Source organism: Medicago sativa, chromosome 7 (assembly GCF_051527215.1).
Source record: "Medicago sativa cultivar Bolivia chromosome 7, Bolivia_mono, whole genome shotgun sequence".
NCBI classification, from domain to species: Eukaryota; Viridiplantae; Streptophyta; class Magnoliopsida; order Fabales; family Fabaceae; genus Medicago; species Medicago sativa.
In genome coordinates, this window is record NC_140755.1 from 63,308,056 (window position 1) to 63,380,144 (window position 72,089).

General features: G+C 31.4%; 6 protein-coding genes across 6 annotated transcripts; 2 read left to right on the forward strand and 4 right to left on the reverse strand.

Moving 5' to 3' along the window:
* Positions 1 to 473: 473 nt before the first annotated feature.
* Positions 474 to 4,075, reverse strand: LOC146907549 (suppressor of disruption of TFIIS-like). The gene is made up of 9 exons (XM_085722486.1): positions 3,969 to 4,075; positions 3,075 to 3,149; positions 2,915 to 2,980; positions 2,668 to 2,765; positions 2,458 to 2,495; positions 2,231 to 2,318; positions 1,622 to 1,954; positions 962 to 1,027; positions 474 to 841 (listed from the first exon to the last, which is right to left on the reverse strand). The coding sequence occupies exons 2-9, from the start codon at positions 3,133 to 3,135 to the stop codon at positions 689 to 691; spliced, it is 903 nt and encodes a 300-aa protein (XP_085578612.1). The 5' UTR covers positions 3,136 to 3,149; positions 3,969 to 4,075; the 3' UTR covers positions 474 to 688.
* A 23,907-nt stretch (positions 4,076 to 27,982) lies between these two features.
* Positions 27,983 to 29,312, forward strand: LOC146907550 (uncharacterized). The gene is made up of 3 exons (XM_085726711.1): positions 27,983 to 28,191; positions 28,322 to 28,378; positions 28,520 to 29,312. The coding sequence occupies exons 2-3, from the start codon at positions 28,330 to 28,332 to the stop codon at positions 29,167 to 29,169; spliced, it is 699 nt and encodes a 232-aa protein (XP_085582837.1). The 5' UTR covers positions 27,983 to 28,191; positions 28,322 to 28,329; the 3' UTR covers positions 29,170 to 29,312.
* Positions 29,313 to 39,376: 10,064 nt separating this feature from the next.
* Positions 39,377 to 42,457, reverse strand: WRKY49 (WRKY DNA-binding protein 49). The gene is made up of 3 exons (XM_085727404.1): positions 42,053 to 42,457; positions 41,793 to 41,936; positions 39,377 to 40,035 (listed from the first exon to the last, which is right to left on the reverse strand). Exons 1-3 carry the CDS (start codon positions 42,337 to 42,339, stop codon positions 39,576 to 39,578), a joined length of 891 nt encoding a protein of 296 aa, XP_085583530.1. The 5' UTR covers positions 42,340 to 42,457; the 3' UTR covers positions 39,377 to 39,575.
* An 11,036-nt stretch (positions 42,458 to 53,493) lies between these two features.
* On the reverse strand, positions 53,494 to 54,095 carry LOC146907552 (cyclin-dependent protein kinase inhibitor SMR4-like). The gene has a single exon (XM_085727566.1). The coding sequence runs from the start codon at positions 53,977 to 53,979 to the stop codon at positions 53,788 to 53,790; it is 192 nt and encodes a 63-aa protein (XP_085583692.1). The 5' UTR covers positions 53,980 to 54,095; the 3' UTR covers positions 53,494 to 53,787.
* Positions 54,096 to 59,848: 5,753 nt separating this feature from the next.
* Positions 59,849 to 64,035, forward strand: LOC146907553 (laccase-2-like). Its single transcript, XM_085724236.1, has 6 exons — positions 59,849 to 59,966; positions 60,064 to 60,215; positions 60,613 to 60,857; positions 61,094 to 61,222; positions 62,091 to 63,053; positions 63,582 to 64,035. The coding sequence occupies exons 1-6, from the start codon at positions 59,859 to 59,861 to the stop codon at positions 63,710 to 63,712; spliced, it is 1,728 nt and encodes a 575-aa protein (XP_085580362.1). The 5' UTR covers positions 59,849 to 59,858; the 3' UTR covers positions 63,713 to 64,035.
* Positions 64,036 to 67,439: 3,404 nt separating this feature from the next.
* FHY1 (far-red elongated hypocotyl 1) lies at positions 67,440 to 69,918 on the reverse strand. Its single transcript, XM_085724219.1, has 3 exons — positions 69,770 to 69,918; positions 68,240 to 68,757; positions 67,440 to 68,140 (listed from the first exon to the last, which is right to left on the reverse strand). The coding sequence occupies exons 1-3, from the start codon at positions 69,811 to 69,813 to the stop codon at positions 68,061 to 68,063; spliced, it is 642 nt and encodes a 213-aa protein (XP_085580345.1). The 5' UTR covers positions 69,814 to 69,918; the 3' UTR covers positions 67,440 to 68,060.
* Between the last annotated feature and the right edge of the window lie 2,171 nt (positions 69,919 to 72,089).

Here is a 72,089-nt window from a genome sequence, read left to right on the forward strand (position 1 = left end):
AATAAAAAATCATATATATTATATTAACAAGTTTATTAAGAATATATACTTATATTATATATTTGTTAGTTGTTCCCCGAACCAATGTTTGGCTCCTTCACAATGCGAGGCTCAAAGTTTTTGGTTCCGATGGCCATTTATACGATAATGACATTTGTCTTAGTTACATAATTATGATATGTAGTGACATCATATCAAATATCAATCACCATAAAGTATTTTAGGTTAAATTTTTGTATAAAAATCATTTTCTTTTATAAAGAATAATGCAAATATACTCATTGTTCTTGTTTGGATTCTATTTTTTGTTTTCATTTACCTTTACACTTTGTTTGTTTCTTAAACTTAGTTCTTTCTCCTCTTTGGAGAAATGTAAAAAATTATTGGCTCCTTACATGAACATAAGTACACAAGACGTAAAAGGGAAATTTAATATTTAATAATATAATTTATTATAACATGATCAAAACATATACATAAGCTTAAATTACTTTATTATTATAATATTAATAACACATCTACATCAAGTACAATAACTACATCTCAACAAGGGAAATTTCTTATTATTTTCATTTTTTTTCATCTGAATTTTGAATTTTTTTGGCATAATTGATTAAGTAGCTCCTTGTAACACGAAGCTGCGCTACGTAGCATGGTTATCTCGACTAGTTAAATTATATTGTCAATCCTAAGCAGTCACAGATGTCTCAACAGCAAGCTTGTTAGGATAACCAACTTCTGATTTAATGTCAGATTCCCATAATTCTGGCACTGCCTCTCTAAGGTTGTGGATGCTTTCTAAGGCATAATCTGCACCTTTAATTCTCTGTGATTTACCAACCTATATATAATGATGTGAACAGTCAAATAATTAGAGGCTCATATTTGTTTGGCATATAACATAATGTCAATAATTTGGCAATTAGATACTACTGTATAACAAATGTTAGCAATGGCTTACCAGCACAGTGTCAAGTCCCACACGTTTCCCAGCTTGTATGTTTCTGGCACTGTCCTCAAAGAATAACTGAAAATGACATAATGACAAAAAAAACAAATTAGGATCACTGTTGTAAAAAGTTCGCAACCACGATCTGACTGCGAACTTTGAAATTTTTAGGTCATTGTGTATGCAGACGACAGTGCATTCTGAGATTGCATCAACCACAATTACGTGTGATTACAAATATTAAGGGTTGCGATGCTGCCTAAACCGTGGCTACAAAATTATAACGGATTGTTGTATCTTATTTAAAAACAAAAACATTTTTTTAAAAAAAATATATATAATTTTTAGAAAATATTTTTTGTTACAAATTTTAGAAAAAATGATTTTGAAAATAATCTAAAAATTAATGCAAATAGAAGTTGTTTATTTAGAGTAGCTTATTTTGAAAAGCATTTTGATAGATGATTTTTATATTTTAAAAACTGATTTTTATTATAGGAAGTAAACAACAATATAATTTTATCTTATTTAAAAAAAAATTAGTAAACAAATTCTAAGTTATTGAATGTCGATTTTTTTTTTTTAATAATCTGTAACAAACGGACCCTTAAAGTCGTAATTCTTGATTTTTATTTTATTTTAATGATGAGTGTATTAGGATTGTTTTCTTACAGTTCTTTGTGGGTCAAGATTGGCTATCTTGAGAGCCAATTCAATGGCATATTCTGAAGGTTTGCAAATAATTGGTGTCTTTGGCAACACTTCACTTTTGGATTGTGCAAAATGACCAATAATGTCAAATATTTGGAAGTTACTACCACTAGGACTTGTGGTATGATTGGCTATGCTTGAACCTACAAACTCAATATCATCTTCATCATCAGAAACACTGTTCTTGTGGATGGGATTAAGTGTCTCAAAACATATAATTCCTTCAAAACAATCTTCTAGTCCAAGCCTGTTTAGTGCCTTAACTGCATGAACTTTGTCTGCATTTGTGAAGATCTATAGGCAACACAAAATAAAGAGGTCACATTAGATTTGATTCAATTTTGAATAAACCATCATATAGTATATAAAATAGTAGTCGTTACTCGTTACGGTGTATAAAATTCGTCAATTCAATCATTATAATATTTTTTTTTTGTCAATTTAGTCTCTAATATATTAATAGCAGAGACTAAATTGACCTAAGATTTTATATCTTTTCGAACTACTTATAATATTTATACACTTTAGGTATTAAAATTTAGAGAGTGTGGCAATAACAAAAAAACTTACTAGTTTCCTATAAGGTAGGCTTAGCAAGAGGTTCCTTAGAATTGGGTCTGGCTTCAAATTCTCATATGGTAATCTTCCATGAACAAAACTGTATTAACAAAAAAAAAATCAAATATCAATTTCACAAATTCAAAACACACATAAGAATAGTAAAAAAAATTATATAAAATAGTTTACTAATTTAGAAGTGATGGAGTATAAAAAGTTTGAAAAAGAAAGTCATGTACCTGTGATATTCATCATAGTCAAAGTCATACCCAATTGCCTAAATTGACAAAAACAAAAACATAGGTTGTCAAATTTCTGTGATTCCAGATTAATATTTTTTTAAAAAAATCTCGGTAACAGATCTAAGACCGACTAATTCAAGGGGACCGATCCCACCACCGATTTCAGATTAATTAAAAAGGAAAAAAAAGTAAAGAAATCACACATACCCTTAAACCAGCCATAGTTGTTCCATAGTTTTTGTAAAGATGGTTGGACAAGTCATCAATTATGCTTCTGTCTATGCCAAGCTTCTCAACCATATAGTCTATAAATCATCAATAGTACATACAAATCAATAGTCTATAAATCATCAATAGTACATACAAATCAACATTAATCAAGACCATCAAAATTGCATGCAACAACAAATCATCAACACATTACTAAGAACATTATTAACAAAGAAATGCACACCTTTAATATTTTGTCCACATGCTTTTGCAATACCACAGCTTAGTGGATACAAAGTATCATCTAAATCTGATGCACAAAAATAAGACACAATTATAATCATAACAATATGAACACTTTAATCATCGAATTAATACATGATTTGTCTTACTAAAATTCTTACCAAATAGAAGACAATCATATTTTTGTCTTTGAGCTTGTCTAAATCGACCCTCGTACTCCATTTCAAGCAGAAAACCTTAATAAAAGAAAAAAAGTTAGCACTATGTTGCATGAGATTAACCTACCAAAATTTATATAGGGTTTCATTGTTAATTGTGATTCTCAATTTACATATCTTAGTGGCTTATGTACCTAAAAAAACAATCAAGATTTCAAGATGCTAATCCAATCCATTAGGGTTAAAACTTTTGTTTTGATTTTGAGTGGAAAATTCACAATCATTGAAAGAGAATGAATTAAAAAAAACTGATCCATCAGTGCCCTTTTATGTAAACAGGACAAAAACAAATATGAGAGAGTTTAAAAGCTTCTTTCAATTATTACAACTAAGCAACCAAAAGAAAATAAAAATAAAAATGGACCCTTTAAATCATTAAGGAAATAATGACGCAAAGCCATACCCCATTATTATAATTCTTTGAACAAAGTTCATCATGGGATATGAAAATTTTAGGAATCATATAATTCAATCATCCATTTAATAAAGTTTCTTGATTAAACTATGTATATAAGGTACTAAACATAGTCACAAAATATTTAATATCAAAACTTATAGTAAAAAGACCAAATAAAAAGTTCAAACATGTCTAGTATCTCCATAGCAAACTTGTCTACCCTCTCAAAACCAGAGGTATGGTTCTCAATTCCAAATATATTTTTTTTGTTACATTTCAAACATTTATTTAATCCATGATTAATTTTGAGAATTAAAAGATACAACCTCAAAATACACATAGTTTATATTATTATTTTTCTTCATTTTTTTAATGGATCATTAAGAACAAGAGCATAATAATAATAATAATAATAAGAACAATTGAAGTCATTGGCTTACCAGAAACAAAAGAATGAAGTAGTGAGAGGATTAAGGAAAAGGGTATGAAGAAGCAAAGGTTGTATAGCAATAAGCTTAGTACAATGGTATGAAGAAGGATGTAAGGTGAAGGGGGAGGAAAAATGAGAGGCAAGAAAGAGTATTTATAGATGGAAGAATTATTGGTTATGTGGTAGAGATATTGGGTTACAATATTACATTAAATTATTATTTAATGTGACCAATGAAGTTCACACAATGATTATTTTGATTTTTTTTATCTGGGCAAGATAGTGACACCAAATTTAAATTTGTCACAAGTTTTTTTATTTTGTTTTGCTTTCACATTGGATGGAAAGAAACAAGTCTAGTTCACACATACTAGTGTATTAATTCCAATCTACCTCTACGGTGTGTAGTTGCTTGTCAAAAAGAAGTATTAAATGAAGGGAAACTTATTCATTGAATAACATGAGAAATTAAAGTATCAACTATTGGTCTTTGGTAAGAGAACTGAACTCTTTGGATGAGTGGGAAAGAGTTTGATCTATGACTTTAACTTATAAAAATAATTCGATTGGAAACAAGAACACACTTTGTTTCTCCTAAAGGTTTTCATACGAATATTTGTCACTGCTAAATGACAATGAAAATTTTGTGCTTATAATATGTTGTTAATTCAAAAAGGCAAATTATATGGTACACCCAAAGATTTGAGTGTATTGGTACACCAAATCAATAAATTAATAGTTAAATGTGTTATTTTTTTGAAGAGAAACATTGTTTTCTATCACATATAATTATAATAATTAAATCTTATTTACCAAAACCTTCAACGAAATAAAATTTAATTTTTCTGAATTTTTAGTACTCATAATAGAGAATTTTGATTATTTTTTATGATAAAATGTAAAAAAAAAAAAAAAAATAGTATGTTTTTATAAACAATGAAATGATGTTTTTTCTTATGAAATGACATTTTCTAAAATATAAATATCAACAAATAGCTTTTTATTCCATAAAAATAATAGTTAATTTAAAGATTTTTGAAGTAGGAGTACCGATACACCTTAATTCAGAGTGTTTTGTGACTTTCCTAATAACAATAACTTCCATAATTTTTTTGGAAAACTGAAATATCTTGGTGAAGTTTCTTTTTAAAAAAAAAAGAGTTTAGATATATATTATTGATGCGGTCTAGGATGGAAGTGTGTTTCATATCTCCCACTGTGACCGAGTGAGCTCGTGTAAGACTTGTTTGAAGGGATGCTAGACCTGCCTTTTCAGTATTAATTTTCAATTTTATTTTTATAAAACCTTTTTTTTTGCTTTCGCACCGGTTTCCGATCCATCAAAGGTGAGCGACTAATCCAACTCATGCGTAAAGGCATGCACAATGGTCAAGCGTTGTTCCCCCTAACAATCGAACCCGGTATTCCTCGAGACGTCCTTGGAAGGATCTCCTTGCCAATAAAACCTCTTCTTCTTCAACTATTAACTCTTCATGTTTCAATCAATTTTAATTTTGCAAAATCCAGAAATTGGCTACACCCAATCACCGCCTCTCACCGATTTTCCGCCGTCCGTTCACCATTGCAAAGAAATCGCCATTTTAAGAAAAATTAACATGAACTCAGAAAAGAGGAGGAAAAAAATAATCATAAAATGCAAATAATGAACCAAGAAAAACGATTAAAATTTAATCAAGTTTGTAAATAATCAACCTAATTTTTAATTCACTTGTGAATTGATGTTTGTTTTTCTAAATCCTTAATGTTTTGAGGCTAGAACGTCAATCCAACGCTGATACGTGGACAAGAAGTCCTTCGGATCAAGACGCGTCACGTGAGTGAGTATGCTAGTGTTGGTGCACACACCCCCTCACTGAAGAACGCCCCCGTGCATCCTACGACATGCACATGGCCTCCAAAGGCCCCCGATGAGGCGCCTCATTTCACGGAATCTGATAGCGCCTCCTTTCCTCTATATAAAGGTGATTCAGCGTCATCCTCAAGGTACAATTCATTTCCCACACACTTTTACACACTCAATCTCATTTACTACACTAACTTGAGTGTTGGAGTGCTAACGTGTCTGCACACATTCTTCGTTCCACCGCGAAGACCTTGTCGCCACTGCACCGGAACATCATCATTCACTGTTGCATCCATCATTCTTCACCAGACATATCACTTAACTAGAAATGAAATCAAGCATATCATCCGATTAAAAAATGAAAACATTTTATTCAAAATTAATATATCACTTAACTAGAAATGAAATCAAGCATATCATCCGATTAAAAAATTAAAACATTTTATTCAAAATTAATTGTTTTACGTCTCATGTTTTGTTTGTGTTGACTGTTTTGGATGTTTTCTAAACCCCCTCCCATCCAAAAACGCACCTTACCCAAACAAATTTATACTATTTCCAGAAGTGGTTTGTGCATTTTTTTTTTTATATAAAATAAAAATCTTCATGAATACCCTTAAATTTAGATACTATCCAATGCACACTCTGATATTTAAAATTGATTGTTACACATAGTATTATTGGAAGTAGCTGTTGTAGGTGCAACATGTAAGAATCATTCTTTTATAAGAACATGTATATTCTTACAAAATTATTTTGGACAATACTAATAAGAGCTTAAATTGAGGTGCACTAAAAAAGAGTTAAGTATTCAAGTTAATTTTATATTTGGAAAATATTAGTAGAGTTTAAAGTTTATGTGACATTATAGGTCCACTAAAAACAAAGTAAGAACCAAAACTGAGTTCTACCATAAAAGATGCTAGATTGCTAGAAAAACAAGGAGCTCTAGCAAAAACATTTTATAGCACACGGATTTTCTATTTAGTTAAAATTCAAATGAGTTACACTAAATCATATAGACTTGATAAAATTTAATGAAATCAATGTAAATTTCAATCTATTTAAATTTAATGAAATCTATTTAAATTTCAATCAATTAAAAATAAACAAAATAGCTTGTCAAAAAAAAACTATAGATTATTGAATTCTCCGTTCATTAACTTCCCATAATTGCAATAAAAATTAAAACCAATATCAAATGCAATAAAGCAAGGAAAATGATATTTTTATTAATAATGTTGCATCATCTACCATTGTAAAATGTAAACCACAAAATAATAATTTGTTTTTTTTAAGGAAAACCACAAAATAATAATGTTGTATCATCGATCTCAACTTTTGTCCACAAATTTTCTAGCTTATTAAATACCAAAATAACACTTGGTCAAAATCAAATCTCTAAAAAAAATTTCATATCAATGAAAAGGGCATTTACTACCCTTTAACGTGTAGGACTCTTTTTTTTACCTAAGTACATGTTGATGTGGGGGAAAAAGATTGCTGACATTTTATTGTACACCCTAAGTTGTATCCAGCTTGATTTTAACTTCAATAACAAATCTTTCTTTACTAATTTAGGGTGGTGAATTTGAATGAACTTTGTTAAAAGAGGTATTTGAGCAAAGATATTTTGGGGCATTTTGGTCAAAAAATTAAAAGAAAGATAGTGCTGGCTGGTTGCATGACCATTCATCTGGACACTTCTGGATTCTTTTGAAGTACGTAAGAGGACTAAAATAATTGGTAAGTAGTACCTTACAGCTAATAGGACCTTCTCTTTTACATTAAGGACAAATGTTACGGTTTGTGCAATTTTGATCAATAATTATCATCCTTTGTTTCTTTGTTTTTTTTATCACTCGTACATGCGCAATATGTACCATAAAGAACTTCATAAACCACTTTTTTTATTTACTTTTGTTTGTAGAAGGTAGATTTTGCCACCACATGAATATTTTTTCTTTTTTTATAAATCAGATATCGTCTGAGTGCGCAACTGCGAAGATTAATTTCTCAAGTCTTGCGAGACTCAAATGGACGGCAAACTAACTTTAAGAGTTTTAATATTGTTGCATGCTCAATGCTGAATTCAAACCCATGACCTTTGTTAATTTACAAGAGATCGATCTGTGTCATCTCATCTAAGCGTTCTTGATACCACATGAATATTTTAAGAATCCTTTTTTTTTCTTATCCTATTAATTTATCGTGTTCTATGCAATTTGAATTATATAATCTAAACGGCATAAACACCGCAAAAAAACCTTCAAAACAAGTTAAAATATTTCAGATTTTAGAATTCCAATATGACGTGTAGAAAAATAATTGGATGAGAAAAGTAACGAATGCATATGGCCGGTGGGTAAATATTTTGGGCCCTTAAGTACTTGAAAAATGATCACATGATTCAGGTGTCCACACACGGTTTTACTTTTATCATCACAATAAAAGCACCGTCTCAAATGGTCCCCTATGTGGTTTTTTAGCCATGAACATGATTTTGATTTTTGAAAATGGAAATAATTTTTTCTCTAATAATGACTTTGTAAAGTTTTAATTCTCATTAATTTGTTTAACTTGGTGTTTGTCATGTTGCAATATTGCACAAGTTTAATAGAACGTGGCCACGTAGTCAACCATTGGTGTTTCTAAATACTAAAGTGTGAGAGACTAGGAGTCAAAATTAAGAGCACTACTGGTGTTGGAGAAGGTTGTCATAACATTGTATGTTCGAACACTTTTTCTAACATCACCACGCATCTTATAAACTATTTACGCTTCTAAATTCAAAACCAAAAAACAGTTTTTTTTTGTGTTGGTGGTTTTTTGTTTAGTTTTTAAGAGGAGTAGTGATCAAAGGGAATGTGTTCGAACCATTGTTCGAACAACTTCGCTCCCATCACTACACATCTTATAAACTGCATATGTGGAGTGTGGAAACAATGAAAACAACACTCCTACATATAGAACTTCCCATCTACACAAAAAATTCTGCTTCGGAAGTTAAAAACCGAAGGTTTCCTCGGCAGTTAACTGCCGCCGGTTTCCTTTTCCTCGACAGTTAACTGCTGATGTGCCTCTGAAGTTCTGCATTGGCAGAACTTGCTGATGCACAACCTGTTATGTGTTTCTAACACATTGTAAACACATTGTTTCAATACCAAATCATAAAATTAATAAACAAAAATTAACATCATTTAAATTGAACATATGATAATATGTAATCGAAATACAAAGAAAGTAACAAATGTCTTGAAAATTTACAAGAAACCAACAAATGTCACGAAAACTAAAAACAAGTCATAAACATCAGTCCTAAACATCAACCCCTACCTCCTACTCGTCCTGCTGCTGCTCCTACTCGCCATGCTGCCTTCTCGGCCTCCAACGCCTCCTGGTCAATACTGGAACCAACCTCTCCTTAACATCGTGCAAGGCCACATACAACTGCAACGCCATTAACCATATCATAGGTATCAGACGAGCCTCTCTCCTGGTGTTGCTGCCGCTTGTGTGCAATGATCTACTCCTCATTTGCTGGTCTCGGGGGAGATCCCAGAATAGGTGGCAAAATATGAGGGTGAGACACCCGTCCGTACCATAGCATATGTCCGTCCTCGTAAAGCCATGGCATATCTCCTATCGGCTGACCCTAACTATCTTCTTTTATGGTGTTAAACGAAAGTCAAGGAAAAGCGGCACAATATGAGAATTCCGCATAGAAAGAACATCTGTCGGAGGTCTAGGGATGTCCTGCACGTATTCGTACTGCCGTTTAACTCAGTCAGGCAAGTGACGGTACACCTTCTCAACACCACACAAGATCCAACCTAAATACCAAAATATCTCCTCAAACTCCTGGATCTCCCCATGTTCTTCGCCCGACCTCCAACATACATCATCCATCTCCAAACGATCAAGCAATGTATGATATGTCTTCCCCTCTCCATGACCCCTCTGTATCTCCCATTTTGCCGCGATTAGATAGTTTGGGAGATACTTATCACTTTCATCAACACTGTAAAGATCAGGAAAATGTGTCAAAAACCATCCCCTGCGCAATATATTTATTTATTTTAAGAATATTATAGCTAACTAGATTAAATTTGAAGAATTTATGTAAACCCTCCAAAACCCCCTAAAACTCTCCTTTAATACAATTTTAGAGTTCCCCCAATTGATGAGGGTTTTTAATTATGAAGAAAAATTAAATCCCAAAGCCTTTCCCTCTCAATATCATTTATTTTTTCTATTTGCTCCTTCCTTTTTTTTCAAACCCCTCCCCTCCCTTCCCCTCCATACTCGCAAACAAAGCCTTAGGGACAAGATTCATAGGCAAAATTTGTGACTTAACTATTGAAAGTTCTTCATTCAAGACAATGACAAATCTAATAGCAAAAAGCAGAATATGATTTTGTCTAGCAATTCACATAGATTCACAAGAACATCTATCTCTACAACTGCAACTTGGCAATCCAGATAAATTTCCATTTCTTTCCAAGGGATCTTAAACTCAGAGTAAAAAGTCGTAACAAACTTTGAATCTTGTTGTAAAGCATAAATTTCTTGCATCCATTCAGAAATTCATACCAACTCACCTTGAGAAAATTGTTTTTTAAGATCATTCCACACATCAACTGCATTTTCCATGAATGCAATGGACTGAGCAATTAAAGGGGAAACCAAACTTAGAATCCAAGAATTAATGAGCATATTGCAATGATTCCTAGCTCGAAATGTAGGATCAAAAGAATCAGTAACAAGAGGGATTGAGCCCAATAATGATAATTGCAACTGTTGATAACTAGAGAAATTGTTACAGAAGATGGACCATCGTCGGGAAGAATAGAATACATACTTGATTGATTAAGAAGAACCTCAAAATTTCCTATAATGGTGGCATTGTGAGTAGCCATTGAAGGAGATGAAGCAGAAGAAGCACTCTCAGATTGAGAGGCTCGTGAAAAATGAACGAAAATGAGAGAAAACATAAAGTGAATTGCATTGAAAATTCACATGAACTTGGAGTTGTGAAGCTTTTAAGTAGTTATTATACTATCTTAATGATGAACACTCTAAGCTAAGTTGTACACTACCATACAATATCATATATATCTCTTCCTATAATTAAAGGAATCAGTTCTAACAGATTTTGAGTTAGAAATAGTTCAAAAGTAGTGATAGCTTGCATTGCAAGTCACTGCAGTCTATAGTGCTCCTATTATATATCTTGAAGTAAACCTGACTCCATCATTTTCTTTTTGAAAGAAACTTGACTCCATCATGTTTGTATCATTCTTCCATATGATTTAGTTGTCAAAGAGAGTAATGTTCTATGTAGGGTTATTTCTCAAATAAGTTGATCAAATCTCAAAGATATATTTTTTATATTATTTTTTCCATTCCACAACAACACTTGATTCCTCTTAATTTAACGATAGAGATATTGAACCAACCGAGTGTTAGCCATTTCATTATATTCTAGTTGATATTTTTTGAACAAGTGTATTCTAATTGACATTTGATATAAAAAAATCTTAGCAATCCATTAATTAATTAATTAATTAATTATATTTCATTTTGATTTGTTCAAAAAAAAATAAAAATTATAAGTCTCCAACATCTCATATACCTAATGAATTGCCGCCCCTGAGGAACCGGACTTCACCTTTTGCCGTTGCATCACTATCAACTAAAAAGGTCAAGTACACTGCCAAGGACATCATCTAGCTTGCAAACGTGAAAATATCCAATTTCTATGGAGAGGGAGTTCAATCGTTTTTGGATCTAGACAGCTGGTTCTTATTTGCATCCTAACTTTTGAAATAATGGATTCAGATATTTTTCAATTTTTTAGGATATTTTTGTTTTGCTACAATTCTTTAGATTTTGTTTTGAATGCAAAGGAGAAGATGTAAATATTTTTAGGGTTAAATATGTTTTTGAACCCTAAATATTTTTCAAAGTTTAAGTTTTAGTCCTTCTAAAATTGTTCATCAATTTTTGTTCTTTGAAATTATTTCCATCGCCACTTATAGTCTATGTCTTTAAGTCAACTCATGCGTATACTTCATATTTTTTAATGAAATTTTATAAAGATGTTTATAATATTATAACATTTTCTTCCTCAATAAATTAGATTTTTTTTACAAGATATGAATTAAATATTAATTTTCAAGCGCTAAAATATTCAAAATTCATATTTAAAAATTAAAACTTTTGCAAGAGAGAATTTTATAACGTATTAAATATGACTACAAAAAATAATTATAAATTTTGAATGATACACATAAGTTTACTTAAATGTAAAGACCAAAAGTAGTGATAGAGAATTTTTTAGGGGCTAAAAATTGATGAAAATTTTTACAAAGACTAAAAGTTGAAAATTGAAAATTTTATAAGTAACAAAAATTTATTTAAAAAAAATTCTTGTGGTGGTGTGACTAATATTTAAAGGGGAGTTACCTACAAAATACAATTTGATACTAAGTTATGCTAATTAGGCTAAAACTACGAATTTTTTATTTTATTTTTAAAGGAGGTTAAAATTAAGAGTTGTTCCTTCTCTAAAATTATTAAACAGATTGTTTAGTGGGTCATTTGACCTCTACATAAAATCAAATAGAAAAAATGTTTATAGATAAGATGATTAAGGTACGATTCAATCTTACGGTCCACAACCATCAAACAAGAGTCTAAAAAAAAAAAAAAACAGTTTCTTCGTCTAAAAAAAAAAAAAACAGTTTCTTCAAAAGAAAAGAGTCTAAAAAAAAAAATTAGTCAGTTGTACTCTAACTTAGAAGTGGCCCCGCTTCATCTACATCATTAAAACCATATCCCAAGCGACTCAAAATTGAGTCCACAAAACAAAAGTGGTTTGTACTTATTTTTCCATAAGGTCTATATTTATTGTTCTCATCCAAATTTTACATGATCTAATATAAATCATATAATTTCATTTATGTTTAGAATCTTTTTATGTGGTAGCTAGGAACTAGAAGTACCACCAATAATATATTGTAATTTCTGTCTTTTTAGTGATGATATTATTAAAATTCTTCCAACGTAATCCAACATGTTTGTAATATGTGTTTATAATACAGCCAGCCATGACCTATAATGAACATGAGCCCCCACAATGCAGTTGCAGGGTACACACATCTACACCAACAAACGCTATTATTATTATTTTATAACAAAATAAAAAAAATCTATGCAATGAAATTCGTTCAAGGCTTTGGAAGTGATTGCATAATCATCAATAAAATTTCATTGAAAGGCCTCTATCATTGAGGGCTTGAGAGGTACAGATATAAGAGTGGCAGATTTTTCAATAAAATTATTCGAAAGCCAGGAAATTCAGCATAGAAATATAAACAATGTGGGGAAAAATCAAAGGAAAAGACAAGAGAGTATCGAATTTGTAAGATGTTTTGCTTGTGTATATTGAATGTTTATGTAAGACAATAATTTTAGAGATCTTGTGCATTTGATGCTTAGATACTTAATTTGGTCTTAACTAAACACCATCCTTATATATGATGCAATAGAGCCCTAAATTCTTTTACTAAGTTTGGTGGTTGAATGCTTGGGCCATTGGACAGCTGAGCGGGCATATGTTTTTAATTTAGTTTTAGACAGTTGTATGCATGTATCTCAATAAAATTTGGTTTAGTTGATGTCGATAAAGAGTTGACAGATATCCTCTAAAAAAGAAAGAGTTGATATTAGTGGCGTAGTCAGAAATTTTGAATAGTGGGGGCAATATATATATATATATATATATATATATATATATATATAGGGGTTTGCTAGGATACACCCACTTGTTTTTATTAAGGTGTGTTTTAGCAAATATATAACTAAAAAGTTGTTAAATACACCTTAAGGTGAATGTTGCTAAGACACACCTTCTAAAAAATAAGTGGGTGTATGTTAGCAACTCCTATAGGCATTTGCTAGGATACACCCACTTATTTTTTAGAAGGTGTGTTTTAGCAAGTTATAACTAAAAAGTAGTTAAATACACCTTAAGGTGTAGCTTGCTAAAACACTCCCACATAAAAACTAGTTGGTGTGTTCTAGCAAATCCCATATATATATATATATATATATATATATATATATATATATATATATATATATATATATATATATTTGTAGCAAGGCCATCTAAAATAATTTAGAAACCCTATTCTAATTTTGTAGTAGGCTCATCTTAAAAAATTTAGGCGTTGATGTACAATACTAATTTAGAGGTCAATACTGATTTGAAGTAGTCATTTTAGTCTCTAAATATGTGATGTGTTTTCACTAAAATATTTGAAATTTATCAAAACTATGAACACATCTTCAAACGTTTCTTTTGTTATTCATTGTATGGATCAAATTGATCAATGAAAAATATATTTCAAGATTAAATTAATTAACTAAAGACACATTTAAAAATTAAATAACTAATAAAAAAACAAAATTTGTTTTTGTAATTTTAATAGAAAGATTGATAATTCCTTTTGATTTAAAAACATTTAAGTTTTTTTTTATAGCAGAAACCTCTTAAGTTTTTCTATAATATATAATTACATTATTATCGTATATTAATTATTCAGATGTTTTTGTTTAATAGATTCCATAACATATGTATGAAAGGTTGATAAAACTTTTTTTTGAGTAAATATAATAAATAAATAAAACAATAATGTGTATTAGCATATATGTATATATGCATGGTGCCATGAAATTAGTGGGGGCACAAGCCCAAAGGGAGCTGTATGTGGCTCCGCCACTGCACTTGATATATATTCCGCAATAACGTGGGTTTAACTGCTGCTACAGTTGATATTAGGTCGTTTTGATCCTTGAGTTTTGTTTGACTCTAGAATCCTACTCACTTAAATTTTTATTAGCCAAAAAATAGTTGCATGTATGATATCTTGATAATATATATAGGATATCAATAATTAAGTGATAAATCTTATAATAAACAAATAATAATTAAGTGATAATTAGACCTTGAGACTATATATTGATCTGGCAACTATCAAAGTAGATGCAACACGGTGGAATGTGGTTGTTCTTCTTCGGAGCAGAGTATTAATGTATTTGTAAAGACGCTACAACGCTCAAGTAAGGGAGGTTTCAATGAGCTGAGTTTTTGTCTAATAATGAGACTGCATACCTTTTTAGAAGTGGGTTGGTCTTTTTATAGGTTTTTGAGGGTGTAATGTGGCTTTGAAGCGGTTAGATGCTTGCACATTTTTCCCGCGTGTGAGCCGGGTGGCTTTCGATTGTAATTAGAGTGTAGAATGGCTATGGAAGTTTCTTCTTTGCTTCACGGCTTAGCGCGTGTAGATCGTCCTTATCTTGATTATGAGTTGTATTGAGCCTTGACCCAGTTCGGAACCTAAAGAAATAAAAAGAACCACCAGATGAAAAGAATGACATATGTTTATCAACTTTTATGTCCGTGAATGATTGTTAATTATTGTATTTGTTCTTAGATATAAACCTCTTTTTCAAAAACATACGTGTTCAAGATTTCTACCAATTTTTAACCATATTGATATTTCTTTATGGAAAAACATTGGATTAATATTTTCACGTATGAAGCAATGGAGAAAATAAATTAAGGGAAATGCTATATAGAACGAAATATAAATTCATGGAAATCTACAACACACCAATATGATCTTGTATTAATTGTTGGTAACCGGCTGAATGGTAAGTGAGACGTATTTTTAATTTTTTTTGTTATCAAAGCCTTTTTCACATTCGGGATACATTCGCGAAATTTTTCTCGCCATGTATAACACTGCCGATAAATTAACCCTCCATCGAAAATAACAAATTTTGAAAAATAATGTCAACCATTCTCAAAGTTAAGGTGTCTAAACTGAAGAAGTATAGAGGTCTTTTTAATGTAGCGCTCATGTCAAAACTTTCAAAACGGAAGTGGATGCGTTTGATGGATAGAGAAGAAACTACTTGATTCAACTTGTTAATTACTACAACTACGATTTGAATTAGTTATCCTTACATTCAAATACATTGTTTGCAAGTAACTTCCAAGAGTCAAATCGGCAAGGGTATTATATTGTTGAATTCTTTCAAAGGCGGGGTATATGAGACGGGTCGGGTTTCGACCAAAGCTGATTGTGAGACCAATACAATTCCTCTAGTTCTGGTTGGATATCCAATCCGTAGTTTTTATGAAAACCACGAACCAAAGCAACCTATGATGCCTATGATGAATGGTTGCGTTGGTTCACGGGTCCTAAAGATTTGTTTTTTAACAGAAATAAAACTAAATCAAAACACTTCCTTTAGTGGAATATTCTGAAACCTATAATATTTCAACTATATGCTATCAAGCGTAAACTTTAAGCACAAATAATATACTCTCAAGCACACATATTCAAATTTTTTAAATATACAAACAATGGAAAAATGGAATAAAAAAAAATAAAAATGATATGCCAACAAGTTGGTTGACGGGTTTAAAATTTCAAACTCATTACCTAACCCAAATACTTTCATTTTGATTCGGATTCAACCGGTAATGGAACAAACATTGATAAATATCTCAGTTGAACCAGGTTGTTTATCGGGTTGAAGACTCGTTCACGAGAGGTAACCACTAAGGGGACAATTTTTTAAGAAGTCAAAATAGTCCATCGAAATTGTTATCGAAAATAATTGAATCTGACACTTTGAGAGAAGCACACTTCAAGGTCTCAACCAGCACCATGAGACCAACCTAAGTGTGTAACCACCATGAAGACAATAATAGGTTATTTTCATCTAAATCTAATGCTTCATATGTATTTTGCTTTAGTGAAACTTGAAATAAAGGACTAGAATGAAACTTGAAATAAACATAATGGACCAAAATCCTAATTAAAACTTTTAAATTGATATGCATATAATAACATGTAAGGGGGGAAACGGAAAGAGAGAGAGACCACTACTTTGTGATCCTTTTGTGTCATTGATTAATCCTCAAAATGTCCACAGAAGATACCTATGTTTTTATCAATGATTCAATATATATGTTGACACTTTGTGGTGTGATGTGGGCTACTCTTCTTGAGTCTCTTTGAAAGCTTCATTTCCTTATTTCCTACCCATAATAATTCCATCCACTTGAGTTGGCTCTCATTATGTCCAATTAATTAATCTAAACTTTGTATATAAGACATTAGTTTTTTGTTCCAATGATGTCGCAGCTCGAAAGGTAACTGCTTGTAAACCGTTGAATTGAATATCAATTAATCCTACTAGATGAAAAAATAAAAGTGAATGATGTATGGACCTTTGCATAAACAACTACTAATAATTATTTCACTATCCTAAATTATAAGTTGTTTTGAAGAAAAAATTAGTTTTAAATTATAAGTCGCTTTACAATATCAATAAAACAATGATGTTACAAGTGATTGGTGGGTATACTTGACAAAAATTAGTGGGTATTTTATCAATAAAACAATAAAACAATTATAGTTTCAAAAATTAGTTTCAATTTACAAGTGATTGGTGGGTATTTTACGTAAGTAAACTACACTCATTTGGTTGTAGTGTGTCTGTATATTTGACAAAAAGTTATAATATCATTTGATATTACCTTTGCATATGTACAAACTAGTTCATATATCGTCTTCATTCAGTTCATTTGATTCTATTTTTTGTTTCATTTTAAGGATTTTTCAATAGAACATTAACATACAACAATGCGATTAATTATACCTCTATATACTTTTTGTTGACAAAATTTACCTTTCATTGCTTGGGAAAAAGGAAAAATTGATTGATTAAGAAAGCTACAACAAAGAAGGCAACAAATTGTGATGTAGAAATTAACAAATAAAATATAGCCACAAAAAATGGCATGACAAAACAACTAATATTTTCTTTACTTTCACATTGACCTTGAACGTCTGGTAAGCTCCTAGATTTCCTAGTTTACACATCATGCAATTGATTATATAACTTTTTCTTGTGCAAAGTTCAGAAACATATTGACTAAAAATATTTATTAATGCACAATTTGGGCAAGGAGATGAAAAATTTAATGGGAAAATGTGAAGTCTTCAATGTGATCATAGTGAAACGTGGCAAATGTTAGCAGGTTATATACCTAGTGGAACTGCAAAAACCACAAGACACAGTAAAACAAAACACTAATCAGAGATGTTAAGAGTCTCACATCGGATATGTGATGGTCTGACAATGTGTTTATAAATGAGGACAATCATCACCTCACAAGCCGGTTTTGTGGGGTTGTGTTAGGCTCAACCACGATTTTTAAGTCTTTTTTTTAGACAAAAGAGAAATATATTAAATAAAAATAAACATATACAGAGACTGAGGGGACATTAGACCTGACCCAGGTACAACAAAACAAACGCTTCTTATGGACGCAACTCAGCGAACCCGCGTACGGGTACAAAACCAAATTGAAAAAAAAATACAATGAATCGACCAGCCAACACTGTATCAAGAAGATCCACATACCAACAACCCCCTGAGCAAAGCAGCAAGCGTAAATGCTCTTTCGAGCGTAACCATCCAAAAACAACCCATAAACTGATATGGATAAGAAGTCAATACCGGAGTGAAGGCATACCTGATGCATTATGCCTATAGACTTGGCGACGTCACCAAATCTATAGGCAAAAGAACTTTTGCATAAAGTTGTTTACACACTTGTATTAATAAGTTTTATCATTTAATTAAATGAAAGATGATGAGATATATTGATTCAATTGTAGAAAATACATTTATGCATGATTCAAATGTAATTTATTTGTACATCTTAGATACAGGGACCATTTGGATTAGCTTATTTTAGAGCTTATACAAAACATCTTATGCAAATAACTACGTTTTTATGTATTATTTACAAGTTTGTTAAGGTATTTTATGAAAAAACAGTTTATAAAGATACAATTTTAGTTAGTGAGAGCTTATAAATTAAAATAAAAACTTATTTATTTACATAAGCTATTTTTCATAAGCTCAATTCAAATGGAGCCATAGACTTCTTTATATATGTCAAAGTTATTTTTATATTTTTTAAAAAGTTTAAAAAATTCCAGGGTTTAGCTTAGTTGTAGTTTTTTATTAAAGTAAAGTATTTCTTCTTTGATTTAAAATATAAGAGACATTTGATGTAATTAGTCTAAAATTTTAATCAAATATATTAATTTTTGTTGGTTCAAGTTTGTTCTATATTTAAGATTAGAGAAAGTGTTTTTTATCGAAGAGCATTGTGTTAAAAAAAGTATTATTTAATTGTCACTTATAATTATGCCAATTAATTTTCTATAAAAAAATTTAAAAATATTTCCATTCACTAATATTATATATATATATAACTTTAACAGCACACTCTTTAACATACACTTTTCAACACTATTTTTTATTGATTAAAGTTCAAGAGTCTCACTTAATTTATATGAGACTCACACTTTTTCGTGAAACTCACGTGAATTTTAACCAATATGTGTATTAAAAAGTAGGGTTAATAGACCTTAACCCCCTGTAATATAAGCGACTTTTGATTTTTCCCCCTGTAAAAAAAAATTTAGATTCCGTCCTCGTAAAATGAAGATTCTTCAGGTTTGCCCCCTGAGCCAGTTGAGTCAGCAAAATCTCCTACATGGCAGCTGCGTGGCATTTTCTTTTCTTTTTTTAATTCCACGTGTTGCCACGTGTTAAACACGTCATTAAAAATAAAATAAAATTTTTTAAAAACCAAATTTTTTTCTGAAATGTTTTTAATTAATTTTTTTAATGTAAAATTTAATTTTAAAACATAATCAAAAATTTCCATAAATAACATAGATCTTCTCTCTTCTCTTCTTCTCCAAATCGAATTATTTCTCTTATTCGTTGCTTTATGTTCCTTCTCTTGTCTTCGTTCCTTTCACTTATCTTCTTTCTCTTATCGCCGTTCAGTTTGCTTCCTTTCTTCTCCTCTTTCAAATTTCGAATTAGGGTTACTGAAATGGCAGAAAGCAAAGCATCTTCTGTTGTGGTCTCTTGTAACACCCTGTTTTCCCAATTTAAGTAAATACAAAGAATATCAGAGTTTCTCATCCGAAACGGAGTATCACAAATTACTATTTATTCAAAATAACCAGCCTTTATAAAAATCCAATAGTCATATGCAGCGGAAATAGTTTTACATCATTTTATAAAATCCTTGGCGCTAAAAGGCCACAACTTAACATCATAAAATAGTCTCCATGCAATTAGTCCAACAATAATAAAAAGAAATGCGTAACAAGGAAAACAATGCATCAAACAATCCCCATCCCGTTACGTATCAGAGCATCCTAGACGACACGACGGTCGACGGAGATCACTCACAACTGCACTATTCTTCGTTACCTGCAAGTTACTCATACGAAGAGCAACATTTTCAAGCAGAAGGGGTGATTAATCAACAACATATATTTAACATTAATATCATCACTTAACATCATTTAATAAGGATAAAACAACCAACAACATCTTAAACATCAACAATATATATATATATATATATATATTCATCATTATATAACATCAACTAATGTCATCCATTAAGGTCAGAACAGCAACAACATCATCAAGGGCATCAACAACATCTTAAACAATCATCATTTATTTCATGTTATGACGACTCTACAATGCAACAACAACTCCTCATCTTAAACAACATCTTAGACAACTTCAATATGCATGTGGTACCACCAGGGCATTAAGCCCCCATCTCTAAGGTCATAATGGACCTGTCGGGCATTAAGCCCTCATCTCTGACTATGCAACGACATAACTCTAATGCAACAACATAACTTTTGTACAACAACTTGAATGGCATAACATCATAATATTATGCATCATACAATACTCACATAATATATTCCAACATATCAACAACAATAACAACATATACATTAATCAATTACATTCATATCAAAGTCCAAAACATTCTTCAAAAGCAAATCAAGTTTGATCAATACGACATAGGCCAAATACTCATAAGACACCTCAACTAAATCCCTAATACTTAAGTTGAAATTGGGAAACCAACCATAAGTTTTTGGACTAACTTGGGATTAGTTATGCTAAGTTTTCTTAAAGTTTTCTGAGGACCCACTTGGACTATTTTCATCATAACTCAAAATCTACAAATAATTTACTAGTCACTCCAAATCCATTAGAAAGCTAACTCAATTATCTACAACTTTTATGTTTACACCTAAACCTAATTCAAAACAGAATCGGGTGAAAAAGACGCAAGAACGCGAAAAATAGGGAATGTTGTCACTATTACATCATACTACGATGGAATGTGATAGACTTTTAGCAAGTGTACTAAAAATGCATCGAAGTAATAAAATTTATAAGTTCGTATCCACAGGGACTATTTCAATTTCTACTCGGCAAAAGCGTTAAAATAAAGGATTTAACAAATAACGGGTATGTAGAGCATATATTTGATTGAGTTCAACAACAAATAAAAATAAATGGTTTTGGAAAATATAGAGATAAAAAGTGATCAGGTCTTTCGAATCAATTAATTATCGCTGTTTGGCAAATTGCACATAGTCTCTACAATTATTCTCCTAGACTCACGACAAATTAACAAAATAGTTTTGATCAATCCCTTGACTCAGAACACACTTCTAAAGCTACAACACCCTAATCCCTTAGGTGAGTTCGTAACCGTTGAAGGCTTTATAAACGTTAATTTTTATGTCATAACCTAACAATCATCTATCCCTAGATTGACCCGTTAGATTAACCAGAATTATTAGATCCAATTCAATAGCTAGGGTCAGTAGTCAATTGATATTTGAATTCAGTTTATATGTGATCAGTATACAAAAGGCATTAAGAGCAAACAATTCTGAATAAAACTAGGATTATAATTGTATTAAAAAGAGTTTATACAATCACATGGTTCAAACAGCTCAAATTAAAATCATCTCAAACCTAATCAAAAGGAAATTAGCTAGATATGATCAAAAGAATAAACAAAAGTAAAGAAAATAAATAAACCGATAGAACTCCGATGTCGCCGGTGTTGCTCTCGGTATCTTTTCAATTGCTACTGACGTCTTTCCAATTTCATGTGCTTTTCTCCTGGTCTTTCCGTCTCGTGTTGCGTGGTGTGGTCCTTCCCTTCTAAAACGTGATGCACCAAACGTGAATGAATTGCTTTCTGGAGTCTAGCTTCTTTATATAGGTTCATGTAACTAGTTCCTTTTCTTTCTGAAGCATAATGTTTTCCTTTTATTTTCTAGTCCCATGACCCATCACACTTAACATTAAGCCTAAGGGCTTCTCATATTTTGTTTTATTCACACCACCGAAAGTAAGCACTTGTTCATGTGGCCATCAAAATAATTCAATTAATCAAGTTTCTTCTTTTTTCAACATATGACCACTAAAAATACTAATAATGCATTATTTGACTCGATTAATTAACAACAGTAATTTATTTAAAATGACTCCAAATTAAATATTAAACTAGTAAAATAGACTAAAAACTTAACCAAAAAGACTCTGAAAATATGGAATGACGGACTGTCATCAGAATGCATCGTACTACGATGGAATGTGCTGAAAAATTCATTTTTGCTACTGGAAAAATCGTAGTACGATTTCCCAGCATCGTACTACAATGGAACGTGGACAGCTATACGGAAATAGACCAGTTTTCACCCCAAAAACCCCAATTTCATCAACCCAAACCCCAAATTTGATAGGGAACATTGTCTATGATAAATCTAAGACTTGAACATCAATTGAACATAACTTCAATGAATTTCTACTCTATTAACAACCAAACACATCTTCAAAACCTAATTTCTCAAACAACCAAAACTATGAACATCAACATAAGATTAACCCTAATCCCCAAAACTCACAACCTGCAACCTTTGTGAGACCCAATTTTCAGAAGAACATACTTAAGATTAGAGAATATGAATCCCGCCCTTACCTTAGATTATTTTTCTGAATTCCAACGGCTGCGTTCTTCGTTCTTAGGGTTCTCTCTCTGAGTTCTCCTCTTTTCTCCAAAACGTACGTGTTCTGATTTTCTAACTCTTACTGACTCTTAACCTATTTTATAATTACTCTTCTCACCACAATTTACTTCCTCCCCTCTTACTTATTTATTTCTAATAATTATAATTCTCCCCCACATGCAATAATATTAACACATAATATCAATTATTAATATATATACATTCCATCAAAATATATAAGTCACATAATATTATACTAAAATGCAATAAATCAATTAAGTAATAAATATTAAAAGTAGGCGTTACATCTCTGATGGAAGGAACAAACCCAAATGTGGATGCAGTGCTTTTATGAAACTGTGGGTATCAAACACAGACAAAAATCCAAAGAGAAAATTTTGGAGATGCAGAAATTTTTGGGATGTAAGTTAGCATATTCCATTGATTTTTTTTTTTTCCATATGGAAAATCCTTTTAAATATTCTGAGTTGATTTTGTTTTTGTGTAGAACGATGACCACTGCAATTTGTTCATATGGGATGATGAACTTGATCATCCCAAAGTAATAGCAATGCTTCAAAAAATTGCTGAGAAGAACCTTAACCGTGAGGCTGATGGTGGTTGTAGCAAGTATCAAAATCTGGGTTCAACTAGCTTGAACAACATTGATAATCTGTCTTCAAATGTTGAAGTTGGTTGCAATAAGTGTGGATTGTTGTCTGAACACCTTAGGGTATTTGGCAAAGACATTGGAAAGGAAATTGGAATTGAATTTGGAAAGAAGTTTGGCAAGGAATATGCTAAGGAAAATGCCTCAAAGAAGCTTATGAAAACAAAGAAGAAGCTGCAGTACGAAAGGAAGAAAAGCTCAGGATTGATGATTGGACTTATGTTGTCGTGGATCTTTTTTTCAGTTGTCTTTAAGTTGATGTAATTCTAGTTTAGTTCATCTAAGTTTATCCTTTTGTGTTTTGGTTTGGTGAAATGTAATGACAATTGAGATTTTTAATCTCTATTAATGAAGTTTGCTTTTCTGTCAATTTTTTCTTATCTATCTAATTAACTTGCAATCGAAGATGTTAATGACACAAATGAATGAGAACATTAGACCAAAATATTTGAACAAAACATTACACCAAAATATTGCACATACTGTGTTATGCTTCATTAGAACCTACATCATAATAATGCACATGTAGTGTTATGTTTGCAGGTTAACATTACACCAAAATATTGCACATACTGTGTTATGCTTAATTAGAACCTACATCACAGTAATGCACTTTGAGTGCTATGTTTGCAGGTTAACATTACACCAAAATATTACCAAAACACCAACAGTCATTACACAACTTGAAATATTGAAAAGTTAAATTAGAACATAAACAGCTTAGTCTTCTTCAATAAAAACAAGTGTAGGCATAGTTTTGATATAGGGCAACACAATTCCTTCCTTGGAAGCAATGAATCTCTATTTGATTTTTATTTCAAATTAATTCAAGTCTTTATTCATTTATGTTTTAAGATCTGTTTAATTTTTATATGCAAAAGTCTTAAGACTTTTACGAATTCTTAGGAGTGTGACATACCTAGAGTCTTTGACTAATAATAGAAATAGGAGGCTATAAAACATATTTTTAGTCGACTTTTCCGAACGTTGCATATAAATTTTATTCTTTCTCCTTAGGAAGATAGGGTTAAGCCTATTTATTTAGTTTACTAAGAAACAACAAGGTTTTGTGGTGAACTTCTAAGATTCATAGGTCATATTTGAAATAACAATCCCTGTGGAGTCAATTTTACTTACTACTTTATTTCTTGAAAACAGTTTGATGCACTTGCCAAATTCAGTCATCGATTGGTATCATCCTAGCTTAATTTGACAGGTATTAATCTTATATGTGTGTTCTTATCTATTTTATCAATCTTTGATTTAGGTTATATTCAATATGAGATTGGAGGAAGATTGTTAGATAGAAACAATTGTTAAAGCTCGATGTTGTTAGACACATTGAGTTGTTAAGTTAGTGGATTTATTACTGTGTTAGTGATCGAATGCATTTAACGCTCTCAATATCTAGATTCATTGTTGTAAATTCACACATCCCATTTTTTTTAATTTGGTTTCACGCCCGTACGCAGGTTCGCTGGATTGTACACGTGATGCATATGAGTGTCTTGCTCTGAATTTAGATTCACTTATTTGGTTTTGATATCTTTACAAGTTTGGGTTGTTCATTTTTTTTAAATGAATAAGGCTATATGCCCCCCAATCTTTTGTAATCTTTCTTTTTATTTAAACTACTTAGAGTATTAGAAATCCATCTGCGCCCCCATTTTCTTAATATATATATATATATATATATATAATAAGAGAACAAAAGAGAGTAGGGCTAGACAAATATGGATTTGTTCGATCCATGTTTTGTGGCCCAATGATACCCACTACCGACAAACCCAATATACGTTTATTATTATATTTCATTGTATATAATCCAATAATAAATTACACTCACCTGATTTAAAAAAATTATTGAATGAAACGATGTCGTATTCACTTTTAGATAAATACTTCTCATTTCCTTCGAACAAAAAACCCTAACAGCCACAACAGTCACAATTATACATGATTTCTCTTCTCAGTTCACTCCGCCGTTTCTTGCACTCAACCATTTTAGATCTTTCTTCAATCTGAGTACGATCAATTGCTTTTACATCATAAGGTATGTGTTTATTTTTGTTTCCACTTTGTCTAAGATCAAACAATCATCTCACAATCTTCTATTTTATTGTCTAGATTTGTCGTCGTCTTTACTAACTTGTAAAGACATGACTGCTAATTATTCTAGTTTATTCTCTTTTTAACATTAAAAATAAATATCATTGATGATGATTTTTCATTGCTTTCTTGCATCTGCAAGGTTCAATTTTAACCATGTTGAAGCATTAGCAAGATGCATAATTTGTTTATAATAGTGAAGAAACTTGAATGATTAGTTTAATAGTAGGTGACTGTAATTTATGAACTATTAAAATGGTGTGATTTATGATTGTAGTTTAATATTGGTTTGTTGTTCTATTGGTTGTGCTTTGATGTGAACATATGATAAATGGAGGCCTTAGACCAAAAATGATGTCTTAAATTAATATTAAATTTCATTAGATTAATGATGGATGACATCAATATTCATTTCGAATTTTATATTTTTTTATATATTTTATTTTCTTACCCTACCACCTCCTCACTCGTCCTCCGAAATTCTCAAAATACATGTGTCAGGTTATATAATTCGAAGACATTTTACTTGATTTCAGATTATATAATCTGATACCTGTCAAAACCCTAAAATATATTATAATTTATATGATTGTCTCTGCTAACCAACATACCATTCCCATAAAAAACTGCACATCATAATCCACGCCCAAATGAATACTAATAATGAAAAGTGAAAAAGGATTGAAAAGGTTATTTACAATAGAAATGTAGAAGGATGTGAGACTATTTATAGCCTCAACACCATCCTAAACTATAACTACATCTAAAGAAAGCTTTTAAAATGACCAAACCAGTCAAAAATGCATTTAATACACCCAAATCGTTCAAATATTGCTTGTAACACCGCCGTTCAAATTCTAAACTGTTTTAAATTATATAGTTCGAAATCCTTTCCAGATAGGTTTGGATTATATGATTTAAAATTTGGCCAAACTATGTTAAAACTTGTGAATTGGAGGGGTTTATCACGTTTTAGATTATACGATCCAAACCATATCCAGAACATAAAAAACTAAGAGAAATTCCATCGAATCAAAATCTACAACCCACAACATAAATTAAACATAACAATTTCAACAACACAACTACAACAACATAATTTTAACAAAATAATTCAATAACATAAAACATCACAATTAAACATAAACAATATCATGCAACAACAAAACTTAATTCTTCATCTAGTATATCCACCATACAAAGATCTGAACGATTTAAACTTTCCTTAATATCTCAAAAAGATCTGACCGAGGAGTGTCTAACTAGATTGGTCACTTCAAACTATATTGTCCAAATTTAAAGAACATTGTTCTCACATCGTAGTTCTTGAGCTTCAACTAGATGAACCAGACATGCCCATCATAGTCGATCGACAGAAGGTGATATGTTACACTATATATCCACCCTTTTTGTGTCTCTGTGGTTGAGATAACTGTTAATTTAGTCCAAATAATCCTTTATGTCAGACATTGTGACATCAATATGGGCTATGGTTTATATAAAAATTGAACTCCCCTATTTATGGATGTTTTTATGCGTTGTGGACCACAAAAGCTATTAGTGCAATATGGACCATAAAAAAATTATGTGTTTCACTTATTCAAATTATTGAATTTGAAAAGTACCAAACCTCCAAAGTACAATTTTTGAAATATCCCCTCATTCTACACAATTTTTGATTCAAACTCACATTCTCTTCTTTTCTTTCTATATTTTCTTTTGAGTTGTTTATGATGTCAATGTTTCACCATTGGCTTTTCATACAAATGTTTCTGTTATTTGTGGGGGTAGTATGAATGGTTAAAGAGGGTTGTTCCAATCTTCAGATCCATATGAATCTAGGATTTCACCTTCTACAGCTCTGTCATCTTGTATTTACATCTTCTTCAGAGGGTGCGCGAGAAGGCTAAGAAATTGTTTTCTTACTCTCCCTCCATTTTCTTCTTCCACAAGTTTAGTATTATGTGCCTAATATTTGCCTTAATCAACATTATGTTAATGTAAATGTGGTATGTAAATGTTAGTATTTTCCTTAAAGTTGTTCTAAAGATGATTTGGCCAAGCCTTTCATGAAAATCATGAACATTAGTGCGTCTCACTTGTACACATCAGTCATTTTTAATTTTTTTAATAATAGGTACTTAATAAGAACTATATGTCTATATCACTTCAAATCAGTAATTCTAAAATGTTCTAAACGAGTAATACCAATAACGATATATTATCTATTAATAACTTATCAATACGAAGATAGTTTGACCCAACATGGAATCCATGTCATTAAGTGTGGGTCCCATCGATCAAAATTCACTTTTTATAATTACTACAAATTAATTTTTATTCATTTTCCGTTTTTGAAAATGAAATCTATTTTTGTAAATAAAAAATTGTTTTTCGAAAAACCTTTTAGTTTTGAAAACAGTTTTCCGCGAAAATTAAAATTGAAATATAAAATTAGATTTAAAACCTAGAAAACTAGATATCTAATTCTTTCTTCTTCTTCTTCTTCATTGTAGTGCTATTTAAATAGGCTTTCGAGATAAATTGGTTGCTCTCTTTGACCCAAGTATGCCTCCAACATTCATTTTTATCTAACAAAGTTTTTGTATTTAGTTGTATGTCATTAAATTATGTTTTTATATTTTATTCATAAATTTGATTATTGATTTTTCACTTCATTACGTTGAGAGTTGCAGAGTTGAAGATGTCGATCAAGAATACCAAACACATAGGAGAAGCGGACGTCTGTGAAGGTATGTAAAACTATTTGGATTGTAAAAATAGTTTTTTTTTTTTTTTCAGTTGGTACGTTGCATACCGTAATCCATTGTTAATAGGTCTTCTTTTTCATATTTTACTTCTTGAAGTTATTTTCTTCATTGTTAATTATGTAGATTTTGAAGACACGAGTCATGTTGGTTTGTTTAAGGTTAAGATCCACACTGATGGATTCTTTGGGATCTCAAGAGATAATTTTGAGTGCAAGTGGGGGATTGAATTTGAGTTGTGGTGTGACCCTGTTGGCTGGTCATATAATAAGATTTTGGGTATTCTCAATGATAAAGGTTACCCCAAAAATCTATCAATGTATTACAGAGAAAGCGGGAAATTAAAGGAGTTAAAGAATGATGAAGGTGCAATGGAAATGATATCAGAATCTATTGTTAATGGATCAATTGATTTTTATGTTCTTCCTAAGCTAACTAAATGTGCTAATGTTCGTGGTGAAAGTATGAATGCTGATGTTGAGGTTTGTGAGTCTTCAGAGAGTGATGCTCATTTTGATGATATAGAAAGAGTGTTTGCTACAATCAAAGCAAGTTCCGACCAAAAGGCATGTTCGGGCAAAAAAATTACTGCATCCAACAATTTTGATGTTGATGTTCCTTATGAAAATGTGACTGGTGCTGTTTATGATGGTGAAATGGCGGAAAGTATTGATCCTTTCACCGAAGACATGATTTTTGATCTTGAAAACAGGATTGAGAATCTTGAAAAGGTGGTTTGTGATCTCAAAGAAAAAAAATTTGGCAAAAAAGGTTAATTTTTTTTAAGGTAAAGTCAAGTCATAGTACTCTCTTGAGAACTATATTTTGTGATGGTGAAGATCCAACTTTCTATTCATGATTTTGTGTAGTATTTTTCAAACTTGTGAGCACTAAACTTTCTATCCAACTTTCTATTAAGTAACTAATATTAGATGATTTGTATGGTGGTACTAAACTTGTGAAGTAAGCTACTGTGTTTGTTTGTTTATCACTTTATATTTTAGGGTTAATTATGTTTCTAGTCCCTATAAAATAGCGACCTTGTAAGTTTAGTCCCTACTTAATTTTAATAGCATTTTTAGTCCCTAATTTTGTTTTTCTGCACTGAGTATTAGTCCCTACTCAATTCAAATTTGTTTAATTTATGCTTAAACTCTTAAATTTTTGAACAATTTTTCGCAGACATGTTTAGAACATTACTAAAAGTTTGTCCGCAAAAAATTATTGCAAAATTTGATTTCTACATCCAGATTTTATTACTTTTTATTTTTAACTTTTGTCATTTTAAAAAATTCATATTTAATTCATTTCATGTCAGAAAATTCTAAATGTTACTAAACAAACCTTTCATAGTGTTCTAATCTTGTCTCAAAAAAATCGTTCAAAAATTTAAGAGTTTAAGGATAATTAATCAAACTTTGTTTTAGCAGGGACTAAAATTATAAGTAAATTTTTTTTATAGGGACTAAAAATACTATTAAAATTAAGTAGGGACTAAACTTACAAGGTCGCTATTTTATAGGGACTAGAAACATAATTAACCCTATATTTTATTGATTGAAAAAGATTAAAGTTACAACTATATTAGAGACTTGTAGTCAAAGTGAAAGAGTGTTGAGGTTCTAGTTGGGGTTATAAATATAATTAATGAATATAGGTGGTGTTATTATTTATAATTCAAAGTGGTGTATTTCTGTTGGGCTTGTATTTTCTGTGTTGGTTTTTCTATCGTAGTTTGGTTTTGGGGGAGGCATGTAGGATATGTATGTATATTTCTGCTCGGCAAGTAAGTAAAAGTTATTTTTTGTTCTTTGTTATGTTAGTAGACGCTTTTGGCTTAGTTTTTGGTCATTTAGAAGCTTATTTAGTGCGTCTATATATATTGATATTTATAGGGATAGTTAGTTTGGGTTGAAACTAATTAATGGTAGTAATTATTAAGGGTTGAGTAAACACTCGTCAGTTAAAGTCTCTTCACTAGGTGAAAATACATTAATCAATACTTAAATATTTTCACTACTCTCTCATGTCCTTGAATCAATAATGGGTTCATATTACTAGTAATTTTTTTGGATAACAATTAGTTTTGGTGTAGTTGATCGTAGTATATTTTAGTTTTGGTGAAACAGTTGCGTTAGGTACAATGTTGGTTTGTTGATCAAGAAGCGATTACAAGTCTAAAACAAAACATGCATTCAAAACATATTGAAAATTGTTTTACCCATAACGACAAATTAAAATAGGTAAAAAATTGTACAAGTTTACCATAAGGGAAAACTAGAATAGGGGGATACAAGCTAGATTGTTCAAACATCACATGATTATATAAAAAAAATTACACAAAATCAGTAGGATCCACATCGAGTAATTAGAATTGATCGCTATGGATCATGACCCAAACTTATAAAAATCATTAACATATAAAGAAGCTCAAGCCTGTGGTTGATACATCCAAATCCTCTGACGTTCGACTTCTTTCCAATAAGCAAACTCCTTCTTCCTATAGCTTCTTTAACTATATGAATTTTACGAGAATTTATCAACTTCACATTAAACTCAAATCTAGTGGCAGGGAAGACCTAATATCAAAGACACATAAACAAAGGAAAATGGTAAGTTTTGTGTGTGTGTGTGAAATATTACTATCCTTATAAATATAAAATGGAAAATGCTTGTTGGCACGAGGCCAACCAAGCACGACATGCAACGAATGGATATTGACCCTTAGATTGCAACACTTTTGTTTCTCTCACTTCCGTGTGGTTTGTTTCAATGGCTGATACATGTGTCGTGGGTTTGTCGTGCATACATAGTGTCGTGCACTATAGCATTGCTCATATAAAAACCAAATTGTCTTAAATGATAAAACATACATAAATTTCTTGCTCCACCTCCTGAATACAAATTTCAGACAACCATTGACAAACTCATATACGAGCATCATTTATGTTATTCATTGAACAATTAAACCAAAGAATATTACGTTATATTAAATTAAAAAAGTATTAAAAAACCAAAACTTACGATTGACGTATAAATAATAGTAACAAGAAAGAGTTTAAATTATGACCATTTTTTGTTGCTTCTCAATTTTGAGAATTTTGAGATGTTCAGATAAGATGATATGAAGTATGTATCAAAATGAATATACTAAGGACAAGATGTCCAATTTTACGGAATTAAAGAACCAATTTTACATATATAGACCATTTCTTTTTAACTCGTTTTGATTAATTCTATTGAATTTTTTTTCTAGACACACTTGATTATGAATGAATCTTTTGCATTAAAAAAATGCAAAAGAAATACATTCGAATAATTAAAAGGGCACAACATTATTGATTGCTCAATGCACCAAAATCTTATGATTGACTCGGCTAAAGGTTTTTCTATTTCACGTTCATATAGAAGCTTAGCTCTGTAGCTTCTCAAAAACTTGAGTGAATTGGTTTTTCCATCCTTAAATTTGTATGGACCGATCAATTTCATCACCCAATTATTCGAAATAGAAAATACGTGTCTGGATTTTATAAATGTCAATCAATTTAGTCCCTTCGTCAAGTATTGCCGCTAATTAATAGTGTTGACGACGTGTCATGTTAAGCGCTAATGTGGAGATCCAAGTTAGCTTCCACATGTACAGGGACGAATTTGATCAAAAAAGTGAGATTTTTTTTTTTTTTGACTTTTTTTAAACAAAAGTCTACTTTGTCAAATTGATTCCCTGAATAAAATCAAGTTGGTCCCTAAACTACGTCACTCACTATCAAATCGATCTCTAAGTTATTTATCTTATATATCAAACTAATCCTTGATAATGTGAAATAAATGCTAAGAATTAAAAGAATGTGTTTAAATTCAACCAAGGATATATACATGCATTTCCCTGAATGTATTTTTTTGGTGGTGGCATGAAATTTTTTTTGGTGGTGATTTCCCTGAATGTATTGATTACACCTTTCCATTCTTTTTTAAGTGCATTTTAGAATAGTAACACTAAATTAATGAAGTGGATAAAGGAACAATTTGATACCCTCATTTAAATCCATCAATAAAATCATTTTTTTACACACATTTTCTCTTTCCAATAAAGTTATTGCGTTATATTTTTCTCGTCAAACAAATTTTAGTTGCTATCCAATTGTCTGACAAATTCCTATTTTGATACACACACACTTTATCTCTCTCTCTCTCTCTCTCTCTCTCTCTCTCTCTCTCTCTCTCTCTCTCTCTCTTATCCTTCTTTTTTTTTTCCAATGAGTCTTCCACACTTTCTTTTTTTTAAACATTCATGGAGTCTTTTATTTTTTTTCTATTAGTATTGCTCTTTTATTTTGCATTTAAATTTGTTAACAATGTTAATCATCTTATTTAAAGAATTTCTCCTTATGAAACCATTATTATAGGTAACAAAATTTTGTTTAAATTTGAAGATTACAAAAAACAAACTTTGTTTAAAAAAAAAACTTTAGTTTTCAAAACCGATAATATTTATTAGTTTTGTTGAAAATGATAAGAGTAATTGACAAACAATATAGTTGACAAATTATACCCTTAAAATACCAAAACGACACTTAAATATGAACGTTAAATCCGTAATCAAACGACACTTAAAAAAAACGGACGAAGTACTTATTTCTTTCTCCTTCAATTATTTTCTTACTTATTTTTTGTAAAGCTATTATTTGAATGTTAAAGATAAATATGTCTTGGTTAAAAATACCCTATTGTTCCCTTTGAAAAAACCTTTTGTTTTCTCTTAAAACACTTGCTCGACTTGCATTTGTGAAGTTCTTGATAGAGTAATTTATTTATGTCTGATAAAAACGTTTTTACAAAATTTTTTTTAATAATGTTTTTACAATATTTTGGTGTTTGTTATTTTATTGCTACTTATATGTATGAATTTTTTTTTGGTAGTGGCCGGAGTTTGAACTCCAAACCTTGCATATATATTATGCATTGTCCTTAACAACCGAGTTAAGCTCACGAGGACATATGTATGACAACTTTAATTTTAACGATATATTTATTTTTGGTTATTTACTTATTTTTGTGTTAATTATGTGTTTACAAATTTTAATTTTACTAGTGCCAATCAATTATTTTTAGAATTATATGAAATTATTTCATCACTTATTATTTTTTATTGTCAATTAAAAATTTGAAAATTAACTTTTTATTCTTAAAAAATATATGTATTTGTTTCGCAAAGGATAATTTTGTAATTTAAATTTGATATATTGTATTGTATTTCTTATCATGTCAATAACAATTGTGCACCAAACATTTGATAGGATAAAAAATGCTATCATCTTTCTTATCATGTGCACACCAAACGTAATATAAGATAAGTGTGTTGAACCAAAATGAGTTTTGTACAATACCTCTAAAGTTTTGATGATAACATAGTATAAAGGAACAATTGGATATGATAATGTGTGTTCAAGTATGTAGAACCATAATTCAAAGTATTAAATCAAGTTTTGGTTCTAAAAGAATAAAATTTTGAACACATTTAAGAGCATTTAAAATTTGCGAGAAGCCTGGAACAAACTCTGAAGAATACAAGCCTCCGAAGTACTCAGACTCTGAAAATCAAAAGACCCTGAAATGAAGCTTCTAAAGACTCAGACTCTGAAGGTCACATCAACATCAGAAGCCTCCGATTGTCTTTCTCGTCTTATAAAGGAAGGTCACTATTAGACTCAGATAGTACAATTTGTCCTCTTATAATCACGTGCAGAAACAAACAAAGAACTTCAAGGATAAAGGGAATGAAACATATAATTTCTTTTGAAGCAAATGAATTTCAAATGACCTTTCAACGACATTAACCATGTCAACAAACACTCCAACGTCTCTGATCAAGCTTCTCAAGAACTCAAATTTATGTGTTGGCACTCTCCAACGTATCTAATATTTTATTCTATATAAGGAGCTGAGGACTTGAAGAATAATACAACTTTATGAACTTTTGCAAGTAACTTTACTTTGTCAAAATCAAAAGCACACAAACGCTTAAAGAATTTCTTACAAATTTTCATATCTTAGAAATTCTTAAGACTTATAGTCCAAATTGAATTGTATTGATTACACCTCTGATTGTATCTCAAGTGTATAACTCAAACAATCTTTTATTTGATTGAGTTAGATTGTAGAGGTCTTTTTTAGTTGTGATTGAGCAAAGGAAGTCTCTTTCTTGTGTGATTGAGAAATAAAAGTATCTTTCTTGTGTGCTTGAACATTTATAATCGTTAGTAATTATAGTGAAAATCCTCTCTTAAAAAAAAAGTAGTTATAGTGAAAATCTCTTGGAAGTGCAAGGGGGACTAGACTACTATCGGTTTGTGAGAGGAACTAGTATAAATTGTTATGTCATCTCTCTCTCTCTCTCTCTCTCTCTCTCTCTCTCTCTCTCTCTCTCTCTCTCTATATATATATATATATATATATCTACCTATCTATCTCTCTCTCTCTCTGTGTGTAATTTTATCCGCTGCATTCATACTAGGTCTCATACTCTGAAATGAACTCTGGTTAACTTCAGACTTTGATCAGTTCACAAACACTTAACAGTTTAAAAAAACCAACACAATTCAACCCCACTCCTTTGTTTTCTCACCTTCAAAGTGTCTATCATGTTACTATCCTTATCCAGCTTCTAATCATATCATGTGTCTCTATCAAACTGACCCTATATTTATGATTTAAGGCATTAAGTTTGGATTCTAAATTGCTTAAGTAAGATGAAGGAATTTAATGCCAATGACAACGAGTCTACCTGCATATATACTCATGGACCAATAAAGAATAAATGGAATCTTCCGATCCATTTGCAATTGTTAAATTTCTACCAGCATATTGAAGAAAACGACCAGATGTATATTGAATTTTTTTCTTCTCTTTATATTGTGAGAATTCGGCCAGAAAGTTGAAATACTCAGATCACAAAGGTTAAGTTACCAAAACTAATATTATAAACTGCAAAAACTTTTTTTTTTTTTTTTGAATAAATAAACTGCAAAAACTTAACTTTCATTAATTGTAGAAACCACATTCTATAATATTTTATCCAAAAAAAAAAAAGGAAGCATTATCGAAAGTATAGCCCCTATACAACAAAACACATAAATCATACCCTAAACAACAAAACCAACAACAAAGTGATTTTGAACTGGTTTTTAAACATGGAAAAATTAATAAATAACAACTAAACACATTCTTCATATTCTTAGTTATTAGCATTTATTTATCTGTATCAAGGATCATATTGATAAATAAAATAAATAATTCAGAGATAGATTTGAAATTGTAACAATAATGACTTTCATTTGAAAAAAAGTCCAAAAAAAAATTTCAATTTTTTTTATCAAATTCGACCCTGTACATGTGAAAGCGGACGTGGAACTCAACATCAAAGCTTAACGTGACACGTCAACATTGTAACAACAAGATTTGACGGAGGGACTAATTAAGTGAGATTTATAAAATTCAGCAACATATTAGCTATTTAAAAAAATTGAAAAATAAAATTAACCGATGCATACAAATTCAAAGACGAAACATTCACTTTAAAAACTTTGATGTCACGACTCACGACTACATTCGCGGTACAAGTCATGGGTGTATTGATTACAACCCGAATCATGATTACTTAGAAGAGGTGTCCATCTTACATCACTCATTTAATTCAATATCCAAATCAAAATTAAGTGATGCAAAGTGATTGTGAAAGGTGTGTGGTTGGTTCCATATGTTCACCACCAATTTGGGAGCTCTATGATTTACACATCATTATCTAAGATATGATATGAAACATGTGAACTCAAGGACACCTTCGCTCTTCTGGCTAACGTACGTTCAACCATCAATGCTCTTATTCAATTAATAACAAAAACTTAGAAATTTAAATTGGGAAAATAATGATAGTGATAGGTTATGATGAGGACAATATTTATATTTTTGATAGGAGATGATGATTGAGGACATTATGAATGATATGCCCCAGCAATATTTTGGCATTTCAACTAAATGTATGGCCCAAAGATTTCAAATAATACAAGTATACATCAAAGAATATGATCGATCAACAAATTAATAAATAATTTAATCAAACCTTGAAAATAAAGTAGGTACAAGATATATATTTGATATTCTAGTATCATATTCTAAAGTATATTCTCCTATATACGTGTGTATACATTAATATTAATTTTCATATACAGTTAGTGTAAAAGAAATTACTTATCGACAGATCACAAACACTTCTGTGTGATCTTATGGGTTGGGTTGGGTAACTTAACTAGTAAAAATAAGGTTAAATTGCATTTTTTGTCCCTTAACTATTTAGGTAGTATCGCTTTGGTCCCTTAATTAAAATTCGATTTATTTTGGTCCCTTAACTTTCTCTCTGTTACACATTTTAGTCATTTCCATTAGTTTTAATTCAAAAACGTTAGAGTTTCTTCATCTTCTTCTCCTCTTTTTTATCTTCATATCAGCATTGGGGTGTTGGCACTTATTCATTATAATAGTCTTTCCACTAGGTGCTTTAAAAAAAATTTCCACACACAATTTGTTGATGAAGACTTGAATTTGGAATGAAGCTAGCAAAACACTCTTTAACATATACATATTTTTTAACACATTTTTTTTTATTAGTCAAAATTCATATTTTTGAAGGAAATTATTAGTCAAAATTCATATCAGTCTCACTAAATATATATTAGACTCTACATAATTTGAATTTTGACGGGATCCATGTAAATTTTAATAATTAAAAATGAATTTGTTAAAAATTGTGTTAGAGAGTGTGATTTAACACCCCCTCAAGTTTGTCTAATATGAACTTCTCAGAACCACATAATTCAATTAATTGTAAATTCGTAATAATGGGGAAGCTTTCACAAAACTAAAATTAATCTAACAATTGAATTATTTTTCAACCACTTATTCATTTGACAATGTTCCTCCACATGTCTTCATTTGGTTCACTATTTTCCAATTCTAGCAAAGAAATATACTCTCATTCTCTTCCATTTACAGCAATCCGTATTGTCTTTTGTGAATTTGTAACCTCACCTTCCTAACCTTCTCTGTGTTGGATAATCAAGTGTGAGTGATTATGTCCACATTGACTATGAATAGAGGAAACAAAGGATATATAAGAGAGGGAACATGTCGCGGTGATTTTTGGATGTCAAACTATTAGATTAGTTTGAATTGCAAGTTTTGGATTCACCACCGTCCTTTATTGTTTCCGAGGGAAAGGGGAAAGTTCGAAAAACCCTTTTTTTAAAAAGATCAAGGTCCGGTGGTTGGTTACGAAAAGGGAAGGTTTTACGCACCCTAAACGTTTTTTGTATTCCGAAGGAACCTCTTGTTTTACTTTATCTTGTGCTAAATTATTACTTGTTTGTAAATAATGCCTAAAGAAATCTAAATGTAAAAGAATGGAGGGAGAAAAATATTTTTGTTATTTTTTATTGATTTGGAAAGACACAAGTCTTTTGCCTACATACCCAAAAATGGGATCAAAACCAATGTAGTTCAGGTTAACAAGCAGAGTAGTTGGTTAAGTTGATTTTAAAGTTTGAAGAAAAAGTTTTAAGAGGGTAAGAAGCCGAGAAGGCATAAAAGGATAAAATGTGAGGTTAATTGATTTTAATTAAAAGGAAACCAAGTCTAAATATGGTTTAAGATAGATTAAAAATTTGATAATTAAAAATGAATTTGTTAAAAATTGTGTTAGAGAGTGTGATTTAACACCGCTCGAATTTGTCTAATATATGAACTTCTCAGAACCACATAATTTAATTAATTGTAAATTGGTTATAATGGGGAAGCTTCACAAAACTACAATTAATCTAACAATTGAATTATTTTTCAACCACTTATTTATTTGACAAAGAAACCACTGATACTCTCATTCTCTTCCATTTACAGCAATCCGTAATGTCTTTTGTGATTTGTAACCCCACCTTCCAAACCTTCTCTGCACCCCCATATGCTTTTTGCAAGGAATCACATGCTTCCTTTGATGATTCAACATCTTCAACCTTTTCAATTTTTTTTTTGCATACATTGCTGGATAATGAAAAGGGGTTTGTAATCTGTCCTCTTCACATCACACATAACTTTTTCTTCATTAGTTGTACGATCATTGATGGGAGTTAAACCATTTTTCTTTCATATGCTTGCACCAACTATCATAATTCTTCCCATTAAGGATGAGAAGATATGCATGGAAGTGTTCATTTCGACGAGACGCCATTGCTCACACTCTCTATGTCGAACAATAAGCTCTGAATACCATATGTTGGAGCAAGAAAACTCGTTGTTTTGCTTGCGCTCACACACACTTTTATTTCTTGACCAAAAAATAGATTGATAAATGAGAGAAAGATTTAGACAAATTAATTAGAAAGAAAATCACTAACTGTGATTATCATTATTCATTTCACATGTTATAGATATTTATACACTTGGTATATGATATATATCGCACACATGTGGCTCATAACCAAAATAACTGCATTAACTAACAAAATAGAATTTTAAATTTCAGTTACATTATTACTTGTACATCAAGTAATAGATCATTAGCTAATATTGAATTACACTCTCAAGAGCTTTAAACAAGTTTCTCATTGCTAGTACAGAAATCAAAACCATACTCAAAAGATCCTAATATTCATTTTAGGATGTTTAATAGGAGCTCAGATTGTTACATGCTAACATAGCATCATATACATAATTCATGTCACATGACTTCAAAAGATTTATTAGTTAATGTGTGGCACATGAAGGATCAAACCAAATACAATAATATTTTTATATTTTAGAGTGATAAAAACAACAACAAAATATTTAGAATGAAAGATCAAACCAGTTATCACTCATTTTATATTCAAGAAAAAATATATGTAATCTTAATAATTAAATAGTGAAATATATAAGCTATATTTTCTTTCAAGCACGTAAAATTCAATCTATACTATTACATGATATTGCTTAAAAAAACAATTACATGATATTATTATATTAAAATGAAAAATTGTAACAACCTCCTAGAATTTATTGAGTTTCTAAATCTTTACATATACATATTAATAATTTAAACACTAGGATTTAAGCCAACTGCATAACAAGAGGTGGAAGTGGAAAAACCAGAAATCCATTATGCTGGAGGAGAAAGGTGTGAGGAGAAGGAAAATTTTGAGTAATCATCACTATCAACATTGTTTGTAGGGTTTCTAACCATGAATGGCACCATATCTTCAAGCAACCCTTCTGAGCCGAAATTTTCTTGGACCGTATCTTGTGTACGGTCCAATAAAATGGGTGAAATGAGTTCCAAAGAATTACTAGATTGGGCTTCATGGACTTCTTGTATATTCTGACCTTCATGAACTTCACTTGCTTTATGGTCTTGGGTTGGTCCTTGTGAAGAGGTAGCCTTGGACTTCTTCATTGGTGGATGGGAATGAGATTGATGTGATTGTCCCACTATGAAATAAGGATAAGCAAAGTGCAAGTGGAGTCCTTCATAAGTGATTATGAGAGTGTCAGGGTCTTCATTGGATCTCTCAACCTGCTTCTTAGCACCACACCTTGGGTTGGTGCACCTATAGTAACTCCTGTTTGTTCCATGGCATAAAAAATTTGTGATGAAAAATTAAATTTTGTATTGTGAAATTAATCTTCTCAAATTAGCTAAGGGCAACTTTGAATCATTGTCTTCACTTTTTTGTATATTAAAAAGTTAAAACAATCAGAAAATGTAAATATAAATTATTTTTTAAACCAATCATACTATGGTGGATAAATTTTTATTACCCTTTTGTATGTATAACTCATTGATTCATTTTGCACTTTTATTTTTAAGGGTATGTACAAAAGGGGAAGCACTTGGGTGACATAATGTTACCGTGACATTAAATCTGGGCCACACAACACACATTGCCACATAACATCTGGGCCACACAACACATACAACACATCTGGGCCACACAACACAACACCTTTGTGTGGCCCAGATTTAATGTCACGGTGACATTATGTCACCCAAGTATTTTCCGTACAAAAAGCTACTACTAGCATTGGGTCCTTAGGTACACATTAATGGAATTGTCAATTTTGGCCCAACCCAAAGGATTCACTAGGCAAGGTGAGGGCCTTTTAAGCGAATTCTGCTCTTTACCCAACTTAAAATGCTCGCTCCCAACCAAACTTCCGAAAAAAACCCTGCGTGACTTAAGTCACGCAACCTACGTGAGTTAACTCACGCAGAATTTATAACTAACGTGAGTTAACTCACGCAGGGTATTATAGTCATTCAGTTAGGAATGAGCATTTTTGGTTGGGTAAAGAGCATAATTCCTTTTAAGCAGCATTTTTTAGAAGCTGGTTTAATGCTTGCTTTTGCCACTATAAAATTTGAAACTTGCAAGGTTTTGATAAATAGTTGAATATTTTAGGTAATTGAATTTGATATGCAACTGTACGATAGTCAGTTTTAGGTGATTGAAGGTTTTTCCAATTGATATTCAACTATAAAAGTGTGGGGCTTACTCATTAATCATATAGTCGGTTCGAAGAGAATGAATGACTATTTAAAGGATTAGTTGAGTTGATACATGTTATGGTAAAGAAGCCTTAGAATTTTAACTCTTTTTTGAAAATCTTACTAACAATACACGTGCAAGTATTTAGGAAAGATTTGGAATGTCAACATTGGAAAAATTTACTACTTGTGGGATTTGAGTCATCCGATCTCAACTAAACGGCTTACATTTTAAGATAACAAAATGAGGTTGAAAATTTAATCCTAAAAAATGTTAGTCGTTTGATTGAGATCAAACAAGTAACATCGTATAAGATTTATAAGGATTTATATTATGAGCACTTGTAAGTATTTTAGAAGGACATTAATCATGTGTAGTAGCATAAACCTACTAATCGTGCAATTTGAGTTGTTTGATCTCGATCGACTTATATTTTGATATGATAAAATATCACTCAAAGTTCAACCTCTAAATGCTTGTCTTTCATCAATAATGCTTCAATTTTGGTCTTTTACTACTACAACAAATTCAAATTCATTTATGAGATTTTATAAATATAACTTGTGACATGTCTACAACATGATTAAGTTTTGCTCTAAATTTTCTAGACACTATCAATTTTATAGGTGAGTAAATATAGTTGTATGTATTTCATTAATCTATTGAAGTTGTATTTAAATCAGCTTTGTTTGAGAAGGATATTTAAAACTATTGCCAAAGTACTATATATATGCATTAACAGGATTGGTTTAAGGAAATATCTAAATCTTTTTTCACAAGTAAATGAGTAAGACAATTACATTACATGTAAAAGAAAGTGAAGAGTTTACCTAGGATTTGGGCTATTCTTGATGGATTTCTGACCATACTTCCTCCACCTATATCCATCATCACCCAATCCATTGCCAAAACATTTGATTTTCAAAGTATACTTATTCTCAATCTTACTCAAACTCCTTTCTAATATAGAAACTCTGAAATGAAAATATGAAACACAATTAGACACATCAAATAAGTTGGTCCAATTCATGCAACTAAACCTAATAAAATTACCATGCAAGTTAACAAAAAAATGTTGAAGTATTCTTACCTTGTTGATGAAAATTGTTGAAATTGGTTACTATGGTTAGTAACTAACAAAGCATTTTCAATATCTGAGATGGTAGGACCTGAATAAATATTTGAAATGAACCTATTAAAAGCTTGGTCTTTTGAAGAATCATGACTTAAGTTGGTTACTTCAGATACTCTCTCATGTGGCAACATAAGAAGAGGAGACTCATCAACTAAAAGCTCTCTTAAAAGTTCATCATCCTCTGACCAATTACAAGAAATTATTTTCTCCATCATTGTCTTTGACATGGATGAGTCAATCATATTTATTATGCTTTAAAGAGAAAATAGTATAATTGAAATATGAATTTAGGTGAAGTGAAAGATATAATAGGCTAATGAGATATGAAAGAGCGGAGTAGATATATATGAGGAGGTGGTTGTTATGCAATACTTGTTTCTTCTATCTTGACTTTTAAAAAGAAAGCCAAGCAATGTGGCTATGTGGTTTTTTGTATGTATTATGGTTTGACTTCTAAGGAGATTTCTATTCCAAACAATGTTGTAATATTGTCAAAATGTGTCATCTTTCACTGCCTCATAATTTGAAATGGGGCCTTTTTCTACAATTTGTTATGTGGAATCTAAACATTGAATTATATGAGGTTAATTTCTTTGTTTTCCCCCCCTCTTTTGGTAGTAAACAAGCAAGTGGAACAAGTGTAACTTTTATAGTTTTTTTAAAAAAGGTCTTTGATAGTGATAAGGACTATATCAAGATTGTTATAGTTTTTCTAAAAATGATTTATATAATCTATCATCTTTTTTCTATAATTTTTTTAAAAAGAATTTTTTAAGAAAACTTTAAATGAGAAATTAGTTTGAATACTTTTTTATAAAAAAAAAAAAAAAAAAAGAAGTCATTTTAAGTATTTCATCCTTATGGTATGACTATTTTTGGATAGTAGAATTTCAAAAGATGGTTACAATGAAATAGCTTCTCATAGAAATCATTTTTTTAGAGATATTTATTGAAAAAAAATATGTGAACTAAAGATAGTAACCAAAGAATATCTAAGTTAATGAATATCAAAGTTACTCTTTTGAATTTATAAGAAATGATTTTGAAATAATTTCTATTAATTTTGAGTAAGTTTTCATGAAAAACATTTTTAAAAATATAAAGAAAAAAGCTTTTTTTAAATCTATATATAACAAACGGACCTTAAGTAAGGATTTGGATAGTCGTGGACTATTGAAGTCAGAATAGTGGTGGTCTTTAGATCAAGTTCAAACAATCTAGTGTTCACGCTCAATATGTTAGATTATTTTAAAAAATTAAAATTTGTATTTTCTACATTGTTCGATTCTGATCCAGCAACCACAAATGTCTTGACTCGATGAAAGCAAGGAATTCTAACTACGTGAAATCCAAATCCATTAAGTAGTAGTGATTCTAGACTCATGCATCTCAATTCTTGATATTACGGAGAATTGCATTCAAATACAACTAATGCAACCTCAATCTCAATTTCAATTTGCCATTAAAAAAAAGATTTTTAGTGTTTCCATGATTGCGATATTTTAAAACGTTGCTAAATTTCATTGTTACTTGTATTGTCTAGTTTTCATCTTTTTCTTACCGGATCATGGTGAATTTGATGTATGGCTATGCTTTTAGATTAGTTTTAGAATTGACATAGGTTGAATCCATACAAATAAGATATGGTGATGATGCATCATGGAGAGAGGCGTTGACATTTTGAAAACATTTGTAGTACATGACCTGTTTTCTTTTAAATGTTTATATTGTCTTGTTATGTGATGGGATTGATGCATCACAATGTGACAAAAGTTACTTGACAATGCCATTTCAACTAAGAAAAGAGTCAACCTTAAAGAATTATTATTTATATTTTTTAAGATGCTCTTTGACCCTTGTAACTTATTTTAAGTAGAAAAATGTTTAAGGGTAGTTGAGCTTTTGCATTATTTGCTACTATAGATTAAACGGTAGGTTACTTACTAAAGTAGCATTCTCCCTATGAAAAGTAATATTAAGGAAGCTACTAGAGCTAATTCGTTCTACAATTAAAATCAAAATCAGAGTTTTAATTCTACTACGATTTTAATAGAAACATAGCATTTAATATAGATAACATGCTTTTTCTATTTAGTATTCACAATGTAACATAGGAAGATGTAGGGTGTGAAAGCTACTTGATAGAATTTTTAGTGCATTCTAGTTGTTAAAGTAATTTTAGTAAGTAGGATAATTAGAAGAACATTAGTAGCAAAACTTTATGGAAATATTATGAGTGATAAAAAAATTTGCAGCAACTCTTGGACCAATTTTGAAATATGAACACTAGTGGTAGAGAAATTTGGCATTAATTGTTATGCTTTGTTTCTTATACAAATACAAATACAAATGTTTAGCAAAACCGACCACATTCCTAAACAATATCTTAGAAAGCCTATTGGTCTTGAATGCATAGCTTAGAATTTTGGTTGGCATTCTTTCACAAGCAACATGAAGAAATGGACCCAAGTTGTAAAGGAAACTAGTGACTTGAGTAGCAGAGGAATGATGATCTTACACCAGAATTCCAACGAATTGATAAAAATCGGACGATCAAAAATGATCATCGATGTCCCAAATGTGTGAATGCGTGACAATCTGATTGTCTGGGAGCCAAATCCAAATTTTGGAGACATTCACAGGTGAGCTGTTAAATTGTCTTAGGTAGAAAATGTAAAACAAAATCACATAATACAAAGTATCTTAATTGTAATAAATTCACATATGCAAATTTCCATCACTTTTTAAACATATTATAAATATGAAATTTTGTCCACAAGTCCTAGGCAAAATGCCGAAATTTTTAGGCTGGACGTCATACGCCCATACCCGGGATTCGAACTCCGACACCTCCACTTGTCTGTATGAGTTTATAATATCTTTGTCATTTCGTCTATCTAGCAAAAATAATATGCGAAATATTCACGGTTGTTTATCACAGACTAATCTCTATCAAAGAATTCATTAGATATATATAAAGTAAATTCTCTCACTCCAACTGAGTTTTGTTATATATGTACAAAAGTCAGATTCAAATTTCTTACTTCCTATTTAATGTGTTTGAGTTTCCTACCATTGATCAACCATATATTTTTACCAACTTCTATCACTCTAAAGTTAATGTGAGGGATTTGTGGTGAATTTTCGCAGGTATACATTTTCATGATAAAATAAAGTCAACAGTTGAAAGAAACAAATAAAACAAAATTATTATTTGAAGGAACAATATGTTGTTGATTTTAATCCCCAGAACCAGAAAGAGACAACAAAGATCTACTCCTGTTAATTAGCGCTATCATGTCTGCATATAAATCAACCATAATAATGTAATATGGCTATTCCTCCTGCAAAATTTTCATCTCTAGAAGGTACACTAGAATCCTGATTTCTTTATCTCAATGGGCTGTTGGATTACTTCGAAGTTAGGGAAGTATTTGTTCTTATGTGGCTTTGACTTGTTGAATACAAACAAGACCATAATAATAGAGCATATTCCACAAAATTATCATATACTATTTCCGTCCCTAACTATAGAAGCCTTTTGCAAAAATTACGGAGATTAAAAAAGTTGGATGTAATATTAAATTTGTATATAACTACTATTGTTTTTACAATTTTATCCTTAAGAGAGAAAGTTATTTTATGTTTTCAACATAATATTTATTGTTGATTGAAGAAAAAAATACAAAATAAATAATAGTATGTTGGTAAAGAAATAATTAATGTACTTGGAAATACCAAAGGGGTCTTATAAAAAGGGACAATTTTTTTTCTTCAAAAAAGTCTTATAAGTAGGGACGGAGGTAGTATTTATATTGTTATATTTTAAAAGTCAACCACTATATTGTGAGAAATCACATGAATGCAGAACGTGCGAAGTTTTGAGCCCAAATAGGCTAGATCCATTTGAACGTTTCCCATTAGCCCAATAATTTGAAAGTGATGGTGCAATTGTTAACTACTTTGATTAGGGAGTGTTAACGCCAATGACAATTGCTTTTTTGACTTCCAAAAGTACCTAATAACACATGGAAATGTCTAAAATACCACCAATAGTAGTTAACTACCGCTGACTTATGACTAGAAAACCGACAGCAGTTAACTACCGCTGGTTTTTTTGATCATTTCCATGTGTTATCAGGAACTTTTGGCAGTCAACGGTCAACGCCAATTGAGTGTGTTTGATTTGGAAGGGAAGGTTTGAAGCATGAAGTAAGTAAAAGATAGTGTGAGACGAGATTAAAAAAAAAGAAGTGAAAAGTATAGTAGTTTTTTTGAAATTATCGTTTTTGTCCTTCCATGCCAATTTTTGTATGAATCAACAACATTAAAAAGTGATTAGTAACTGCAGGATTTGTTTGAAAATGAGCTTAGTAACCAAATTAAATGGTCTAACGGCGCATCTTGTTTTTTTTTGCTTGTCTTCTATTCATGTGTAATTAATCATTAATATATAATAGATTACAAATTGTTTTTCACTTTAAAAAAGTGATTAGTAATTGTAGAATTTGTTTGAAATGATTAATAATTATATGGATCAAAACTCAAGTGGCCCATATTTATAGGAACAATTTGTATAATTAAGCTTTTTATTTTTCATTTGGTAGTGGAGGCAGTGGCGAAGCTAAGGAGCCCAAGGGAGCAGTGGTTCCCCCCACTAAAAATAAATAAAATAAAATTAATAGGAAGATACCAAAATAAATCTTACATTTGGAGAAAATTATTAGACTCTCCTTCACTTGGCTCCTCCCAATTGTGTAAAATTGTATATGACTTTCATGTTAGTATTTTTCGCTCCCTTTAATATTTGAGGCAAGATCCGCCATCCGCTACTGTGGAAGAGTGGTAAACACCACTTGAAAACTTACAAACATATAAGGACATCTTGGTTTCAAAATCCAAGTAAATACAAAAGACGTTCAACCTAATAATCTCGGCGAAGATCCTGTTTCTTTTCATATTTTATTTCTCCTTCTTCCTTTAAGTAATCAAGCTTTCTCTTAATTTTTTTAGATTTTCTTCAATCCTCATTCTTGCACTATCGCATGAGTAAGTTTGCTTTTGTGTTCCAAGATTTTGCACTTTGATTATAATGAGAATGGGGTTTTGTTCAGAGATGACATCATGATTCTTCTTCTTTTATGCACCATTATCATTTCACAAAGTGCAATGGGTTAGTTGCACATATCATTTATTTACCCATGAACGAGTAGGGACCAACCATATGATAAACAAATCATATCTTTTGAATTGGATGCTTTATGGAAAAAGAAAGAAGTGTTAGAAAAACTTTCTCTTCTTTTTTCTCTCAAAAAAAAAAAAAAAAAAACTTTCTTTTCAACTTTTACTCTAACATCCCACTCTTATTTAATGAAATTCATATTTGTTCTACTACTTTATATTTTATGTGAAATTCATTTTTAAAATGAGATACTCACATTTATTTTATATGATAACGGGGTATTGGAGTAGGTTTTGGAATGAGAGTATTCATAGCACTCTTTTATTTAATTTATATAGATTTAAACATCAAAATAAAGTGATTTTTGTAAGAAAAACCATAAAATTTAATAAAAATAAAAGCTTCTAATGATAAATCATAAATTGTGTCTGTCAATAGGAGTAAACTTTTAAAAAAACATCACAAAATTTAATGCCAAAAAAATGTTTGAAAAAAGAAATTGTCTTGTGACAAACAAAAATCCATCGCTAGAAGTTCTCGAAAAAAAACATTCATGATATTTGTTTCTGGATCTTCTGAAAAAGGAATGTTCTAGTATCATATTGATACCATTAGTTTTGAAGTTGAAATGCTACGGTGTAATTAGGGTAGGAATATAATTGGATGTATGAGGCCATTGAGGTATAATTGAATGTTTCCCATTAGCCCAAGAACTTGGAGAAGTGACAGTGGCACGTTTAAAAATGTGTTCGGTTGAGTTGTTAGCTTTTACATGTATCTCAAATTTATATTCTATATGTAACCAAAAAAAAAAAAATTATATTCTATATAAAAAAAAGAAAAAATAGTAAAACTTTTTTAATGTCTGGTATGATCTCAAAATACCAGACATAACTTGTTGACATAACTTGTAGAAAGCTTAAAAAAGTGTGTTTGAATCTTTGTACAACTTCGCACGTTGACATAACTTGTTGATGATAGAAGCATTGGATTCCCGGTACCCATAACGTTTCATGCTTGTATTGATGAGCCAACGATTGATGGTTAATACACCCTACCATCTATAACATTCATCTACCTCACATTATCCCAAGGGTCTCTGCATTCTTGTCTATATAAAAAGGACTCATAAGGTCCTCCAAGGGACGATGATTGACTCTACCCTAAAAACTCGGACAACTTTGGCTCAAATACCAACTTGAAGTTATTTTTTTCTATAGCAAAATATGGTTTCATTTAAGAAGCCTTCTAATGAAGATTGTTTTTGTGACCCATCAAATGTATCTTTAGGCAGAAAAATGTCCTTCGAAATTTATCTATCGAAGGTGTTAAAACTAAAAAAAGTCCTTGAAGAGTTATCTCCCAAATGATTAACAGGCTGGGGGTGCGAGAAAAGCAATCATTCTTTCTAATATACATTCATTACATTAACGAAGGGCCCATGATATTAACAGGTTGTAACTTGTAACCTATTTTGGATCTTATCAATAACTTTCAGAGAGAGAATCTCTCCAAAAAAAAAACCTTTCAAAGAGAGAAGTAATTACTGAAGAGACCCGCTACATTACTTAAAATTCAATCAAAACATTTATAGGAAGCTATAATCCGATAGGCTTGTAACAACAAAAAACATCTATCATAAATTAGAATATTGCTCTTCCCCATGCACTTTTCGCTCGTACCCAACCAAACTGACCAAAATACCCCTGCGTTAGTTAACTAACGCAAGTGTAAAACTATGCGTTAGTTAACTAACGCTGAGTTAATTAAGATGCGCATGTGCAAAACACTGTGTGAGTTAACTTACGCATAGTGTTAACACATGCGTGAGTTAACTCACGCTATACTAGTACAACATTTAATGCTGTACTGATATGCATTCAATGCATAGTGTGTCACTTATGATCCTTAATCTTTACACGCTCATAATTGAACCAGATTACGACATAATCGATCAAAATTACACAAAAACGTCGTTTTTCTCACAATCACATAATCACACATAACGATCCAAACGGTCCAAATTTCACAAATTCGCCGGTAATGACTCGTAATCACTTAAACACACTTAATGACACGTAAACGATCCAAATTACACAAATTTGTCCACAAATTTCCAAAATTACATAATCTCGCATAAACGGTCAAAATGAACCAAATTCATCGTTAAATTACATAATGCGAGCAATAATTAGTGTGACATTACCGGCCACCAAAAAAATATTTCATTTCACATATTTATATAATATATAATATTAGTTACATATTGGCCACAAATATCCAAATTACATAACCGGCCACCAAAAAATATGTCGGAGTGTAATACCACAAAAAAATAGGACGAACACCTACCGACCAAAAAATGTCATAACCTATAACCTATCTAAGAAGTCTAGTGACATTCCTAAATTGTCTTCTTCTTCCATGTAGTCCATGACTTCAAATTCTTGTTCCTTTTTTTTTTTTTCCGGAGTGGGAGTATTATCACCAACAATTGGATTGTGCTCATTTGTTGGTTTTTTTGGCGGCTTCGGCTCCTTAGACATGTGCTCATTTGATGCTTGATGAGCGTAGAAACTTGCTTCCTGACGATTTGCAATGATTTGGGATGAGGATTTTGACTCAAAAACACTTTTTGGGTTTTTGAAGGTGCAGGGAAAGAAAATGGTGCTTGGAGTATGGACTGATGAGTTTTGTACGAAAACAGTAACTCTGCGTTACTTAACTCACGCTGCGTGAGTTAAGTTGCGAAGCGTTACTTAAGTAGCGCAGCGTTACTTAAGTAACACAGGAGTATTTTGGGCATGGCTGCAGGACGCGAGTGTTTTGTGATGGGGGAAGAGCAGAATTCCATAAATTATGTTCCAATATGTTGAGCAATTTAGGGAATTGTACAACACGGTGAGATATACACTATTCCTTGATGAATTGGAGCAGCGACAAAGCTCGCAAAAAATTTATGCAGAGGCCAACTATAAAGAAGATTTTTTTTTTGAAAACAGACGTATTAAATTTAAGGATAAAATATATTTTTAGCCCAATAAATTATAATTTTTTAGGTTTAGTCTTTAAAAAAATTATTCAATTTTTGTCTCAGTTTTTTAAAATTTTACAAAAAAGTGTTTTTAGTCTTGAATTTAATCTCTAACTAAAAATTAAGGACTAAAATTAACAAATCTTAGAAACTTAACATAAAAATCGCTATTTTAAAACGTTGGGCAAAATGCATTTGAAGAACCCAATTTCATCAATAACTGCCTGTTTAATAATAGATTAATAATGTCTTTTCAAATGTAAATAAATAGTTTATTTGCAAGAAACTCATTGTCCATTTAATTTGTCTATGATTATTGTCTTGATAATTTTTATTATTGAAAAAGATTTCTCTATTGTTGTTATTGAGACCTAAAGTATCAAACCAATACAAATAAATCTATCAATTTTGTAGTAGTTTTTTCTACTTTATTATTTATGCTAATTTTTGCAACTAAACTTGTTTGGGGTAGCCCAATGTTTATTATTTGGGGTAGCCGGATATAAATACATTCCGACTAATTTAAGAATAATACTTCTTTTGGGGTAGCCAAGGCTACCCCTCCCTTATGAAGGGCTACACCCCTGAATTGGAGACAATTTATCCCTGATGACAAAAATGATTCCATTTTAGAACGAAGGAGATAAATATCACATGCTGAATGAAAGAGATGAAGAAGTTTGATGTTATTGAGATGAAATCGACAACTGATTGTAAGAAAAAAAAAACTTTATTAACGAGACCTACATTACACTTGATAAATTGGAGATAATTTACCCCTAATGACAATTATGATTCGATTCTGGAACGTATAAGATGAAAATCACATCTTGGATGGAGAATATAAAGTTTGACGTCCTTGAGATAAAAATGTCAACTAATTGTAAAAATAAAGATAAAGAAAATAAGATTTTCTTTTATAGTGATAAATTATCCTCAATTCATCATGGAGCAATGCACCCATGAAAAGAGATTTAGCATCGATTTTTGTAGTCATGACAATTGAAAAAAAAAATTATTGGGATTCAGACCTCTTCTATTACCATTTTTTGAAGAAATATACACTTCTACTTTTAAATAGCAAAATTATATTTTACCAAAAAAATAGTAAGAGTGTCTAACAAAAACTACACCTTTAGCATAAATGCTCACAAAATTATGAACAAAATCTTGGATGGTGGAACGATTCAACCGTATCTTGCCTTTGCAATAATGATCATAAAATTTATAACAAAATACTAAACATGCTATATGCAGAAAAAAAAATCAGAAGTGCATCTTTGGATTCTTCTTTTTTTCACGGGGTCTATGACCCTAATTTTAATACCATGTAAACTTAGAAACTCATATGCTTCATGAGTGCTAAGAAGGAAACAAACACCTGGAGTGGGTAAGCTCAGTTGAACTCATGGGCAATACATGTTGGAATTAAATCAAATACCAACCTAACTCCCAAGAGTCTACCCCTTCCTCTAGTGCTTACCTGAAATTTAAAGCCTTCATTTTTAATTTTCATAATTTCAAATATTATTTGAATGAAAATGTCTATTTGATTTTGTGGATATAAACATAGATTTTGATTAAAATAAATTAAATGTAAACGAACGTTTGTGTAAATATGTTTGCATAAATATAGGTTGTTGAATAATAAAATTAAACATGTGTTTGGTTCCACGGCATGTTGCTAGCGCTTACGACATATAGTTGGTTATGTACTAATTTTAGGTATTCCTTCTCATGTTTGCCAAAATTACAGTAAACTTTCCACGTCCAAGTAGAAGTTTAGTTTTGTAGCTTCTTTGAAATTGGGACAAACAATTGGTTGAGACTTATGTTTTGCCAAAATCGCAGCAAATTTTCTGCCTCCAAGGGGTGGACGTGCATTTGGAAATGTGGCCACGCAACCAAACATAAGCTAAGGCAAATTATCACGTTTGGAGGTAAATAAAATCCTTAAAGTGAAGATCAATTCTAAAAAACAAAAACAAAAAAACTACTAAAAGCAACTAAATATATAAATGTGAAATTTATATTTTTAAAAGCACTTTTATAAGTCAATCCAGCCAGAGATTTTTCTCATGATGTTTTGCGACCAGATGACGATTGTTGTAGGATGGCTCCTAACTGCTTACTTTTGATGCAAGAAGTTTGTTTCCATTAGTTGAACCATCAAATTTTATACAATTACTGGGTCATGAGAAGATGCTCAAGGATCGTTCGTCACATCGATATATATTTTTATCTAAAATCTAAAGACCTTTGGTAGTATGTGCTTGGATACACATTTGCAAATCATGGCGAATAACCACATCAACGCAAAAGCAACAATCCATCGCTTCTCATTTTGACATCAAAAGGCCCTGTATGTGGTGGCGATGAAAATAATTCAAACTGAACACAGTGGCGGAGCCAGGAATTTTTTGGAGCCTGGGCAAAATAAAACAACGATAAGTTTTAGTGACAGCCACAACCGTAGGTAGAGGTCCATAATGCTTTTAAAATGGTCTCCTTAGAATTACCTACGGTTTTTTCCGTAGGTAAAGGTGGAAAACATGCAGTGACAGTCATTTGGCAATGACAGACAGATTTACCTACGGAAATTTGCCCTATAGTGACGGATTTTGGCCGTCACTAAAAGTCAAATTTCTCGTAAATTTCTCGTAGCGATACAAAGAAAGTATGGGTTGAGCCCGGGCGCGTGCCCGGGCTAGCTGGGGGGTAAAATCGCCCCTGACTGAACATACATTTGGCGTATAAGTCATCTCATTTTGTACTCAACATCTATTTTTTCATTCATTGGATATAATAATTCTATCTCACATTTACTATACCAAAACTTTTTCACTCATGTAGCTATCTATTTCTTCGAGCAAAAGAATGCAGAGATATGAGAATTTTCCAGCTGAAAAATCTACTAACTTCAGCTCACTTTTTCAGGCCTTCAACAAGCACAAAGCAATCACTTGTATAACTCTCTAACTAATTAACTACTAAAAGATCAAAAACTATATTTCTCAATAGCTTTTACATAACATAGAGATAAACTTAGTTAAATTGTAAACAAATGTCAGAGAAATGAAACCATTTCCAGAATGAAGCTAAGCTAGAACTAACAAACTAGCTAGGAGAGAACCCACAAACAAAGAAACATTCAAAAATCAAAACACACAAACATTTCATTAAAAAAATTCAAGGAGAGTTCACATTGACACAAACCATATATGTATATATATGATAAATGTAATCACTTATCATTTTGTGTGTAACAAATTTCATAAACCATCATACAAAAAAAACTACAAACCTCTAACCATAACATACCATACACAATTATTCTTATATATAATTAAATTAAATCTATAAAACAAACACTCTCCTCTACTCCTAAAAATCCAAAAAATTGAAAAACCATAAATAGAAAGGACACTAATATGAAACAAAGCAAGAAATGAAACCCAAAAAAGTTGAAACTTTCTAGGCACAGGCTTCTTTTCTGGCTACATAAACAAACAAGGAATCAAGATCAGGTGGTTGGAAGTACCCTTCCTTCGGCGGCGGTCGTCTCATTCCGACAACCGGCTTCTTCCTCGGCGGTGGTGGTGGACAAATGAAAACCGCTGGAATCTGATTCTGCAGCAACCTTGGTGTTCTACACTCATCTTCCATGACACCCTTTTGCTTCTTCTTTCCAAAACCCAACAAAATACAAGAGAATCAAAATGAATTACACAATAAAAAAGTGAACTTTGAACTTTCAAGAAGTGAAATTGATTGAAAGTGTTTTTTTCATGAGAAGGGTATATATAATAGGAAAAGAAAATAAACAATTAATGTAAATAAATATATTTTATTTATTTATTTATTTATTTTTAAAATTTTAACAATTGGAGGGAAAAGAGTTAGTGGGGAATTGTGAGAGGTGAGTGTAACGGGAAATGGGTGACAGCTAAGCAATTAAAAACAAAGTGACACGTGGCGTTGAATGAGTGGATGACAGTGTAAAACGTAGGACACGTTTCGCCGCGTTTTTTTCATGTGAATTCAAATTGGGCGGCGCAATGGAAATGAGTCGGTGTTTGCGCGGGAAATGAAAAATTTTGTGTTTGGATTTGGAAATTTGAAAGTGTTGAGATTCACTGTTGGATGAAGTGGGACCCAATAGGAATGGACGGTGGATTGTGGGGGGTGGGATTTGTAAGTGGGGTCCAGAGGGTATGGGTTTATTTTTGTTGGGTAGTGGTGATATTGATGAATTTTTAATAGGTTCATTGGATTCGATCTGACAAGAATAAAGAAAGGAGTGAAGAGTTACATGGCCCAATGTTGTTGATTAATCACATCTGTCAAGTCATCGATTAGTTTACATTGTTGAAGACAAATATAAGGTCAAGTTTTTACTTGAGGTAGTGACGTTAAAATTCTATGTGTTGGATTGATGCATGGTACATAGTAAGATTTCCTGCGTAACTTGATTGGTTTCAGTAAAAAAAATCAAAAGAGTTGATGAATTAAAAATGAGTAAATAGACAAATACCTAGTTGAAATTCTAAAATCTTGTAATTACTCTGTTGAAATTTGAGAAAGGAAAAAATCCATATGAAATTGTCAAATATTAGTTAATTTACCTTCTTTGTCACGTCATGTTGACTGCCTACACGGCACTGTGGCGTGGTCTGACATGTCATGCCACGTCATAGGGAAATTTTTTTATTTATTTTTTCAATTTTTTATTAAAAAAATCTGCATTTTTTTTAAACGATTATGAGCAAATATAACCACCCCCCAAATCAAGCAAATTGGTCCTCGTACAAACAATTTTTCTTTTGCTTTCTTGGGAGATTTTTCTTTTATATAAACACGCGCGCGCACACATATTTACAATAAAAAAAAAACTCATGCAATGTGAGTTAGTTTTTGGATAGAAGATAAATTCATTCTTCATATTTTTCATATCCACCACTTCATGGACGGTGTTGCATACTTCTAGTTTTATTGAATTAGATTTCGCAACAATAACTTCTTTCACCTCCACCATATAAAAGTGTAATTTATTAATAACATAATTTGAACACAATATTTTGCTATTACATAATGCCTTGCCATAATGCTTATGATACTTTAAGGTACTTTAACAATTGACAGATTAATGCATACACTATGAGACAATGCTTACATGATAGATTAATGCTTACACTGTGACAAATTAACTCATGGCAGAAAAACTAAGTAAACATGATAGAAATTAACAAGCAAAATACCCCCTGAAATTTGTCACTTATAGCCATTTACCCCATAAAATATTTTAATTTATATTAGTTACCCCCTGCACAAAACATACAAACCAGAACACAGAACACGCATACCATTACAACATATCAAGTTAACACATACTAGAACACACACATGAGTAGTGAATAGTGATAGGCTAACATAACAATTAATTTAATTAGCATGTCAATTTGTTTCTCTCAAATATGTGTAAGCATCTAATACCTTGTTATAAGATCCGAAGTTGATATGAGAGATAATTCTGGACCAGAGAACTTTGAGTGGGAGAAAGTTGGTATTTGTTTCAAGTGCTCTTTACCATTCAAGAGGTGATGGATATGAAGAATAGGAAGAATGAGTTCATTTTATATGAGAACTACCTCACTAGAGATGTAAACGGATATCCATTGATGCGGATAGTATGATATCCGTGTCTGCTCTATTGGATAAATATGAAATATATACCCTATTCATATCCGCGTGAATATCCGTTTAACGGGTAATCCACGAATTTTGAGGTATCCGCGGGTTTATACATATATCCATAGATATCATTTAAAAACAAACTAAAAATTTTGTTAGTTTTTTTTAGTTGAAATTTGAAAACCAAAGTTCATCACATTGTATTATTGCCCACACAAACCAACAAATTAGACCACCATAAATGAAAGACGGAAAAATCGATAGGTATGTGCGTCTTCAGCTATCATCAGGAGTGAAGCTTAATACGATCTACAAGTTACTCCAACATTAATTCTTTAAAATACATGCCTTACATTCCTTCTAAATAATCCAGATAAAAATCAACAAAATTATCTGAAAACAAGACTGAATATCTTTCCTAATAACGTGAGAGCCACGAGTAATTGCCCACATCAGGGGGAGTTTACCATAGAAATTTCCATCCACCCGTGTACGAGCTACCAAAAGACGCGGAAGAAATCACAAGCGAGGACAAGATGTTTAATTGATTCATCCTTCTCACACCCCAAAACATAGTGATAGTAACGATCTAACAGGCAAGAAAATTAGCTTAATTAGATTGTAAATTGAATAACGTTGTTTATGGTCAATTGTATATCGTTCCTTTTGTAAAAACAATTTTTTCTTTGATTGAAAAGATCGATCATTTGCATTTGTTGGTAGCTCTGTCATGTGATAAAATAAAAGTTTAAGGAGAAATAGATATAGTTTAATTTATTTGACCCACCTTTTTGAGAAAATGAACGCAACGAACCAAATATCCTGGAAATCGATTCTCTCAATTTTTCTCATATCATATATGATAGATGAAGTTAAGATGCGTTTGGAGTTTTGAAAAAGTAACGTATGACTTGATTTTATTTTTTGGTTACAAAATTTTAGGGTGAGGGGATGTTGCCCCACTCTAAGGCAGAGAAGATCTTCGGGTTCAAAGAACACTTACAAAAATATTTACATTTACCTCCCTCCAAAAACACTAGCAGAACTCGACTTGATTTAGTACCTTTGAAAAGGACTTTTATTTTTCTAAAAAAAAAGGACTTTTATTTGATATATTGGACAAATCTCCGTACACAGTTCTAAACTTTGTGTAATTCAAGAGTATGTTTGTGAGGGAGTTTTTGGAGGGCTTTTGACGGACAGATTTTGGAAGGCTAAGTTTATTTTTTATATATATTTTATAAAAATTATACAAACAAAATCATGATTATATATAATAGTTAATCACACTTAATTGATTTTAGAAAATATTTTATATTGTCCATATTTAAAATAAAAATAAAAAATTTCCTCCTAAACCTTCCATAAAAAATATTCTTGTTTGATACCCAAAGCCATGTAGGAGTAGTTCAACTGATATAAATATAGGAATAAAAATTGGAGGTCCTAAGTTCAAACCTAAATGAATGAGTAAATATTAATATAAGAATACTCTTCAATTTGATTGTGTGGATCCTTGTTCTAGCAATTGAATGAAGTGTATTTTGTTGCAAAAAAAAAAAAAAAAGATAACATTGTTTCTTGCCTCCTGTCCTAACAGTTCTACACTAAAAATACAATGCAACTGCAAAACACTCTCAAGAGTTTTAATATATAAATAAATGTTTTATTGTATCTATTTAATGAAAATAAATGTTTCTGTGTCTATGGCATTGTATACAAGTTTAGTTAAGAAAATATCTATTTGGCAATATTCTAGAAAATTAGTCATGTCCATGAAAAAGTAGATCTTGAGAGAGAATTGTCACCTATATAAGTTGGTCATTGTTCCCTTTGCCTCAACTGTCAAAACTCAAAAGAGTATTATTTTTCCCACCCTATGGTCTTCTCCTGCGCCCTGTAAATTTTCCAAAAATGCCCTTGTGCATTCCGGATTATAGAATCCGGATTGCATTAGCACCATGAAAAAAAGTATAAATGATGGAATTTTGAATTTTGGGTGTAAAAATCATGGAGCAAATGATAGAAGAGAACTTTTGTATATTGTTAGTGCACTCCAATGTGCTCCTGGCTTGGTTGAACTTATTATACATGTAAACATGATTACCTAAGCTTCTTAGCTTATTTCTTATTGTTGTATTTTGACACTTTAATTTTTACACTTTGGAGTTACATCGATGTTTCTACCGTACAAGTGTCGGATCATTCAGAAGAGTTAGAATGCAATAGTGATTGCCTTAATAATCTGCAGATGGTGAATATCCATGTTAGAGCAAGTAGAATTTCTCAGCATGCAATGAGTTTGATACGGTTCATACTTGCAAATTCAACATCGTTAAGGACTCTTACTTTTAAAGTTTGTCCTGGTTCTAAGAGTTTAGATGCACATAGAATTTTAGAAGATTTGTTACATATGAAAAATTTGGTGCTGGTGCATTCCGGAATATAGAATCCGGATTGCATCAGCACCATGAAAAAAGGGTGTTTAGGGGGTTTTCGGATTATGTAATCCGAAAAAATCATGTAACGTGCCCTATTTTTTGAGCTTTCCGGATTACAAAATTCGGAAAAATCCGTAACTCACGTTGAAAGTCAACAAATAGGGTGAAAAATGATGTTTCCGGATTACATAATCCGGAATACGTTAAACAATTCGGATTTTGTAATCCGGAATGTGATTATATGGAGGATTTCTCTAGTATGACCAATACTTTTTTCCAGAAACAAGCTTTGAATTGCATAAAAAATGGTTGGGATATTTTGTTGGGAAGAATAAATCCTTGGAACCCGGTGTTGAAGTACTTCTCTACATAACAATGCTCAAAGTATGAAGTTGACATGTCCATAACTCTTGTGATGAATGAGACAAGTAAAGTTTCAATACTCACTTCAAAGCATTAGAATCATGACCTAACAAGTATTTGAAAACTTCATTCAGTGTTGATGCCTTTGGAAGAAAGAAATTAAGAAAGACAACTCAGTAATATCATTCATATTATATTTAAAATCTGCAGCACATTGCAGAATATACCTCTCTCCATAAATGTTAAGTGCACCGTTATTTTTAAAATCTGTAGCTTGTACATAACCAATTCCACAGCAATAGAAAGCTTAAAATTAAAAAAATTCTGGAAGAACATCATTTCGGATTATAAAATCCGGAAAACTCCGAGGGTAATTTTGGAAAAAAATAAGGCGCGCGAAGAAAGGCATAGGGTGAGAAAAGTAATACTCAACTCAAAATTCCAAGTGACTTGGAATACTTGTGTTCTAAAATTAGTAAATAATGGAACAAAAAAATTACTCAACTTGAACAAATTGAGTACTATTTAACTAAATAGAGGAAAAATTTAGAATACGAAGTGATCATACAGTATTGAAAATTGCTCTTTTCTTTTTCAAAATTACTCATTCCCTTCACTCAACAGATTTTTCAGTGTATGTTAACTTACGTTGTCATTTTTTAGATCGATTCAATCACTTTTTAAGCCGGTTCAACCGATCTTAATAGTGCCAGCATGAGTTAACTTACACTGAAAAATGCCGAACAGAAGTTAACTCCCGCTAAGTTAAGAGAATGAGTAATTTTAAATGGGAGAATAGCAATTTTCTAGAGTATTTGAAATAAATACTTAGATACTCATATCCAATGATCAAAGGTCATTGTGATACTCAAATAAAGGCACTCAAGTAACTTCACGAATATTACTTCACATCCACTCTAAAATTAAATCAGACCTACAACCATGTTCACCAGACAAGGTGACAAGGCCACCACAAAATTGAATCTATATATCTCTCACATTTTCTTATATAAACATATCTTAGTTCACTTGTCCTAACTACAACAACAAATGGAGTTGACCAAATTTCATTCTTTCAAAGTTTTTTTGTTTGGTTTATGTGTTATAACATTGCTTCCTGAGCTTGTAGTGAGCAGAACAAGGCACTATACATTTAATGTACAATAACTTAACTCTCATGCATGCAGTATTAACTTTACTTCTACCATTGCATTTTCATCTAATATTTATACTATGTATTTTTTTCATGTACAAGATTGAGTACCTGAATGTTACAAGATTGTGCCACACAAGAACCATTCTTAGTGTTAATGGGAAATTCCCAGGACCTCGTTTAGTGGCAAGAGAAGGTGATAGAGTTTTGGTCAAGGTGGTTAATCATATCTCAAACAATGTAACCATTCATTGGTATGTATATATGCATGTACTAATTAGTTTTATATTGCAGTTCCACAGTCATAATATAAAAGATTTTGAGGTCTTCTGATTCCGAACAGAAACTTTGACTGCATCGGTCACACTTTTCCATATTTTACTACAATATAAAGGTTTCGCAGCATAACCGCAACCATAATTTTTTCGTTTTGTTATAAATTGTGGTTCAGTTATGCTGCAAACTTTGATATTGCAGCCAAATGTGACCGATGCACACAATTGTTGTTGTAGAGACCTCTAAATCTTTTATATTGCGACCGCAGTTGCGGTTACTGCCCACAATTGCGGTTATGGACCGCAATTGGAGGCAGGCACCTAATATTTTAGATTATTGTGGAATTTTAATATACGACGGTTGTTGATTTTGCAGGCATGGAATAAGGCAGAAAACAACTGGTTGGTCTGATGGACCAGCATATGTAACACAATGTCCAATTCAAACAAACCAAACATACACATACAACTTCACCATTACTGGACAAAGAGGAACCCTATTTTGGCATGCTCACATATCATGGCTAAGAGCAACTCTTTATGGACCTATCATCATCCTTCCTAAGCACAATGAATCTTATCCCTTTCAGAAACCACATAAAGAAATTCCCATCCTTTTTGGTATAATTAATAGCTATAGTCTACCGTTCTAAATTACGGTTGTAGCTGCAGTAGTGGTCACACTAGGAACCTCAATGGAGCCACAAATGCGGTTATAATGCCGTTGCTTAGACCACTAAAACCTTTATATTGTGGCCGCAATTGTGGTAGCTGACCGTAATTTAGAACCATGTTCATGCAACACTTTTGACAAATACTTATATAGTGATGTAACTTTTATTGTTGTGGGATTTCAGGAGAATGGTTTAATGTTGACCCAGAAGCAGTTATAAATCAAGCACTGCAGACAGGAGGGGGACCAAATGTTTCAGATGCATACACAATCAATGGTCTTCCGGGACCATTCTACAATTGTTCCTCTAAAGGTATAAAAACTAGCATGTATAGTAGCAGTATCTACAATCTTTTAGACATATCTAAAGTGTGTTAGAAACTTGTGCATTATTAATGTTTTTAGATACATATGTTCAAGTGACTAAGCAAATTGGTCATTGAAATTGAATATGTTCAAGTGAATAAGCAAGTTGGTCATTAAAATTGTAAACATTGGCAAAAAAAAACTCTCATTTTATCGTTAGAGACTATGACGTGACATGTTAACTAGACATGTCACATTGTACGTTGATCTCACATCAATGTCAGTTTACTAGAAGTGAATTTTCATTTGAAATTTAGGTCATCTCAAGACCAGGGGCGAACCCACCATAAGGCATGGTGTGGCCGTTGCCACACCATATTACAGCTCAATTTTTATTTTTATAGTAGACTTAAATAATCCATTATATATATATATATATATATATATATATATATATATATATATATATATATATAATATGTTGTATGTTTTGCATGTGTTCTAATTCGGCCTTGCTGTAGATAATCCTTTAACAATTAGCGTGTCATTGGTTCAACTCAAAGTGTGAAGCCTAAGCCATTTTCGCTAATGTGCTTAATGTATCATAAGTACGCTTGGTTAATATATATATAGTTTCCTTGATATTTTAGCCACACCAATATCGAAAGTCTAGGTCTGCCCCTGCTCGAGACAATGTTTTAGTAAATGTTATATAAATTCATTTTGAAATATGTTAAAGGTAAATTATTTACATTTGAAAAATTTAGAACTAATTAACTAAGATGTGAAAATTAATAGACTATTACATACAAATGATTATTAATTCATCTATGATAAGTCACTAATTCTTTCTCTTGTATTCATGATTTTTTTAGATACATTCAAACTAAAGGTGAAGCCAAACAAGACATATCTACTAAGGATAATCAATGCAGCACTCAATGAAGAACTCTTCTTTAGCATTGCAAATCACACCTTAATAGTTGTTGAAGCTGATGCTAGATACATCAAACCATTCAACACAAACACACTTCTCATAACACCAGGACAAACCACAAATGTTCTTCTCAAAACCAAACCATATTTCCCTAACACCACTTTTTTCATGATTGCTAGACCTTATTTCACAGGCCTTGGTACATTTGACAATTCTACCCCTGCAGGTATCTTGCATTACAAGCAACACAATTCATCAATAAAAAATCTTCCATTTCTCAAACCAACGCTTCCAAAAATAAATGACACAAATTTTGTATCAAATTTCACAAAAAATTTCAAAAGCTTAGCCAATTCTAAATTTCCTATCAATGTACCAAAAAAAGTCGACAAAAAGTTTTTCTTCACCGTTGGATTAGGAACTTTTCCTTGTCCAAAAAACACAACATGTCAAGGTCCAAATAACAACACAAAATTTGCAGCCTCAGTGAACAATTTCTCATTTGTTCTTCCATCAGTTTCTATTATGCAAGCATACTATTTCGGAAAATCAAATTCAAATGGAGTGTACAAAACCGATTTTCCCGAAACCCCGTTGAACCCTTTCAATTACACCGGAACTACGCCGAATAACACAATGGTTAACAGTGATACAAAGTTGGTTGTGTTGAAGTTTAATACTAGTGTTGAGTTGGTTTTGCAAGATACTAATATTCTTGGTGCTGAGAGTCACCCTTTGCATCTTCATGGTTATGATTTTTTTGTTGTTGGACAAGGTTTTGGAAATTATGATGCTAATAAAGATCCTGCAAAATTTAATTTGGTTGATCCTGTTGAAAGGAACACTGTTGGTGTTCCTGCTGGTGGTTGGGTTGCCATTAGATTTTTTGCAGATAATCCAGGTTGGTACTTATGCATGCATGTCAATGAAATAATTAATGTGTCATAAGGCACTGTGAAATAAAAGTGAGAATTTTTTCCTTACGGTAATGTACAGCAAAATGATACTCCCTCTGTCCCAAATTATATGTCGCTTTGGAAAAAAAATTTGTCCTAAATTATATGTCGCTTTACAATACAAATGAAATATTAATGTTACTTTTCTTATTATATCCTTAACTATTTATTACTCTATCTTCTTTCAGTTCTTTCATTTATTCTTTCATATCATTTATTAAGGATAATTTTGTAAAACAACTCATAATATCTTTTTTCCGCACAAAATTAATTACATTTCTTAATACGTGTGAAATGCCCAAAATGTCATATAATTTAGGACGGAGGGAGTAGTAAATAAGAAGTTAGTAAATAATCATTTGAAGGTCCTAATCTTTTGGAATATTTGTGTACCTTAACAGAAGTAGTATGTCTCAGTCATTGTTGTTTAATGTTTATGTCACAATGACATGTGGAATTTTTGGTGAAAACAGGAGTATGGTTCATGCATTGTCACTTAGACATTCATACAAGTTGGGGATTGAGAATGGCATGGCTTGTATTAGATGGACCTGACTCCAACCAGAAGCTTCAACCACCACCTTCTGATCTTCCAAAATGTTGACTTTGACTCACCCTTTTGTCTCCACATTCATTGGGGCCCTATACTTCATTTTCTCAATCATTCACAAATGTTAATTAATTTTGTTCCTTTAATTCACTTCAATAAGAAAAAAAATATTTGAAATTCTTTTGATGTGTTGAATAAGTTGTGACAATTGTTGTAATAAATTAATGTCTTTGTCTTGAGTCTTTGTTGTTGTCATGTTTGGTTTGGTTTGGTTGGGTTTAAGGTAGATGAGAAGTTCAAGAGTAATAGTCATAAGAGGGTTTGCATTCTTGATTTAATTAATTTCATCATGATTATCATTTGATTAGTTCCCTTCATTTGCTCTTTTACTTCTATTCAAAGTCTTAACTCTTAAGTCACCTATTTGTAGTAATATGAAATGATCATTTCTTCAAGTTTGAACTAATTAAAATGTAAGGTTAACCTCTTTCGAATGATTATGTCCATGCTCTTATTTCTCCCATTAATTGAAGGGAAAATAGGTTGTAATCAAATGTAAGAAAAAATATCAACTAATTTTTTCACATTTAATGTTATTATTTAAAAAATACCTTGAATTAATTCTTTAATTTTGTGAGGAGATGATCACTATGATCAGAGGCAAGTTAGTATATGTATTTTTTTTCTTCATAAAATCAAGAAAATTAATTGCACTTAACTATAGTTTTTTTGGGTACAAATTGCACTTAACTATATCTTCTGAGTGAACAAGTATATTTTTTTTTATAATTAAATCTAAATGGACTACATGATTATTTTTCAAAGACTATATGATTACTATTAGAAAGAATAGAATAATAATTCATAGGTATTTCTTGTAAATTTTTGTTGCTAATTATTTTCAAATAATGAATAACTCCAGAGAAATTGACTAGTGTGTACCCTACTACTATTAACTTCAAAATGAAATTTGATTTATGAGATCTATACTTAAGAAAGCATAGTCTCAATTAATTATTTTCTTGACCAGGAGGAATTGCTTTCTAGAATTGATACTAATTATGGATTTATTAGCTTGTAAGAATTGCATAATGACAACCATATATGGATTAGGACAACTGTGCTTCCACTTAAGGTGATAATGCAATTCAGATGTCATAAATTATCTTTCATGTAAAGGGCTTTATACAGCATAACTGCAAAAGTATAAATTTAATAGATCAATTATTTTTAAAGAAAGCAACTTTAAAAGAATAAGATAGTGACACTTTGTTTTGGTTTAGAAAATAGTGACATTGTCCTCGTGAGCTTAGCTCAGTTGGTATGGACAATGCATAATAATGCATAATATATGCAAGGTCCGGGGTTCAAACCCCGGCCACCACCAAAAAAAAAAGAAAATAGTGACATTTTCAAAATTAATTGAAACTTTTTTACATCAGTTATTTTTTTAACAAATAAGATAGTGACATTTTGTTTTGGTTTAGAAAATATTGACATTTTCAATTGAAACTTTTTTACATCAGTTATTCTTTTAACTAGATTGAAAAATCACATGTCCTTTTTATTTTATTTTATTGATTCATGAGTGAATAAGGCATATACCCTAGAGCAAAGATGAAGTCTAATTTGGACAACCAAATATCTGTTTAATTATTTTAAGTGATGCACATTTTTAATAAAACTGGACATGGCCATAAAAAATAGTTAACTACTTTTTCACATAGATCCGGATGCCTTCGTGGAGGTGAGGCGCATAGGTGGAGGTTCAGGTGGTGGCTGCTCGAACGAAAACAAATTTGTTGTGGGCGAGGTGTTGGTGGTCATTGGGGTACATGAGAGAACAAGGACACCCTAGTAAGGAGATCATATACACGAGACATGGATTATCCATAGGACAAGCATGTATATTCGCTGCCACCGGAACCTTAGAGATCATTTATGTTTTTGTTGTGTAGAAAGTGTGAGGTACAAATCTCAAATTAGATGAAAATATGAATATCGAACAATATATAAATGTAAAACTCATAAATCTAATGTCTTAAGGTTTTGTTTAGTTGAAGTGAAGATAGTGAACTCTCAAATAGTTTTGGATTCGTAAATTATGATGACAATTATCTGATTTTAAATAGATGGAAGCAATAAATGGATCAAATTTGGAAGTTTATAACCAAAGTTTGATAATTGTTCAAATATAGTTAGTTGTGTACAAGCTTAGTCACTACTATAACTTCATAAGTCATAAGGTTAGCTCGTTTGTACTATCTTATCATTTGTATGCGTGTTAGAGTTCTAGAAAAAGAGTGTTTCTAGCATTTCTCAACACAGAAACATACTCACCAAACAAAACCAGAAAAATAACCAGCAAACTCGTGATGAAACATAAAAAGTTTACGCGCTTCAGTCTTAGACAGCTATCCGCGGGAGATAGAGAGAAGGCGGAACAATTTCACAATGATAGGAACAATACAAGATCAAGCTCATGCCAGAGTTTTCCTTTCATATGCTCTATTTTCACACAATCTATTGATCTCTCAATCTCTCAAATTTTCTTTTCACAAGGTAGAGTTTATCTCACCTTTAGAATTACCCAGATTACTTCACATTCCCCAGAGAGATATGCTATGCAATTTATATAACCCCCTGAAACAAGCTGCAATTGAGAACAAAATAACCGAATTCTATTAAAATAGCTATGGCTTTGTAACATAACGTAATAACTTGTAACTATATCTATATGTAGTAGGATAGGAATGCTACAAAATGCTAAAACCTTCTACTTGTATCAGATTTTGACACACTTCAACAGACTGCCTGTTGGCAGATCTATTGGGTGTTTAAGCTCCCTGTAGCATCACTTCCTCTTTACAGGTAGAATTATCGTTTGCTACGTTGGTCGTTGGCTATTAAAATTGTTCAGATAGGATTAACAGCGTAGTTTTTTGTCCGATTGTCTTCCATTTATGTATAAACTATTATACTTTAAATCTGATAAATATTTCTATTTTCATGAAAAACATTTGAATAACTTATGGCTGGTATGCGACTCTGCCTGGCAAATAATGGCATTCACCTCTATGATATAGTCTCTTGGCAGCTCATGTGAAAGAAATGTATGCAAATTATTTGCAATATGAATTTATTGGTGGCTCACATTGATAGTTCCATGGCATCTTCTATATATGGTGATGTTTTTGCATCTTATTTTTATTAAAAAAAAAAAAGCTTCCATGCAAAAAATTGAGCTCAGCAAATGCAAATATACAACATAGCATGCTTTCAAAAGTTATGAATGATGCAATAAAAGAACTTGATGATGCCTACAAGCTAGAGTTAGATACTTCATGACAGAAAAGGTCAAATTTTTTTAAGAGATTAGATTGCAAAAACATGATGTCCGAAATGGCATCTAGGGGGTGGCAATATGATCCATAAAATTCATATTCATCCAATCCATCCATTTTGCCACCCATATTGACATCCAACTAGATTGACACTCCAAAACTAACATTTACATTTGCAGACAAAAACGGTCAACTAGTATCATGCATATATTCAAAAACACGGATAATTAGATATTCAAGTTTGGATTCTCACCCCTAAACTTGAAGGAGTGCATGTTTCTTTCAGTTTGTTTTTCAATTCTAGTTTATGTGATTATACAAAAAGTTGTCCAAAATTCTAATAAAATTTCATAGAAGTTTTTCAATTTTAGATTCCAATTCATTTTAGCATTCACAATTCTTAACAGTGATATGAAATGTAATTTAAAACAACATAATAACCAAACAAAATTTCAAATCATTTTCATTTATTCTTCCCTGCAATGTACATGTCAACATCTAGCATAAGATAATTTGAGAACTGCAGCATCATCAAGGAAATTCATGCAGCAAACAAAGAGACGTGGAAAGGCGAAAAGAAGAAATCTTGTATTACCTTCTGAAAAGGTAATAGAGTAATCAGAGTAACCATTCTTGCAAATCTTCATACAAATAATATATACAACATCCATTGTCAGAATCAGTGCTGTCAAATATCGGCTATAGCGGCACTATAGCGTGGTAAAACTTGAACAAATCCTATGAAGGACAAACACTCGTTGGATTTGGTGTGTCCTGGTATCGGGCACGCATCGGTGTCCGACACCGACACCTACGATAACACTGAATTATGTCTTTTTTTTAAAAATTATTATCGGTGTCGGTGTGTCGGTCTCTGTGTCCGTGCGTCATAGAAAATCACCATTGTTCTGCGCTACGCTATTTACCACAAAGTGTTGTTCAATAACTGCAATAACAACACTACAGCACTTTGGCATAGCGAAATTTGAATTTTTCGCAATCTGCAATTGACAACACTGGTCAGGATTATATACAGATCTACCCCTTTATAATTTCTGCTAGAGCATAAGTGCGGAAAAGTACTCCTCAAATTCTTGATCAATTGTAGGCGGCGGTGGCTTTGTACTTGATTCAGCTTCTGCATTTAAAACATTATTAAATGTGAGCCTAAGAATGTCTGGTATGAACCTATCTTTCTCATATATTAGTAGTGTGATGGGTATTGAATAATGCATACCTTGGTTTAGTAACAATCGTCCGGATGAAAGGACATACTTGTCAGGATTCACGCCATTAGAAAAAAGAAAATCTTCAAATTCCTTATCTATAGATTGATCATCACTGCTGTCTTTAACATACTCTGCATATACCTGAAGACGCTCCTCAGGATTTTCGAAAGCTTGTGTATCAAGATCATCATAGGATGAATATGTATTTGCACTATCTGCCTCAAGTTTGGCTTCTTCATTTATAGACATGGAAGTATCAGAGTCTTCAATAAAACTATTGCTATCTTTGGCAGATTCGGGTTCGGATCTATCATTGAGGAATGCAACATCCATTCTGCTATTAACCGTGTGGCTGTTCGCACTTCCAAAAATTGGACTTTCATCAGACATTGATGTATCTTCTGAAGAGAAACTCTCAACCCGGCATTTATGTTTTGGTCTAAGCATATCTAACTGAAAACCCTGTAATTTTCTTTTCTTGTTCCATTCAATAATGTTGATGTCATGCATTTCATCCACATGAAATCTGGAAACAGTTTCCGAAAAATGTCAGTTGAAAAGAAGAAAAATCATGATACTAATATAACAAATAATGGAATGAACCTCCACACACAAAAAAGAAATAAAAGAGATCAATAGGTAAAGACATGAATAAAGACTAATGAACATTTTACAACTTTGTCATTCGGGATTTGAACTTCGTCCCTTTAGGTTATAAAGTCAAACTCTTACCACAGAGGTGACACCTCGTAGACAAGATTTTTATTCAACTAACTTCTAGCTCAGTTTAATCATGGAGAATCATTCCTTAACCTACAACTTTTCCTATGCTGGAATCAATTAATCAAGTGTGCACTATGCATCGACAAACAAACAAAATAGGCGAACAAGTGAGACAAGTCTTGCACCATGTACAAACATGTTTTCACCTTGATCAATAAGTGTTACTATTAGATCAAACGATATATGATGTGACATATTGATACAACGGTGAAAAACAAATCCGTGCATAATGCAAGAGTAATTTACTTGTGCAGATTAAACAAAGCTAGTAAAACCCTATTAGCTTCTTTTGTGACTTATTGATCTGAAAACAAATAATAGCACCTCTAAGACTAACTAGAAAAGTTCAATAAACTAAAAAAAATAAAATTATATTTGGTAATCTACAAACTTTCTTAGGAAGTAATCTAATTAGTGTAGGAAATGAAAAACTTAATCACTAATCATTTGAAACATAAATGACAAAGCAGAACATAAAAGTACCCAAAAAAAAGTTGAATTTACAAGAGTCCCACATCAAACAAAAGAAGGTCTAAATATATGATTATAAGTGGTGACAATTCTCACTCATAAGCCGGTTTTGTGGGGTTGTGTAAGATCCAACGACGATTTCTAACACTACTGACATAACATAATCATCTAGGAATTAAAATACCAAATAGGATAAGATAAACAGTATCATCAGGACATATATAATTACAAAAAAAAAAAGGTAAAACAATCAGTGATTAAACACAGTAAAAAACAAGAAAAACCTGTTAACTTGAGAAGGGCTCTTTGTTCTTGCTTGAATCTCCATGAGTAAAACCAAGAACTAAGCTGAAAAACAAAAACTAAACAAGCTTCTTGGGGTTGAGAGAAAGTGAGAAAGACCCTTTGGAAAGTGGAAAGGAAAAGTTACTTTAAGGATGCCATGCTGAGAATATCCGAGAATTTATCACCCACACTTTGTTATGTCTTGTTGTTGTTTATTACCAATAGTGTCCATGGCGCGTGAGTTGCACATTTTTTAGGTTGGACTTTGGAGCAATTTCACGTGGGAAAGTATGGTTGAGGATAGGGTTTGATCCCACTTTGTTAGTTGTAATCATGGTGACGTGTGAGTTGTTCATGTGCAATGTACTAGTAATGAGTGTTAATGTGTTAATATTAATATAAGCGATGTTGGTACTAGAGGGGTAAAGGATAATGGTAAATGTATCAATATTTAATAAAAATATTTAAAATAATTTTTCTTTTTCTTTCACTTTAATATAATATATGTAAAATGGTCAAATTACTAAGTTATTTTGGTGACGTTTAGCCTGGGAATGGACACTTTTTTCCCACCATGGGAAAGTGCCATTTCCCAGGACAGGTGGCGGTTCCAACCAGTTGAAGAATAAAATAAAATAAAAATTAAATTAGTATTTTAATCCTTTTTTCTAGTTTAACTCCCCCAATTAGTAATGTACAACCCTAAACTCTTTCCACCTTCGGTCATCTTGTTGGACGAATCAAAAAGGGAAAATCCAACAGCTTACATTATATCATCTTCTTTGTTGATTTTTTATTTTTAATTCTTTCTACCTTCATTCCCCAGTTCATCTTCAACCTCAGTTCATCTTCTCCGTTGACAATTTTCTCCCTCGACAAATCCAACGATAAACTCCAACAATCTAAATTTTGTTGTTGTTGAATCAAGCAAAATCCATCAGATCTATCACCGGTAAGTGTTTATCCGTCGACGGGCTCACAACCACAACATCCTAACTTCGATTTACAACACGAATCCGAATCGGTTTTGACATATCTCCAGATCGAGCTGGGATTATAATTGGTGTTGCTTGATGAATTCATTTTTTTTGTTAAATGAAGCTTGAAGAATGAAGACGAAGGAAACCATAGGATTATAAAAATGAAGAAGCATTTTTTTCCGCAAGGAAGAATGGAATGCAAAAGCTTGAATGGCGATAAGAACTTCTGGAAAATACAAGGTCAAGCGTGAAGACAAACAATTATTATTTAATTAATCCATACAAAAAAAAACAATAAAACAAACAAATACTAAATTATTATTATTTAATTAATTGGTGGGGTCGGAATTATTCTTACACAATGACCATGTTCGACTCTTTGTGGTAATCTCGAAACATCAAAGCATTTGTTTTTGGATTGTGATACGTTTAGCTCTCTTTGGTCTCTTGTGTTACAATGGTTAGGCATTTCGGTGGTTCTAGGTGGCGACCTTCGACAACATTTTCTACAATTTACTAATATGGCTGGTATGCCTACATTTATACATCTTTATCTTAGAGTGATTTGGTTTGCTTCTATGTGGGTGATGTGGAAGGAGAGGAACAACCGGGTATTCAATAATGCGGTGTCAGCTTCTTCTACACTCCTTGAAAAAATCAAGCTGAATTCATTCTTTTGGGTGAAATCAAAGCAGGTGGCTTTTAGTTACAGTTACCATGACTGGTGGAAACATCCCCTTTTGTGTATGGGTCTCCATTAGTTTTCTTGTTATTGTTCTTTGCTAGTATCGTCATTACGGTGGTTGTTTTGTTGTAAATACTGTTGATTGTTTCACCTTTTGCACACCTTGTGCGGGGTGACTCACTTTTGTTTTTAAATATATATATCATTTTAGCTTGTTCAAAAAAAAAAATTACCACTTCTTCCATCTCAACCATCCAATTAAAATACTATTAAATCTATGGCCGTAAAGGATACTTTCCCATCATGGGAAAAAAGAGTTTGTTCCCATACTAAACGTCACCGTTATTTTGGAAGGGAGAAGTACTATGTTTTATATTTTAGATGTCCTTTGCATGATTTATTATTACATCATTTAAATATAATTATAAATCAATCATTCAGACATGAAATAGGTGACGACGGTTTTTTTTTTGAAGGAAAAAAAAAAAAAAGACCGTCGTCACCTATTTCATGTCTGAATGATTGATTTATAATTATATTTAAATGATGTAATAATAAATCATGCAAAGGACATCTAAAATATAAAACATAGTACTTCTCCCTTCCAAAATAACGGTGACGTTTAGTATGGGAACAAACTCTTTGAAAGCACGA

Bases quoted from the DNA above. Each gene is read 5' to 3' on its own strand.
- LOC146907553 (XM_085724236.1), top strand. From the start codon at position 59,859: ATGGAGTTGACCAAATTTCATTCTTTCAAAGTTTTTTTGTTTGGTTTA. The intron at 60,216-60,612 runs GTATGTATATAT...TTGATTTTGCAG, and splicing joins AACAATGTAACCATTCATTG to GCATGGAATAAGGCAGAAAA. The intron at 60,858-61,093 runs GTATAATTAATA...GTGGGATTTCAG, and splicing joins AGAAATTCCCATCCTTTTTG to GAGAATGGTTTAATGTTGAC.
- LOC146907549 (XM_085722486.1), bottom strand. From the start codon at position 3,135: ATGGAGTACGAGGGTCGATTTAGACAAGCTCAAAGACAAAAATATGAT. The intron at 2,981-3,074 runs GTAAGAATTTTA...TTTGTGCATCAG, and splicing joins ATATGATTGTCTTCTATTTG to ATTTAGATGATACTTTGTAT. The intron at 2,766-2,914 runs GTGTGCATTTCT...GATGATTTATAG, and splicing joins ATGTGGACAAAATATTAAAG to ACTATATGGTTGAGAAGCTT.
- WRKY49 (XM_085727404.1), bottom strand. From the start codon at position 42,339: ATGATTGACTCATCCATGTCAAAGACAATGATGGAGAAAATAATTTCT. The intron at 41,937-42,052 runs GTAAGAATACTT...TTTTCATTTCAG, and splicing joins CAACAATTTTCATCAACAAG to AGTTTCTATATTAGAAAGGA. The intron at 40,036-41,792 runs GTAAACTCTTCA...TGGAACAAACAG, and splicing joins AAGAATAGCCCAAATCCTAG to GAGTTACTATAGGTGCACCA.
- LOC146907550 (XM_085726711.1), top strand. From the start codon at position 28,330: ATGTCGATCAAGAATACCAAACACATAGGAGAAGCGGACGTCTGTGAA. The intron at 28,379-28,519 runs GTATGTAAAACT...TTAATTATGTAG, and splicing joins AGAAGCGGACGTCTGTGAAG to ATTTTGAAGACACGAGTCAT.
- FHY1 (XM_085724219.1), bottom strand. From the start codon at position 69,813: ATGGAGATTCAAGCAAGAACAAAGAGCCCTTCTCAAGTTAACAG. The intron at 68,758-69,769 runs GTTTTTCTTGTT...AACTGTTTCCAG, and splicing joins AGCCCTTCTCAAGTTAACAG to ATTTCATGTGGATGAAATGC. The intron at 68,141-68,239 runs GTATGCATTATT...TTTTAAATGCAG, and splicing joins ACGATTGTTACTAAACCAAG to AAGCTGAATCAAGTACAAAG.
- LOC146907552 (XM_085727566.1), bottom strand. From the start codon at position 53,979: ATGGAAGATGAGTGTAGAACACCAAGGTTGCTGCAGAATCAGATTCCA.